The 72089-nt window shown below is 42.6% G+C and overlaps 3 protein-coding genes across 3 annotated transcripts; all 3 read left to right on the forward strand.

The window, feature by feature from the left end:
* The first annotated feature begins 12856 nt into the window (after nucleotides 1-12856).
* On the forward strand, nucleotides 12857-20726 carry LOC144000351 (olfactory receptor 5AR1-like). Its single transcript, XM_077494141.1, has 2 exons — nucleotides 12857-13561; nucleotides 20229-20726. The coding sequence occupies exons 1-2, from the start codon at nucleotides 13096-13098 to the stop codon at nucleotides 20693-20695; spliced, it is 933 nt and encodes a 310-aa protein (XP_077350267.1). The 5' UTR covers nucleotides 12857-13095; the 3' UTR covers nucleotides 20696-20726.
* A 15170-nt stretch (nucleotides 20727-35896) lies between these two features.
* Nucleotides 35897-37267, forward strand: LOC143925326 (olfactory receptor 8G17-like). Its single transcript, XM_077449905.1, has one exon. The coding sequence runs from the start codon at nucleotides 35991-35993 to the stop codon at nucleotides 36954-36956; it is 966 nt and encodes a 321-aa protein (XP_077306031.1). The 5' UTR covers nucleotides 35897-35990; the 3' UTR covers nucleotides 36957-37267.
* Nucleotides 37268-68526: 31259 nt separating this feature from the next.
* On the forward strand, nucleotides 68527-69474 carry LOC143925283 (olfactory receptor 8G17-like). Its single transcript, XM_077449868.1, has one exon. The coding sequence runs from the start codon at nucleotides 68527-68529 to the stop codon at nucleotides 69472-69474; it is 948 nt and encodes a 315-aa protein (XP_077305994.1).
* Nucleotides 69475-72089: the final 2615 nt, after the last annotated feature.

The following is a 72089-nucleotide window of genomic DNA, read 5'->3' on the forward strand; positions in this document are numbered from 1 at the left end:
TTTTTTTTACAGTAAGTGGGACTTTTAAGATGCACTCATAAATTTGAGACACCAATTGGATTAACAGTATTATAATTTTATTTGATTATATAAAATATACTAGCCTGATTAAATGTAAACTTTTGTCTGCATAAACGAAAATATAACATCACAAAAATATATATTCCACACCAATTATAATATTCATGGTCTGCCACCATGGCCCACACCCTCCTAGCATCACACTCTTATGCCCCAAACACACGATCGGATTTTCCAACAACAAAACTGAGAAATTTTGTTTGAAGGGCGTTGGCTCAAACTTGTCTTGCATACACACGGTCACACAAATGTTGGCCAACAATTACGAACATAGTGACATACTATAGATGTACTACGTGTTTTTTCAGCTCTTTAGCGCCACACTTTGGGCTCCTTCTACTAATTTCGTAATTAGTAGAAGTTTGGTGAGTGTTGATTGATGCTTTTCAGTTGGTTTCTGAATGCCGATTGTCAACCAGACATGTTGTGGAATCGGAGGAGTGTTATTTATTATTGGCCTTGGAGTTATGGCTTTGACATTATTTTTTTGGTTGAATAATAATGGATTTGATTTGGTATATTTTCTATATTTTTGGATGCATAGAATGCACTTTTTTGTTAAGTTCTATTGGCAGATATCATGTCTAATTTTATTTGTTTTCTTTTTTTAATGCACAATAAAAAAATGATGGAGAATAATACTTGGCTGTGTGTTTTGTTTGGTAGTCAACAGTTACATTTTCAAAAATACAACATTAATTTGAGAAGGGTCACCAACATAGTTGTATCTTTGACCTTAAAAACTACGGGATAATGGTGTTGTGGTAACTTGCCCAAATAAAAAAAAACATAATAATATTATTCTTGACATCACTAGAAAAAAAGGCCTTTGAAAATTTATTTGCAATATCTCCGTCAGTATCACCAGCAAAGCAGCTTCATTATTATCCCATTAAAGGAGAAGAGAATTGTGCGCTGCATTTGGAGATTTTATAATTTGCCATGTAATGAATGTTAATTCTCCAATTACGAACGCTAGTTTAAAAGACCGACCGCTTCTGGCTCATCCTTGTTTCCGAGCATGCATGTTTGTACTCTGGACTTTTGTCCGACGGACTTGTGTACACACGCTCGGAAAGTCCGACAACACACATCTGTTGGCGGAAAATTTGAAAGCATGCTAGCCAACAAGCTCACATTCAACATTTCCCATCAGAAAATCTGATCGTGTGTACGTGGCATTAGTCTGGGGATGATGCCTAGAGTTTGGCGAGGTTAGAACGAAAAACTTCCAGTATTTTGAAAGGGTTGCTAGTATATGTGTCACATGCTGTTTTCAGTCTCATAGATATCGAAGGGCGGTGTAAAGCTCGCAGTGCCCGGGCCATGGGGATGTCAGGTTTATTTGCCCCGAGATAAGAGATATGTTGTCATTTACATAAGAGTTTATCTGCTAAGTCGGTAAGGAACAGATCGAAGTCGAGCCGAGCCTTATGAAGTTGAGATATTAGTGGTGGGGTTAGGGGTAGTTTGGAAATCAGTGTAACATTTGTTGAAGTTTGTCTCCAGTTTTCCCCTCTCGCTTATTGGATGCAGCCTGTTGGATCAGCTGTCCCCGAAACACGGGTTTATGAGCTTCCCACAATGTCAGCGTGGAAATGTCATCAGTAGCATTGTGGGAAAGGTATTCTTTATAGTTTGTCTCTACAGCTGAGGGGTGGGTGAGAGTGGAGTCATTGAGACACCAGGATTTATTGGGCATCCTAGGAATTGGGGAGGCGACAGTAGTACACACCATGGAGTGGTCAGTCCATGAAAAGGGGGTAATCACTGAGGAAATTATTTCTGGGACCATAGCTGTTGTAAAAAAAAATGTGGTCAATGCGAGAAAAATATTTATGGGGGTGTGAGTAATGTGTAAATCATTACGGGGTTAGCTTCACGCCAGGTATCCCAGGTCATTTATACCTGGTGAGAAGATGTTGTCAAGTCCGTCTGGCTGGATTCGTAGAAAGGGCGGGAGGGGACTTATTGAGGTATGGACAAATCACCTGATTAGAATCTCCGCATAGAACAACTGTTCCAAATTTATGCTTGTCTGCTACCTGAAAAATATGTGAGAGAAATGCAGTCGGGGGGTTTATTTGGAGTGTAATAAGACACAATCGTGATTGCAGTGTCTGATACATGGCCTGTGAGGATCAAGTAGGGGCCCTCTGGATCTTTGACTTGGGAAGCGAGGGTGAAAGGCATAGATCGGTGGAAAACGGTAAGTGTGCCGCACTGTTTGTTGTGGCTGAGGCTGAGTAAAATTGTGGGTAGGAGGCACTGAGGTGTTTGTGGGCGTGTTTCTCTGTGAACTTAGTCTCTTGTAGACAAATGATGTGAGCTTTTGCAGCTGCAAAAGAGTGTAGGGCCTTGGTACGCTTATGTGGGGTGTTGAAGCCTTGAACATTCAAGGAAAGGATATTTAAGGGGGGCCATAAATGGTGTGGGTTTTATGTGGTGGTGGTGGTGGTGTTATTAGATCCCAAGCGATGAACCGCGACTACCAGAGAGAAATAGAGAGGAAAGGGAGGAAGAATAGTGTGAAGAAGAACATAAAGAAGTTGTACAACCCTTAGAAATACTAACAATGTTGTTAACCACTTCAATACCGGGCATTTATACACCTTCCTTCCCAGACCAATTTTTAGCTTTCAGTGCTCTCACACTTTGAATGCCAATTACTCAGTCATGCAACACTGTACCCAAACAACATTTTTATCATTTTTTTTCATACAAATAGAGATTTCTTTTGGTGGTATTTAATCACCACTGGGTTTTTTTATTTTTTGCGACATAAGTGAAAAATAGTGAAAATTTTGAAGAAAAAAACACTTTTTTTAGTTTCTATGATAAAATTTTGCTAATAAGTCAATTTGGGCCAAAATTGATATGGCTACATCTCTTTGGTAAAAATAACCCAAATTAATGGATATTATTTAGTCTCTGTGAAAGTTATAGAATCTACAAGCTCTGGTGCAAATCATTGAAAATTGATCACGTCTGATCACACCTGATGCACTGACGGCCTATCTCATTTCCTGAGGTGAGTTTTTTGAAGTTGTAATTGTTCCCCACAATTCTTGGGAAAATTAAGATTTTTATTCACAAAATTGTCATAATAACAAGTTATTTCTCGCACACAGCATATACATACTTCCAATTACACCCCAAAATACATTCTGCTACTCCTCCTGAGTATGGCGATACCACATGTGTGTGACTTTTACACATCCTGGCCACACAGAGAGGTCCAACTTGCAGGGAGCGCCATGAGGTGTTCTAGGAGCATAAATTACACCTCTAATCTCCTAACGACCTATTACATTTGTGAAGGCCCTGGAGAACCAGGACAGTGGAATTACCCACAAAATGACCCCATTTTGGAAAGCAAACACCCCAACTGCTATTCTATGAGGCATGATGAGTCTTTTGAATGGTTCATTTTTTTCCACAAGTCTTCGGATAACGTGGAAGATAATTAAAATGTTTTGTTTTTTTACACAAAGTGGTCAGTTTATATGATATTTCCAACACATAGCATGTATATAGCAAAAATTACACCCCAAAACACATTCTGCTACTCCTCCTTAGTATGGCGATACCACATATGTGAGACTTTTACCTAGCCTGGCCACATACAGAGGCCCAACATGCAGGGAGTGCCATCAGGCATTCTAGAAGCATAAATTACACCGCATACATGGTTGGAATTTCCGACAGAAAGAGTCAGATGGGAGCTTTAGGTCAGATATTCCGACCGTGTGTATGCCCCATCAGACTTTTTCTGTCAGCATTTCTGACAGACTTAGATGGAGAACATGCTCTAAATTTTTCCGTCGGAAATGCTGACAGAGCTTATCCCGTTGGCAAGTCCCACCGTGTGTACGCGGCATAATTTCCCAACGACCTATTACACTTTTGAAGGCCCTGGGGCACCAATTTTGGAAAATAAACATCCCAACGTATACTCTATGAAGCATTATGAGTCTTTTGAACAGTTATTTTTTTTACACAAGTTACACAGGTACTCGGGTACTATGTTAAATTGTAAAGCTTCTTAGTAAATTAATCTCTACAGAAAACAGAACATTGCTTGAAATAGTTTATCCCTCAGCGTCATACAAGTCGAGTCAATTTAAAAATAAGTAAATGATTTTGTATTATCAGATTCTCTAAAAAAATATTCCTCCAAAGTTTGAAAAGGAAGGGATGTGATGCTGGAGTTCAATGAAATAGATCTAAAGTAAATTAAAGGTTAAAAAAATTCAAATAGAGTGCACTAAAAAAATAAACAATTATCACAATACCGTCTAAAAAAATATAATAAAAAAATGAATAATAATAATGACAGACAACGATTTGATGAATGTTGGTTCTCCAGCAGAATTACACTGAAAATAGCTGTCAGGGAACTCACCGTACGTATGCCCGTCCCCGTATAGCAGCAGTTCCCGTTCGTTCCAGGCGCCATGCGCGGTGTCTCCGTCAGAGGCGTACGAGTTCCAGAACGAACGGACGTATGCTAAACCGAACACGTGGATGTACGCCAATCCGAACACGCGCAAACTGAACGGATGTACGTCTTCACGCACGGACGGCCACTTCCACCAATCCTGGCTCACTTCCCCCTATATAAACAGGGTCCTGGCCTGACACCAGTGCTGGATCGTCTTCAGCTGTTCCTGTAAGACCTGATCATTGCTCCTGTGACCTTGCTCCTGAGACCTTGCTCCTGTGACCTTGCTCCTGTGATCTTGTTCCTGTGACCCGTTCCTGATACCCACTCTTGGATTCCTATCTCCTGGACTACCTCTGACCCCGGCTTGGACTTTCGACTTTGGCTTGTCTCCTGATTCGGTACCTCGTTTGCTTGCACGTTACCAGACCCCTTGCTTGTTCCTGATTACACACCTGTCTCTTGTTATTGTACCGCATTGCCTGCCAGTTGCCGATCCTGCCTGTTCCAGACACCTGCTGATCTTCCGGTGCCTACCTACGTAACCAGTCTACACCTCTTCTACCGTGAGGACCCAGCATCTCCAAGGCCTTCTACTTCCATCTGCAGGCACCTGCACCCTTTCGTGTCCTCACGCTCCCTGTTCCCATCTCCAGGGGCGTGGTGACCGGAACCGTGCGAGAGGCCACCCTCAGCAGTCTGACTCCGCTGTAAGGTACGTGACAATAGCATTCAAAAGAATAGAAAAAATAATTAGAAAAAAAAGAAATAAAAGAAAATAGTATTGCCTCTTTTGAATACTTACCTTATGGGATGTTGGTGCCATATGTTTATTGTATATGGTTCTGGAATTGTCCAAACTTTAGCCAAATTTCACAGATAATAGTAGATTTCTGTAACTTTAGATCTGTGATAATTATTTTTGGTATTTCCAATTAAAAAGAAAAAACACAAATTAAGATTCTTGTTATCTGGAAAATAATTTTTTTGGAGCAGACAAAAAAAATAAAAAAATGATGACTGCTGATTTTCTCTTCTTCACTGAAAATATTAATGGTCTGGTTGAGGCTCATTGTGAACTGGGTCAGCTCCACCTCTAAAATGTTGGGAGTGCAATAATAACATAAACTTTAATCTCCAAGAAACTTTTTTCAGATTTTTTGAATACGTTATAGCGGATGTCCGCCTGCTTCCGCAGAATGTTTTCAAAGTGATTTCCAAGTTCTGATTCCCAGAAATATAACAGTCCAACAATATAACAGGATTTTTCCTAAAGATACAGGACTCCTCCCATCAACTCCTGGTGAGGTTGGCATAGCTGGGCGCAAAAGAAGAGCCCAAGACAGTGCCCTGTATCTGGAGGAGGTTTTGATCTAAGAACATGAAGTAGTTGTGTTCTAAACAAAACTGGACGCTGTCCACTAAAAACTGGGCTTGTAGGTGTTGTATACCAGAATCCATGGTTAAACAATGGGAAATTTGGTTTGGAAAGTTTCAAATACAGCCCCCTGCACTGTGGCAAATCTTCGAACAAGGAGTGCTTCCATCACTAGTGATCAGTTTTTAGACTTCATCCCAATTCACTGTTCAAAAGAAAAAGGAATAAGAGACGAGGAAAAGAGGAGGAGCGAAAAAAATAACAAAATACGGTTGGTCACATACCAACCCAGACACCATAAAAATCTTCACTTTGTCTTTTCACATTCTTACTCCTCATGAAGCTTCTTTTTATAGAAATGTCTCAATTTTTACCCTTCTGACTTCCACACTTCTTTTGGCCTTTTTTAAGGACCATTATGACTTCATATGGAAACTAACTCTTAAATGTTTCTACAACTTGAAAGAATCCATGCTTACCACTTCTAAAAAACACATTCCACAAGCCGAGGACCTGTGGGATGAAAATGAGCTGTTGGCCCTGGACACACTTAAAGATCTTTGGTCTGGTGACACTAGTCACATTGACCTATTGCTAACCCCAGGTACAGATAGCTGGCCCATTGCAGATACTCACCTCAGACCCAAATCTGTATTTTACCTATGTCATGCCAAGGGATCCTTCATAAATACTTTTTACCAGCTTGTCTACGACATTTTGTAAATTTGCTCCTCTTCCTCCCTGTATAAATCATCCAAAATTGGACACAATCTTAATAGATCTGAACATTCATCACTTGACACCCTGACTAACAACATGGCGATAGTGATTATATAAGCTGATAAAGTGGGAGGGATTGTTATCATGAATCGATCGGACTACATCTCAAAGGATCATAGGTTGTTAGATGACAACACTTATTGTAAGTTCCCAGGGACCCCCCCCCTGAAAAAAATAGATCAGAACTCCAATGGCTCCTAGACTGGGCAAAAAAGAATGGGGTCATCAACCAAGAAGAGTTGGAGTTTCTTTTCAAAGTTGTTGTCAAAACACAATACTTTTATACTTTGCCCAAAATCCATAAAAATCCTTCCCATTCGCCTGGTAGACCCATCATAGCATCTATGGAGAGTCTCACTAATGGACTTTCCTCCTTATGTAGATGTTTTTCTTCAGCCTTTAGTGCATGCCCTACCATCTTACATCAGAGACTCCTCTCAACTTCTTGACACCTTATAACCATACACCTGGTTGTCTCTAGATGTACAGTCTCTTTATACTTCCATTCCTCACTATATTGGTCTAGCAGCCCTTTCCCATTTTTTACCCATGGATTCTGGTATACACCACCTAAAAGCACAGTTTTTAGTGGACAGCATCCAGTTTTCACATTCTTAGATTAATACTTCCTCCAGATACGGGGCACTACCATGAGCGCTTCCACCAACCTCACCATGGGTTGGTAGGAGGAGTCCTGTATCTGGAGGAACAATCTCTTTGCAAACCATCTGGTATTTTATGGGAGATATATTGATGATTTAGTTGTCATATGGGATGGCCCTTCAACAGAAATACAGTATTTTGTCCAATATTGCAACAATAACACCCCGGGCCTCTCCTTTACTCATGTTTGGGACAAGACCTCTTTGGTTTTCCTTGATCTAGAATTGAGTCACTGCAATGGTACCATAGTTATCAAGACACATTTCAAACAATCCTCTGGTAACTCGTATCTGCACTACCACAGTTGCCACCACCCCAAATGGATTTGTAACATCACCAAAGGACAAGTCACTAGGCTGAGGAGAAACTGCACTTCTGACTCAGATTTCCAAACCCAAAGTGTCCTTCTGACCAAAAATTTTGTGGGTAAAGGTTACAAGATGGGAACAATCAGTAAATATCAATCTGATTGTGCCCAGGCCACTATTATGAATAAAGACAGACGTCTGGCCTTCCTACCTGATATGGCATGTATTACACACTTTCATTGTAAATTCTGAAAAAATAAAAACATTAAGTCTTGTCACTGGAATATTTTTCTTTGTGATTTCAAACTCACCTCTGTTATTCTCCAAAAATAAAGATTAAAATATTAAAAATAAATTAGCATCAAGTAAGCCTTCTTGTAGGTGGCACTGATGAGGTGGCACTGATGGGCACTGATGAGGCTGCAGTGATATGCATTACTGATGGGAGCTGATAGGCAGCATTGATGGGTGGCACTGATAAGCGGCACTGATGGCACTGATTTTCGGCACTGATGGGCACTGATGGGCAATGATAATCAGGACTGATAGATGCCACTGATGGGTGGAACTGATGGCACTGATATGCAACACTGATGGCACTGAGTTGCAGCACTGATGGGCACTGATTTGCAGCACTGACATGGGGCACTGATGGGCACTGATATCCAATACTGATGGGCACTGATAGGCAGCACTGATACGTGGCACTGATAGGTGGTACTGATGGCACCGATGTACACTGGTAAGCAGCAATGATAGGTGACACTGATTGGGAAAACAGGCACCAATGATGGGCACTGATTGTCAGCACTGGTGGGCACTGATTGGCACAAATTGTCAGCACTGGCGGTCACTGTTGGTCCTGCACTGATAATTAGGACACTGGTGATCAATGCCCTGATCGTCAGTGTAGATATCCTCTGTGTAAATTTTCCAGTTTTTGTCTTTCCTCTCCTCATGCGCTGTAGGCATGCGGGGAGGATTACAGATAACCAGCAAATCCTGTTTACATCTGTGATCAGCTGTGATTGGATACAACTGATCACGTGGTAAAGAGCTGCCGTGATTGGCTCTTTACTCTGATCACAGATCACTGCTGATACATGCAGCAGGGAGCGCAGGCAGCGTTGGCATGGGAGGCTGTCATATGATGGCCTCCCGGCAAAGTTTGGCCGCTCTGTAGCCCTAAAGGTGTTCCTTGGATTTTGGGCCCCTCTGCGCATCTAGGCTGTGGAAAAGTCACACACATAGAATATCCCTATACCCAGAAGAAGCAGCAGAATGTGCTTTGGGATGTAATTGTAAGTATGCCTATGCTATGTGTGTGAGATATAAATTGTTAAAATTACAACTTTGTGAAATAAAATCACATTTTATTTACTTTCCTCGTTTTCCAAAAAAAGTGACAAAAACTCACAACTTAAAAAACTCACCATACTTCTTAAATACATTGGGCAGTCTAATTATCAAAAGTGGGTAATTTGGGGGTATGTGTACTGTCCTGGCATGTTAGAGTGTCAATAAATAAGATAGGACGTCAGTACATCAGGACTGATCCATTTTTAAATACATGTATCATAGTTTGTAGACTCTATAACCTTCACACAGACTAATATACATGCATTTTACCAAAGAAATTCAGCAGAATAAATTTTGGCCTACATTCATGAAGAAAGATTTTTAATTTGCCAAATTGTATAACAGAAACCAAGAAAAATCTTTATTTTTCAGTAGGCTCTTTTTTTCGTATAGGAAAAAAAAAAAAAATATTAGAGAAGAGTCAATACCACCTAAGAAAAGCTCTATCTCTCTCAGAACATATATAGAATTAATTTTGGTAGAGTGTTGCATGACTGAGCATTTGTCATTGAAAATATGTCAGTGCTGGTAACTGAGAAGTGGCCTGGGCAGTAAAGGATTGAAACAGTCCGGTCTTCAGGTGGTTAAGGTTTTCAATTTAAGGTTAAAGATTAAGGATTAAATATAAACTATAGACTCAAATGTCTCCCTCATTTATTTTATTTTTTAAATAAGATGTTTGTATGATGTTCACAATTTTAGTAAGTTCACAACAAAGGGTTTCATTAAACTCTCAAACCTCTAAATTAAACACAATTTACTTCACCTCAGTTATTCATATCTAACCACCAACCTCCCGGTTTAGAATCTTTCCAGTGTTTTAATAACAATTGCCATGGGTAGATTCAGGATTTACACACTTCTTGAGGCACCAAAAATAAAGACGTATTGTACCCCAGTCGGAGAATACACCGGAGAGCGGACATATTGTGTTATCATCCTTCACAGTGAATTGTATTCAATGTCTATTGATGACCCCCATACATTGCATATTTAAAAAAAAAAAAAGTTGATTTAAATGGATGAAATTACTGTGACACCATTATTTTCCATGGGAGATATTGTCTTCTATAGTTTTGTCATTTTCATAGAGTGGCTCTAGGAAACTTCTCTCCTTTTTTTTCTGTAGTTTTACTAAAATAAAAATGAAGTTTTTTTTGATTAATTAGAAAATTAGGATAACAATTTATATTGCTGTACATTTAAAAAGGTCCAAATTTTATATGAGGACATCTGGAGAACAAACCTCATCATTCTTCCCTGGATTATCTTTTCCCAAAAAATTTTTACTAAAACAAAAATAAAGTTTTCTTTGATTAATTAGAAAATTGGGATAATAATTTCTATCGCTGTAAATTTAATAAGGTCCAAATTGTATGTGAGGACATATGTGTGAGAACAAACCTCATCATTCTTCCTGTTATACCTTTTCCAAAAAAATAAAAAAAAATAATCTATATTTGTTCTTTCCATTTTTTCAACTTTCCACCATTTTATTGTTGGTTCTTTCCAGCATCACAACTTCCCATTTCAAACTTTTATAAAAGTAGAGAAACATCTATTAGTAAAATAAAACATGAAAAGGTAAAGATTTGAAAATTGAAAATCAGTTATTTATTTCTGAAAGGCCCGAGGCGAGTGTCGTTGAGGGATACATTAATTCAGATGATGCTTGATTTTCTGTAGAGACTTCCAGAGGATCCATGTTTTAAATTAATCTCAGATGAATGCAGAGCCAATCTACCCTCCTGTGTGCTCCATATATGTCAGGGGAGATTTCTGTATTATAAATGTAGATTTTCTGTTCTTTTCATTTAACTTTCCTCAGTAAAATATCTACATCAGACTTCTAGCACTGAGCTGACCCTTCCGGAGGAGCCTTCCCTTCCCCCCCTCCTCTATCAAAATTTACCTCTGCAAGGGGGGTTCACCGACTATATCTGGGCTAGGAGCTAAAACAAGGAAAATTCTTCATATTACCAGTCTGGCCATTCACAGGTATTTGTTTCCTTCATCATTTGTTTTTAGTCTATGTGAAAGTTAGCGAGTCCATAAGCTATGGTGATAATCTTTGAAAATAATCACACCTGATGTACTGATGGCCGATCTCATTTCTGGAAACACTAACACGCCAGGAAAGTACAAATACCCCCTAAATTACCCCTTTTATAAAAATAGACATCCCAAGCTATTTAGTAAGAGGCATGGCGAATTTTGAAGTTGTAATTTTTTTCCCCCAAATTCTTTGCAAAATTAAGATTTTTTTCTCCCATAAGATTGTCATATTAACAGGTTATTTCTCTCACATAATAATAATAATAATAATAATAATAAATTTTATTTATAATGCACTTTCCATCAAAAGACCTCAAAGTGCTACATAATTACAATAAAAACAAACAAACCGCTTAATTTACAAAACATTTGCTAAAAAGAAAAATCTTCAACCCCTTTTTAAAATTTTCAGTAGACTGAGAAACCCTCAAACTATCAGGAAAAGCATTCCACAGACGTGGGGCAGCAGCACAAAAGGCCCTATCTCCCATGGTTTTCAACCTAGTTTTTGGAATCTCTAAACAATTCAAATTAGTTGAGCGAAGGGAACGCGGTAGATTTTGCAATCTAAGAAGTTCCTTAAGATAAGGTGGAGCTTGTCCGTGTATGCATTGATGGACAAGAAGAGAGACCTTATACTCAATCCTTGTAGAGACCGGCAGCCAATGAAGAGATTTTACATGCAACTACATCCAAAAAAATATTCTGCTACTGGCGATACCACATGTGTGAGACTTTTTCATAGCCTATCCACATAGAGAGGCCCAACATTGAAGTAGCACCATCGGGCATTCTAGGAGCATAAATTAAGCATCTAATTTTTCAACCACCTATTACACTTTTGAAGGCCCTCAAGCACCAGGACAAGTGCCCACAAAATGACCCCATTTTGGAAAGAAAACACACCAACATATATTCTATGAGGCATAATGAGTCTTGTGAACATGCAATTTTTCTCCACACGTTTTTGGAAAATGTGGGGAAAAAATGAAAATGCTTTTTTTTTTTTTTACACAAAGTTGTCCATTTATAGGATATTTCCAACACATAGCATGCACATATCAAACATTTCACCCCAAAATACATTCTGCTACTCATCCTGAGTATGATGATAACACATGTGTGAGACTTTTACACAGCCTGACCACATAGAGAGGCCCAACATTGAAGTAGCACCTTTAGGCGTTCTAGGAGCATAAATTACACATCTAATTTCTCAACCACCTATTACACTTTTGAAGGCCCTGGAGCCTGGGGACACCTGATGAAGGGAAGGAGCCATGAGTGCCAGCGGGGCACCCCAGAAGAGGAGGAATGTGGCTTCTCTGTGCAAAACCCTTGCATAGAGCAGGTAAGAATAACATTTTTGTTATTTTAAATAAAAAAGGAACCTCTACAACCCCTTTAAGGCGCCTTCATGCTACTGAGATTGATGAATGGGGACCTTTACCTGAGTTTTGGCTGTGAGGTCTCACTTTATTGCAAAAGAGAAAATACACCAACCTCTCAGACTGAATGTTTGTCATCTATAGAAATTATTGCATTTTAGTCTTCTTATAAAGGCATGACAATGGCAAAAATTACAATCATTTTTTCAGGTAAAGCCTAAATCAGATTTATTTTTTCTGATACAGCAGGAATAAGTAACTTTTCTCCATCTCTTGAATGACGGACAATGGATTTTACACTGCCAATATCTGAGAAGATTGCTGGATTATAACATTTAACATCGCTGATAGTGACAAGAAACCATTTTTTTTTGTGCACAATTTCAGTCAACATCTTATCTTTTACTTATAGAATTTCTCTCTTCATTATTTTGGACTGTCACAAATCAAGTCTTCCTTTAAGTCACAGATGAGAGGGAATTATATTTTATTTGTAGGTTTTCCTTTAAAAAAAAACAAGAAGAAAGTAAACATTTAAAATTTAAGTATTTTTTTCTGTAGTGTTTTGGAAAAATAACAACTGAAACATATATAAGATTAACTGTTGTTCCTATTTTAAACATAAGTAAATATATTGGAATGGGAAATCAGACAATTTTGAAGGAATTGCTCCTCGCTGGACTCTCTGACCTTCCGGGTCTTCAGCTTCCTCTCTTTGTCTTCTTCCTTCTCATCTACCTTCTGACATTAATCTGGAATTTGCTGATCATTGTCCTCATAGTCACCGACTCTCACCTCCATGTTCCTATGTATTTCTTCCTTGGAAACCTGGCCGGTTTGGACCTCTGCTATTCCTCATTAACTGTCCCACGAATATTATTTGACCTTCAAACCAAGACAAGGAAAATTTCCATACAGGCTTGTATAACCCAAGTCTTCTTCTTTCTATTCTTTGCCTGTTGTGATGCTTTTCTGTTGGCTGTCATGTCCTATGATCGATATACCGCCATTTGTCAGCCATTACATTACACACAGATCATGAGTTGGAAACTGTGTGTACAGTTGGCATCCATTGTGTGGTGTCTTAGCTTTACTTCTTCTTTCACTTTCAAAATATTTTATTTTATATTAAAGGCACTTACATACGTAAAACAGTACACAAACTAGCATTAGCAGGGAGGGCCTGCTGTCACAATGTAAGTAAAAAAAACATGAGACATTAGTGAAAAACAGACAATATCAAGAGTGTACAGTCGGCAAGCCCTTCCTTATCGAGGGGCTACATCAATAAGAGGTAAACGGAGGGTGTCCCCCCCGGGAGAGCCCACCAGGTAGAACTATTAGGGTAACTCCCAGGAGCCCCCATCCCGACACCCCTAATAGGGAACTTGCTGTGCCAGGATGAGGGAGTGTCCTCCCAGGCCCCTCCCTCGCAGAGGGGAAAAACAGTCGGAGGATCGTCTGCCGTGGGTACCGCAACATTAAATTGGACTGTATGGTGAACCTGTCAATTACAGCTCTGTTGAGCAAACCAAAATCTTAGAACGACTAGAAGGACAGAGAAGAGAAGAAAGGAGGAGAAGAGGAGAACAGAGGGGTCGGGGGAGGTAAGCTATGTCCTGAAAGGGTGGAAGAATATAGCGAGGGAATGTTTCACAATCAATGTAAGAATGGGTGCTTTAGGGGTGAGGTCTGGTTCCTAGGGGAGGGCCTGGGGGTACCCCCGGCAGCAGAGAGATTCCCATGTAACGGGCCCAAGGGTCCCACACCTTTCGGAATTTAGGTGTGGTGTCTGACAGAATACCTGATAGTTTTTCTTGGGACATTATCCACGATATCTTCCTCTTAACTGCGAGGAAGGAGGGTTTGGGTTGCTTCCATGCGGAGGCAATCGCAATTTTGGCTCCTAATAGAATAAAATAAGTTAGTTTTTGAATGTTACCAGACATCAAAGGAATCGGGGTATTGAGTAACGCAACCTCTGGAGTTCTCGAAACCCGGCAGCCTGTGACTAAGTAAATCAAGTTGAATATTTTAGACCAGAACGAACGGAGTCTAGGGCATTCCCACCAGATGTGGATCATGGAGCCACGAAGTTGGCACCCCCTGAAACATAAGGGATTAGCCGTGGGATATATTCTGGCTAGCCTTACTGGAGTGAGGTACCACCTGGTTATCAATTTGATGCTAGCCTCCATTAGTGAGGTGTTCTGGATCCCACGAAAGGATCTGGCGAAGGCCAGCTGCCAGGATTCGAGACTCCCAGAGGTCTGGAGATCAGATTCCCAAGCCGTCATATAGGGGGATTTACCCGTTGGGGTAGTGAGAGCCGTGTAGATCACTGAAATACCACCCCTCTGCTCCCCGACTCCACCACACCAGGCTTCATATTCAGTAAAGGGAGGAGGAAGGGGTTTGTTTTTCCAAAGTGAGTTCAAGTAGTGAGATATTTGGTGGAAGCGGAACCTCTCTGTGTTTGGTAGCTCTAAGTGTTCGATACAATAAGCTAGGGAAATCGGACCCCTGGAATTAAAAAAGTGACCTATCCGGTATAGTCCCTTGTCCAACCACCATCTGAAGGCCTCAATGTTCAGACCGGGGGGGAAGTCATGATTACGGAACATGTGAGCAAGGGGTCTTATAGTGGAGACTAGGGAAGGCTCTTTGCGAAGGCCGTCCCATAGGGCACAGGAGTGAGAAAGGGATGGGGACATGATGGGCGGCCTGGCTTTGGGCGGGCACCATAATAAAAAATCTAGTGTATAGGAGGGTACCGCACAGCGTTCTATGGACTGCCAGTCCGGTTTCTCATATTTGGAGTAGATCGAGGAGAGTTGGGCTAGGCGAGCTGCAAGGTAGTATTTGTGGAGGTTAGGCAGACCCAGCCCCCCTCTGCGTCTATGCAAGAAGAGCGTGTTTTGCGGTAGACGGTATCCCTTATTACCCCAAATATATTTCAGTATTTTGCTTTGCAGAGAGCAAAGGTGGTCCTTCCGAACTGGTATTGGCAGGGCTCGAAAGTAGTAAAGGATTTTGGGGAGAAGGGTCATTTTTATGGAGTTAATCCGGCCAAGCCAGGATAATTCATGTTTAGACCATGAGGAGAGGTCGGTTTCCAGCTGTCTGTATAACTTGGGGTAATTGTGGGCATATAGCATCTCTATTTTAGGTGTGAGGGAGATACCCAAGTATTGGATGGCAGTGTCACTCCATTGGATCGGAAAGGATTGTTTGAGTGAGAGGACTTGGTGAGTGGGGAGAGAAACATTCAACGCCACAGACTTGGAGTAATTAACCCTCAAGCCTGAGACCTTGGCAAAGTCGTCCAATACCCGGGATAAGTTGGGTAGGGTTGTGAGGGGGGAAGTGAGGAACAACAGTATGTCGTCCGCGAAGAGTCCACATTTGTCCACATTTGACTACCGCATTGGACACCTCTAATGTCCATATTGTGGCGGACTGCGATCGCCAGGGTTTCAATGGCTATTGCAAATATGAGGGGGGATAGGGGGCACCCCTGTCTGGTCCCCCTGGTGATGGGAATTGGCTCAGAAAGGTATCCCTGCATTCGAATTTGGGCCCTCGGCTGGGAGTATAAGGCCTGTAATAAGCCAAGGAAGCGAGCCCCAAATCCCCACCTGTCAAAGAGCTGGAAGATGTACTGCCATGAGACCGAGTCGAAAGCCTTTTGAATATCTAAGGAAAGGAGGAAGCCAGATTGTCCGGATCCCCCTTCCCAATTAGACTGCAAAATGGAGATAATGTCGATCGCCCTCCGAATTTGATCAGGTCCCTGTCTGCCGGGAATAAAACCAACTTGATCCTTGTGGACATAGCGTCCAATAAAGGAGGCTAACCTATTGGCCATAACTTTCGTAAGAATTTTGAGATCATTATTAATAAGGGAAATCGGTCTGTAGTTGCTGACATCTTCCAAGTTCTTGCCAGGTTTGGGGATGACCGTGATATACGCCGTGTTAAGGTGGGGATCCAGGGGGTCTCCATTAGCTTTATGGTTACCGAGATTGGCCAGGTGGGGAGCTAGTGTGTTGGCAAAGGCTTTATAGTAAGGGATCGAAAGGCCGTCGGGACCAGGGGCGGAGCTTTTTTGAAGAGTCTTAATGACTTCCAGTATCTCCTCTGTCTGGAAGAGGGCTTCCATAACTTGTTTGTGAACGTCCGATAAGGCCGGGATGGGCAGACCCTCCAAAAACTTTGGGAGGAGGTTATCTTTGGGGGGTGGGGAGCCACTGTAGAGAGAGGTGTAGAATTTCTGAAAGGCATTCAGAACTGTGACCGGATTAGACGTGGGCGGGAGTCCCGCGCTTCTGATCCGAGGGAGGGTGCTCAGCTTGGTTCTAGGGGAGAGTCTATTGGCCAGGAGAGTGCCTATTTTATCCGCCTGTGAGTAAAATTTGTGGCCGGCCCACCTAACTGATTTTTCAGCTTTCGTGGTGAGGGCGAGATTAAGTTCTAAGCGAGTCCTGTCTAGTATGGCCGTGGGGGTACGGAGGGGGTCCTTTTTGTGAAGAGCTCTGAGTTTAGAGTATTCCTCTTCTAGCTTCAGGATGGTTGATTGCCTTTCCCGTTTTATTTGAGAACCCAATTGCATGAATTTTCCCCTAATGTAAGCTTTGTGCGCCGCCCACAGGGTCTCGGGGGAGACATCAGGAGTCGCATTAATAGAAAAATATTCCTTCAATGCTTTGTCGAGATCTATAACTCGTGATGGCTCCGAAAGGAGGGATTCATTTAACCTCCAATGCCTAGGATGTCTCCCACTCGAGCCCCCCAGGGCCGTCACAATTACAAGAGAGTGATCTGAGATCACTGTGTCAGTGATGGAGGCTTTGAGCATCCTGGGAAGGAGCGAGGAGGGGACAAGTATGTGGTCTATGCGTGCATATGATTGGTGAGGCGCTGAGAAGTGAGTGTAGTCTCTCTTTGTGGGGTTTAATTCCCGCCAGACATCGGATAGCCCATGAGCGTGTAGCAATTTGGCAATCCGTAAGCTTGCCTTTGTGGGCCTGGTTAAGCGGGGACGTGAGGGGGAGGATTTATCAAGTCCTTGATCAAAGGCGACGTTAGAGTCTCCTCCGACAATAACCGTCCCCTCTAAAAGAGGTGCTAAGGTACGTAGCATGGATTCGAAAAATTTGGCCTGACCCGTGTTCGGGGCATAGTAGGAGACCAAGGAGTAAAGTTGGTCCCCCACAGTGCCCTTTACAAGTAAAAATCTGCCCTCCGGATCCGCTTTTTCAAAACTCTTATTGAATTTGCATGTTTTGGCCATCAAAATGGCCACCCCCTTGGTCTTGGATTCCGCGTTGGCTAAGAAGAACTGAGGGAAGTGGGCATGTAGGTACTTGGGACTATACCGGATAGGAAAGTGGGTTTCCTGAAGCAGAATTATATCTAGTTTCAGGGATTTGTAGTAATCGAGGGCTTTTCTCCGTTTGATGGGGGAATTAAGACCCTGAATGTTGTGGGAGGCTATCTTAAGCCTAGCAGCCTGTGGATCAGCCATGGAGCAGAGGGGGAGCCCAGCATCTGAAAACGACCTCACTTACCCAATCTATAGCTGGGTTCTTGGTAAGGGCATTGAGATCGGTGGCCCGAGGATGTCTCCCAGGATACCATGTCGACTGGGTTGGCTCAGCCCAACCTGAGGAGAAAAAAAATAGTATCATGCAAACATTCAACGGGGGAAGCTTACCATCAAGGGGGAAGAGAAGGGGAGAAAGGGCAAGGAAAGAAAGGGTTCCTGAGAAGAGAAAGAGGAGATCAGGGCAGGAGACACCCCCCGAAATCCCAAGCAAACACAATGAAGACAACCGACCCATAAGGTCAGGAGTCCCGACCCTCAGACGCCTGGGAAAGGCCGAGGGAGGGAGAGTTACACATGTGGTCCCTCGCGGAACTGGGGACCCCTAGTCGGGTAACTACCCGAACTGTGAAATCAACTTTAAATAGCAATAACATAAAAGCTGCAATATACATAAAAAGGAACTTTTCTTTTGAGGCACGGCTAAACATAATGCCTAAAAGACACTGGGGCTAAGAAATGAACGCTGTTCTTTAAGGCATAAGGAAGGATGGTACATCCAGGGGGGGTGCTGAGGAATGCAGCCCCCTGGGAAATCCTCAAAGCAACCTTAGGGCCCATTTCGAGGGTATGTAAACAAGAAAAAATATATGCGGGGTTACGGGCAGTCCAGTAGATGGACAAAGTACTGCATAGCGTCCCGGATTATTGGAGGCAATGGGGATAAGGGTAGAACAAGGGTAGCACAAGTCCTAGGCAAGGGGAGGGCAAAAAGGGTTGGAGGGCCAAACTTTCCAAGTTTGGGGAGCAGTCCTCCGGCCCTCTCCAGGACCTCGGACGGTCAGTCACAAAATGGAGAGACTGATAATGGGATTGGAAGTTGCTCAGGTGGGTGCATTATCCTTGACCTTCTTGGCTCTTCCGGAGGTCCACAACGGGGATTGTGGGCTGTTAGGAGTGGGTCGTTTGTTAGATCCCTGGCTAGGGTTAGAAGTGTCCATGTCAGCTTCTTGAGAGATGATTTTCAGCTTGGTGAGGAGCTTTTCCCCCTCGGGAAAAGTGGAGAAGGCAAAAGACTTCCCTTTGTCCGTGAACCTGACCGCAAAAGGGAATGCCCATTTGTATTTTATGTCTTTGTGGGACATTGCAAGCAAGAGGGGTTTTAGAGCTCTTCGTCTCTGTATCGTGGAGGGGGAGAGGTCCGCAAAGATCTGAACCTGGTGACCCTGGTAATTGACGTGTTGCAGGGATCTGGCTCTCTTCATGAATTCTTCTTTCACCGAGAAGTGATGTGGCTTGGCCAGAACATCTCGCGGGGTGCCATCCTTCCTAGGGGGGCCGAGGGTTCTATGGACCCGGTCAAGTTCAAGCTTAGTAGCTGGGACGTCAGGGATTAGCTGTTGAATGAGGTCTTGCACCGCCCTGGACACATCAGTTATTGATTCTGGAAGCCCGCGAATTCTGACGTTATATCTGCGTGACCTATTTTCGAGGTCATCTATTCGGGCCATGGCTATGTCCAATTGCTCCTGTACTGAGTAGATGTGTCTGGAGTTTTGGATGGATCTGGCTATGGTATCCTCCATTTTATGTTCGATCGTTTCGATCCGGGAGCCTAGGTTAATAAAATCAGCTTTCAATTCCCCCGTGATTTGCAAGGCAGTTTGGGAGAGGCCCCTCTCTAATAATTCAGAGAATTTGCCAAACAGGGCATCCATGTGGGAGACTGGGTCTGTATGAGCAGCCTCGTGGGGGGCCATGGCGGTCTGGGTAACTCTGTAGGTCCCCGCTGGGGAGGGAGAGAACTCCTGGATGGTGCGTTCCAGCAGAGAGACTGTGGAGGCCGGGGACGGTGTGGCTTCCTTGGGGAGACCCCTGGGGTTGCCTGGGGTGGCGTGGAGAGGAGGAAAGTCTGTATCTGACCTGAAATCCACTGTGCCTGCGGATCTGTGATCCTGAGACAGGAGCTGTGCTGCGGTGGCCATCTTGGATTTCTCCCTCACGTCCAATGAAGCGAACAGCGGGCCGAGATTGCGTTTAGCCAGTCCACCGGTCATTCAGAAATGTGCCCCAACACTTCGGGATTCCGCCCCTATAGCTCGGGAAGCGGAAGGGTAGCCGTGCCGTGCGGTAGGGGTTCCGTTGTTCCGCGAGGCAGCGGAGCTTTAGATGATCGCGGCCATCTTGGAAGCCTCGCGCATGCGCCTCAGCTTTACTTCTTCTTTAGTTCACACTCTTTATGCCTTCAAATTAACATTTTGTGGATCAAATATTATAGAAAGCTTCTTCTGTGACCTTCCACCATTGTTTCCGATCTCCTGCAGTGATATCTTCATCAATATCCTGCTCATTTTTCTCTTGGGAGGCTTCCTTGCTGCTGGATCTCTAATACTGACCTTCCTGCCCTATGTCTACATAATCAAAACTGTTCTTAAAATTCAAGCTAAGGGCAATAGAAGTAAAGTTTTCTCCACTTGTACCTCTCACCTGACAGTGGTATTTATGTATTATGGCTCCTTTATGTTTAATTATTTTGGCCCAAGTGCTAATTATCATTATCCTGGTGACAAAGTAATGTCCGTGTTTTACACGGTGATCCTTCCTTTCCTTAATCCTCTCATCTACAGTCTGAGGAACCAAGATTTTAGAACAGCATTTCAAAGTGTTTTCAGGAAAATCTTTCCACCGAAATAGAGATACAAAAAGATAGGAATGTACTTTTTATGACCTATGTAGGGAACTCATAGTTAGAGTCAGTAAGGCTGAATAAAGACATTTGTCAATCCAGCTCAACCTGTAAGGATGTGTGTATGCATGTCTCCATCACTTCCCATATCTCTGTATACTGTCAATGCTTCACCTGGGTATATGTGAAAAGATCTGTAGAGGGTAGATTAAATTCCCTTTGGAGGAGGTAAAGGGGTTTTGATTGGAATCCTTGGAGTAGGTTTTGGATAGATGTAATGCACCTTTGAGTCTATTGGGTTAGGGGCAGATCTGGAGATAAATGGTAGAGAGATTCAATTGGGATTGGGATCATTGGGATGTTGGGGGTGGTGTACCATGTTGGGCCAGCTGTTTCCATGCATTGGCTGAGGCTTTCATTGTAGGGGAAAGTGCTGATGGAATGCCAGAGCCCAAGAGTATGCTCATCAGCCACCAGTGTAGATATAAGATCGATGCACTTTCTATTTTACCCCACAGCTTTTTAGGATGTGGATGGAATCATTCAGTTAGTTGGTCCAGTACAGATGCTAAGTGAGAGTCTTCAAAGTCTATGGTCCCTGAACCGCCCGCTAATTTGTGTTTCCTGTGTTTTGAGCGTACACATATAGGTTTAGCGCCCTTCCATATGCATTTATTAGGTAAGATTTGGAGAGATTTGAAGAAGGATCTGGGTATGGGGATGGGGAGTGTCCTGAATAGGTAAAGTATTTGTGGCAGTTAAATCATTTTAAATGCTGCTAGTCTCCCTGACCATGATAGTTCTTGTTTCGTGATGGATTGGGTGACTGTGGGCAATCTGGTGAGCAGAGATTTAAAGTTAACTAAGAAGAGGTTTTTAACAGATCGCATTAATTGAACTCAGAGGTACAGTATAAGATGCTTTTATCAGGCCAAGCAAAATGGTATCATATCTGTAGTAGGCAAGGGCCAAACAGACCCCTGTTTGGTTCGCACCAGAACTTCCGAACACTGTGAAAGTTTGGATCCAAATAACGAACCCCATTAAAGTCAACGGGATCCAAATGTCAAAAAGCATAAGTGCCCATTTTGAAGGCTTATATGCAAATAATTGGGCATACAATGGATATAGGGGTCCAGGTCCTGCCCTGGGGGACACGTATCAATTAAGGCTGGCCGAATGGTTCGGTCTGAGCATAAGTTTGGGCTGAACTTTGGTTGTTTTCCAACATTCGGCGAACACCGAACATTATGCAGTGTTTGTGGCAAATTTGAAAGCAAGCCGCGGAACAACGTTAAAGTATATGGGACACTAATATTAAAAAACCAAAAGTGCAAGTTAATGCAAGTTAGCTAAATGCAAGTTAATATCATAAAAAGAGTTCTGCCCCAGGGGACATGTATCAATGCAAAAAAAGTTTTAAAAATGGCCGTTTTTTTGCGGGACCAGTGATTTTAATAATGCTTACAGGGAAACAATAAAAATGAAATATTCCATTAAATATTATGCCTGGGGGGTCTCCTTAAGCCCCATACACACGAGAGGACTTATGTCCGACAGACTTCCGAAGGATTTCTGCCGGAGTTCTGCCGGAGTTCCGACAGAGTTCCGACAGAGTTCTGACGGACTTTTCGACTGAGCGGACTTGGCCACACACAATCACACCAAACTCCGACGGATTCGAACGTGATGACGTACGACTGGACTCGAATAAGGAAGTTCATAGCCAGTAGCCAATAGCTGCCCTAGCGTCGGTTTTAGTCCGTCGGAATAGCATACACACGAGCGAATTTTTCGGAGGGAATGGGTCCGACGGAGTTCCGTCGGAAAAATTTGAAGCATGTTCCATTTTCTAAAGTCCGTCAGACTTTTGCGAATCAAAAGTCCGTTGCAGCCCCACACACGATCGAATAGTCTGACGGAATCATTCCGTCGGACTTTGGATGTTCAAAAGTCCGCTCGTGTGTACGCGGCATTAGTATGCTTGTAAAGTGGCGCAGTTTTCCCGTATTTAATACCACAGCAAAATTAAATTTCTAAAGGAAAAAAGTAATTTAAAACTGATCGCGGCTGTAATGAATTGTCAGGTCTCGGCAATATAGGTAAAACTCATTGAAAAAAATGACATGGGTTCCCCCCCAGTCCATTACCAGGCCCTTTGGTTCTGGTATGAATATTAAGGGGAACCCCAAACCAATTTTTTATTTACAGTAAGTGGGACATTTAAGATGCACTCATAAATTTGAGACACCAATTGGATTAACAGTATTATAATTTTATTTTCAATGGTCTAAAAAAATATATGATTTGATTATATAAAATATACTAGCCTGATTAAATGTAAACTTTTGTCTCCATAAACGAAAATATTACATCACAAAAATATATATTCCACACCAATTATAATATTCATGGTCTGCCACCATGGCCCACACCCTCCTAGCATCACACTCTTATGCCCCATACACACGATCGGATTTTCCAGCAACAAAACTGAGGAATTTTGTTCGAAGGGCATTGGCTCAAACTTGTCTTGCATACACACGGTCACACAAATGTTGGCCAACAATTACGAACATAGTGACGTACTATAGATGTACTACGTGTTTTTTTCAGCTCTTTAGCGCCACACTTTGGACTCCTTCTACTAATTTCGTATTATTAGAAGTTTGGTGAGTGTTGATTGATGCTTTTCAGTTGGTTTCTGAATGCCGTTTGTCAACCAGACATGTTGCGGAATCGGAGGAGATAACGTTTTATTTATTATTGGCCTTGGAGTTATTGCTTTGACATTATTTTTTTGGTTGAATAATAATGGATTTGATTTGGTATATTTTCTATATTTTTGGATGCATAGAATGCACTTTTTTGTTAAGTTCTATTGGCAGATAGCATGTCTAACTTTATTTGTTTTCTTTTTTTAATGCACAATAAAAAAATGATGGAGAATAATACTTGGCTACGTGTTTTGTTTGGTAGTCGACAGTTACCTTTTCAAAAATACAACATTAATTTGAGAAGGGTCACCAACATAGTTGTATCTTTGACCTTAAAAACTACGGGATAATGGTGTTGTGGTAACTTGCCCAAATAAAAAAAGACATACTAATATTATTCTTGATATCACTAGAAAAAAAGGCCTTTGAAAATTCGATTGCAATAACTCCATCAGTATCACCAGCAAAGCAGCTTCATTATTATCCCATTAAAGGAGAAGAGAATTGTGCGCTGCATTTGGAGATTTTATAATTTGTCGCGTCACGAATGTTAATTCTCCAATTACGAACGCTAGTTTACAAGACCGACTGCTTCTGGCTCATCCTTGCTTCCGAACATGCGTGTTTATACGTTGGACTTTTGTCCGACGGACTTGTGTGCACACGCTCAGAAAGTCCGACAACAGACATTTGTTGGCGGAAAATTTGAAAGCATGCTAGCCAACATTTGTTGGCGGAAAGTCTGACAACAAATGTCCGATGGAGCGTACACATAGTCGGACTTACTGCCAACAAGCTCACATCCAACATTTCCCATCGGAAAATCCAATCGTGTGTACACGGCATTAGTCTGGGGATGATGCCTAGAGTTTGGCGAGGTTAGAACGAAAAACTTCCAGTATTTTGACAGGGTTGCTAGTATATGTGTCACATGCTGTTTTCAGTCTCATAGATGTCGAAGGATAGTGTAAAGCTTGCAGTGCTCAGGCCATGGGGATGTCAGGTTTATTTGCCCCGAGATAAGAGATATGTTGTCATTTACGTAAGAGTTTATCTGCTAAGTCGGTAAGGAACAGATCGAAGTCGAGCCGAGCCAAGATATTAGTGGTGGGGTTAGGAGTAGTTTGGAAATCAGTGTAACATTTGTTGAAGTTTGTCTCCAGTTTTATAAATAGGTCTTTCCCCTCTCGCTTATTGGATGCAGCCTGTAGGATCAGCTGTCCCCGAAACACGGGTTTATGAGCTTCCCACAATGTCAGCGTGGAAATGTCATCAGTAGCATTGTAGGAAAGGTGTTCTTTAAAGTTTGTCTTTAAAGTTTGTCTCTACAGCTGAGGGGTGTGTGAGGGTGGAGTCGTTGAGACACCAGGATTTATTGGGCGTCCTAGGAATCAGGGAGGTGACAGTAGTACACACCGTGGAGTGGTCAGTCCATGAAAAGGGGGTAATCACTGAGGAAATTATTTCTGGGACCATAGCTGTTGTAAAAAAAAATGTGGTCAATGCGAGAAAAATATTTATGGGGGTGTGAGTAATGTGTAAATCATTACAGGGTTAGCTTCACACCAGGTATCCCAGGTCATTTATACCTGGTGAGAAGATGTTGTCAAGTCCGTCTGGCTGGACTCGTAGAAGGGGCGGGACTTATTGAGGTATGGACAAATCACCTGATTAGAGTCTCCGCATAGAACAACTGTTCCAAATTTATGCTTGTCTGCTACCTGAAAAAGATGTGAGAGAAATGCAGTCGGGTGTTTATTTGGAGTGTAATAAGACACAATTGTGATTGCAGTGTCTGATACATGGCCTGTGAGGATCAAGTAGCGGCCCTCTGGATCTTTGACTTGGGAAGCGAGGGTGAAAGGCATAGATCGGTGGAAAATTATAAGTGTGCCCCGCTGTTTTTTGTGGCTGTGGCTGAGTAAATTGTGGGTAGGAGGCACTGAGGTATTTGGGGGACGTGTTTCTCTGTGAAATTAGTTTCTTGTAGACAAATGATGTGAGCTTTTGCAGCTGCAAAAGAGTGTAGGGCCTTGGTACGCTTATGTGGGGTGTTGAAGCCTTGAACATTCAAGGAAAGGATATTTAAGGGGGGCCATAAATGATGTGGGTTTTATGTAGTGGTGATGGTGGTGTTATTAGATCCCAAGCGATGAATCGCGACTACCAGAGAGAAATAGAGAGGAAAGGGAAGAAGAATAGTGTGAAGAAGAACATAAAGAAGTTGTACAACCCTTAGAAATACAAACAATGTTGTTAACCACTTCAATACCGGGCATTTATACACCCTTCCTTCCCAGACCAATTTTTAGCTTTCAGCGCTCTCACACTTTGAATGCCAATTACTCAGTCATGCAACACTGTACCCAAACAAAATTTTTATCATTTATTTCATACAAATAGAGATTTCTTTTGGTGGTATTTAATCACCACTGGGTTTTTTATTTTTTTGCGACATAAGTGAAAAATAGCGAAAATTTTGAAGAAAAAAACACTTTTTTTAGTCTCTATGATAAAATTTGCTAATAAGTCAATTTGGGCCAAAATTTATATGGCTACATCTCTGTGGTAAAATAACCCAAATTAGTGGATATTATTTAGTCTCTGTGAAAGTTATAGAATCTACAAGCTCTGGTGCAAATCATTGAAAATTGATCACATCTGATCACACCTGATGCACTGATGGCCTATCTCATTTCCTGAGGTGAGTTTTTTGAAGTTGTAATTGTTTCCCACAATTCTTGGGAAAATTAAGATCTTTTTTTTTTTTTTTTACAAAATTGTCATAATAAGTTATTTCTCGCACACAGCATATACATACTTTCAATTACACCCCAAAATACATTCTGTAACTCTTCCTGAGTATGGCGATACCACATGTGTGTGACTTTTACACATCCTGGCCACACAGAGAGGTCCAACATGCAGGGAGCGCCATGAGGTGTTTTAGGAGCATAAATTACACCTCTAATCTCCTAACGACCTATTACATTTGTGAAGGCCCTGGAGCACCAGGACAGTGGCATTACACAAAATGACCCCATTTTGGAAAGCAAACTCCCCAACTATTCTATGAGGCATAATGAGTCTTTTGAATGGTTCATTTTTTTCCACAAGTCTTCGGATAACGTGGAAGATAATTAAAATGTTTTTTTTTTTTACACAAAGTGGTCAGTTTATATGATATTTCCCACACATAGCATGTATATAGCAAAAATGACACCCCAAAACACATTCTGTTACTCCTCCTTAGTATGGCGATACCACATGTGTGAGACTTTTACCTAGCCTGGCCACATACAGAGGCCCAACATGCAGGGAGTGCCATCAGGCATTCTAGAAGCATAAATTACACCGCACACATGGTCGGAATTTCCGACAGAAAGAGTCAGATGGGAGCTTTAGGTGGGATATTCCGACCGTGTGTATGCCCCATCGGACTTTTTCTTTCAGCATTTCCGACAGACTTAGATGGAGAACATGCTCTAAATTTTTCCGTCGGAAATGCTGACAGAGCTTATCCCGTTGGCAAGTCCCACCGTGTGTACGCGGCATCATTTCCCAACGACCTATTACACTTTTGAAGGCCCTGGAGCCCCAATTTTGGAAAATAAACATTCCAACGTATACTCTATGAAGCATTATGAGTCTTTTGAACAGTTATTTTTTTTACACAAGTTACACAGGTACTCGGGTACTATGTTAAAATGTAAAGCTTCTTAGTAAATTAATCTCTACAGAAAACAGAACATTGCTTGAAATAGTTTATCCCTCAGCGTCATACAAGTCGAGTCAATTTAAAAATAAGTAAATGATTTTGTATTATCAGATTCTCTAAAAAAAAAATTCCTCCAAAGTTTGAAAAGAAAGGGATGTGATGCTGGAGTTCAATGAAATAGATCTAAAGTAAATTAAAGGTTAAAAAAATTCAAATAGAGTGCACTAAAAAAATAAACAATTATCACAATACCGTCTAAAAAAATATAATAAAAAAATGAATAATAATAATGACAGACAACGATTTGATAGATGTTGGTTCTCCAGCAGAATTACACTGAAAATAGTATTCAAAAGAATAGAAAAAAAAAAAAAGAAATAAAAGAAAATAGTATTGCCTCTTTTGAATACTTACCTTATGGGATGTTGGTGCCATATGTTTAATGTATATGGTTCTGGAATTGTCCAAACTTAAGCAAAATTTCGCAGAAAATAGTAGATTGCTGTAACTTTAGATCTGTGACAATTATTTTTGGTATTTCCAATTAAAAAGAAAAAACACAAATTAAGATTCTTGTTATCTGGAAAATAATTTTTTTGGAGCAGACAAAAATAATAAAAAAAAATGATGACTGCTGATTTTCTCTTCTTCACTGAAAATATTAATGGTCTGGTTGAGGCTCATTGTGAACTGGGTCAGCTCCACCTCTAAAATGTTGGGAGTGCAATAATGACATAAACTTTAATCTCCAAGAAACTTTTTTCAGATTTTTTGAATACGTTATGGCGGATGTCCGCCTGCTTCCGCAGAATGTTTTCAAAGTGATTTCCAAGTTCTGATTCCCAGAAATATAACAGTCCAACAATATAACAGGATTTTTGCTCAAGATACAGGACTCCTCCCATCAACTTATGATGAGGTTGGCATAGCTGGGTGCAAAAGAAGAGCCCAAGGCAGTGCCCTGTATCTGGAGGAGGTTTTGATCCAAGAACATGAAGTAGTTGTGTTCTAAACAAAACTGGACGCTGTCCACTAAAAACTGGGCTTGTAGGTGTTGTATACCAGAATCCATGGTTAAACAATGGGAAATTTGGTCCCCTTGCACTTTGGCAAATCTTCCATCAAGGAGTGCTTCCATCACTAGTGATCAGTTTTTATCGTAATTCACTGTTCAAATGAAAAAGGAATAAGAGACGAGGAAAAGAGGAGGAGCGAAAAATAACAAAATACGATTGGTCACATACCAACCCAGACACCATAAAAATCTTCACTTTGTCTTTTCACATTCTTACTCCTCATGAAGCTTCTTTTTATAGAAATGTCTCAATTTTTACCCTTCTGACTTCCACACTTCTTTTGGCCTTTTTTAAGGACCATAATGACTTCATATGGAAACTAACTCTTAAATGTTTCTACAACTTGAAAGAATCCATGCTTACCACTTCTAAAAAACACATTCCACAAGCCGAGGACCTGTGGGATGAAAATTAGCTGTTGGCCCTGGTCACACTTAAAGATCTTTGGTCTGGTGACACTAGTCACATTGACCTATTGCTAACCCCAGGTACAGATAGCCGGCCCATTGCAGATACTCACCTCAGACCCAAATCTGTATTTTACCTTTGTCATGCCAAGGGATCCTTCATAAATACTTTTTACCAGCTTGTCTACAACATTTTATAAATTTGCTCCTCTTCCCCCCCTGTATAAATCATCCAACATTGGACACAATCTTAATAGATCTGAACATTCATCACTTGACACCCTGACTAACAACATGGCGATAGTGATTATATAAGCTGATAAAGTGGGAGGGATTGTTATCATGAATCGATCGGACTACATCTCAAAGGATCATAGGTTGTTAGATGACAACACTTATTGTAAGTTTCCCGAGACCCCCCTGAAAAAAATAGATCAGAACTCAAATGTCTCCGAGACTGGGCAAAAAAGAATGGGGTCATCAACCAAGAAGAGTTGGAGTTTCTTTTCAAAGTTGTTGTCGAAACACAATACTTTTATACTTTGCCCAAAATCCATAAAAATCCTTCCCATTCGCCTGGTAGACCCATCATAGCATCTATGGAGAGTCTCACTAATGGACTTTCCTCCTATGTAGATGTTTTTATTCAGCCTTTAGTGCATGCCCTACCATCTTACATCAGAGACTCCTCTCAACTTCTTGACACCTTATAACCATACACCTGGTTATCTCTAGATGTACAGTCTCTTTATACTTCCATTCCTCACCATATTGGTCTGGCAGCCCTTTCCCATTTTTTACCCATGGATTCTGGTATACACCACCTACAAGCACAGTTTTTAGTGGACAGCATCCAGTTTTCACATTCTTAGATTAATACTTCCTCCAGATATAGGGCACTACCATGAGCGCTTGGGTTGGTATTGGGATGGGTTGGTAGGAGGAGTCCTGTATCTGGAGGAACAATCTCTTTGAAAACCATCTGGTATTTTATGGGAGATATATTGATGATTTCATTGTCATATGGGATGGTCCTTCAACAGAAATACAGTCTTTTGTTCAATATTGCAACAATAACACCCCAAGTCTCTTCTTTACTCATGTTTGGGACAAGACCTCTTTGGTTTTCCTTGATCTGGAATTGAGTCACCACAATGGTACCATAGTTATCAAGACACATTTCAAACAATCCTCTGGTAACTCGTATCTGCACTACCACAGTTGCCACCACCCCAAATGGATTTGTAACATCACCAAAGGACAAGTCACTAGGCTGAGGAGAAACTGCACTTCTGACTCAGATTTCCAACCCCAAAGTGCCCTTCTGACCAAAACTTTTGTAGGTAAAGGTTACAAGACGGGAACAATCAGTAAATATCAATCTGAATGTGCCCAGGCCACTATTGTGAACAAAGACAGATGTCCGGCCTTCCAACCTGATATGGCATGTACACACTTTCATTGTAAATTCTGAAAAATTCAAAACATGTCACTGGAATATTTTTTCTTTGTGATCCCAAACTCTCCTCTGTTATCCCCCAAAAACCCTGTTTTGTTTAAAAAAGGTCCCCAAATATTACAAATAAATTTGCATCAAGTAAATTACAGCCTTCTTGTAGGCGGCACTGATGAGGTGGCACTGATGAGGTGGCACTGATGGGCACTGATGAAGGGACACTGATGAGGCTGCACTGATATGCATTACTGATGGGTGGCACTCATAGGTGGCACTGGTGGCACTGATTTGCGGCACTGATGGGGACTGATATACTGCACTGATATATGGCACTGATGAGCAATGATAGGAAGCACTGATAGGTGCCACTGATGGGTGGAACTGATGGCACTGATGGGCACTGATATGCAACACTGATGGGCACAGATAGGCACCACTGATATGTGGCACTGATAGGTGAAACTGATGGCACTGATGGGCACTAATATGTGGCACTGATGGGCACTGATAGGTGCCACTGATGGTCACTGATGGTCATTGGTAAGCAGCAATGATAGGTGGCACTGACAGGCATCAATGATGGGCACCGATTGTCAGCACTGGTGGGCACTGATTGGTACAAATTGTCAGCACTGGTGGGCACTGTTGGTCTTGCACTGATGATCAGGACACTGATGATCACTGTCTTGATCATCAGTGTAGATGTCCTCTGTGTGAATTTGGCAGTTTTGGGCTCTCCTCTCCTCATACGCTGTCACTCTGATCACAGATCACTGCCAATGCATGCTGCAGGGGGTGCAGGCAGCGCGGGTATGGGAGAATGTCATATGATGGCCTCCCGGCAAAGTTTGGCCGCTCTGTATCCATCAATCAGCTATAGCACAGACGCACAGGAGTTAAACCCCAAAGGTGTTCCTTGGATTTTTGGGTCCCTCTGCGCATCTAGGCTGTGAAAAAGTCACACACATAGAGTATCCCCATATTCAGAAGGAGCAGCTGAATGTGTTTTGGGATGTACAGTAATTGTAAGTATGCCTATGCTGTGTGTGAGATATAATTTGTTAAAATAGCAACTTTGTGAAAAAAAATCAAATTTTATTTACTTTCCTCATTTTCCAAAGAAAGTGACAAAACTCACATCTTAAAAAAACTCACCATACCTCTTAAAAAATACATTGGGCATTCTAATTGTCAAATAGGGTTAATTTGGGAGGGGGGGGGGGGGTTGTACTGTGCTGGCATGTTAGGGTGTCAAGAAATAAGATAGGACGTCAGTACATCAGGATTGATCCATTTTTAATGCATGTATCATAGTTTGTAGACTCTATAATCTTCACACAGACTAATATACATGAATTTTACCAAAGAAATTCAGCAGAATACATTTCGGCCTAAATTTATGAAGAAATAGTATTTATTTGACAAATTGTGTAACAGAATCCAAGACAATTTTTTTTTAAATAGGTTCTTTTTTTCATATAGCAAAAAAAAAAAAAAAAAGAAACAATTAGAGAAGAGTCAATACCACCAACAAAAAAAAAAAAAAGAAAAAAAAAAAAGCTTTATCTGTATTAAAAGATATATAGAATTAATTCTGGTACAGTGTTGCATGACTGAGCATTTGTCAATCAAAGTATGTCAGTGCTGGAAACTGAGAAGTGGCCTGGGCAGGAAAGGATTGAAACAGTCCGGTCTTCAGGTGGTTAAGGTTTTCAATTTAAAGTTAAAGATTAAGGATTAAATATAAACTATAGACTTAAATGTCTCCCTCATTTTTTTTATTTTTATTTTTTAAATAAGATGCTTGTATGATGTTCACAATTTTAGTAAGTTCACAACAAAGGGTTTCCTTAAACTTTCAAACCTCTAAATTAAACACAATTTACTTCACCTCAGTCATTCATATCTAACCACCAACCTCCCGGTTTAGAATCTTTCCAGTGTTTTAATAACAATTGCCATGGGTAGATTCAGGATTTACACACTTCTTGAGGCACCAAAAATAAAGACGTATTGTACCCCAGTCAGAGAATACACCGGAGAGCGGACATATTGTGTTATTATCCTTCACAGTGCATTGTATTCAATGTCTATTGATGACCCCCATACATTGCATATTTTTAAAAAAGGTTGATTTAAATGGATGAAATTACTGTGACACCATTATTTTCCATGGGAGATATTGTCTTCTATAGTTTTGTCATTTCACAGAGTGGCCCTGGGAAACTTCTCTGCTTTTTTTCTGTAGTTTTACTAAAATAAAAATGAAGTTTTTTTTTGATTAATTAGAAAATTAGGATAACAATTTCTATTGCTGTACATTTAAAAAGGTCCAAATTTTATGTGAGGACATGTGGAGAACAAACCTCATCATTCTTCCTTGGTTTACCTTTTCTCAAAAAAAATTTAGTAAAATAAAAATAACGTTTTCTTTGATTAATTAGAAAATTCGGATAATGATTTCTATTTCTGTAAATTTAAAAAGGTCCAAATTGTATGTGAGGACATCTGTGTGAGAACAAACCTCATCATTCTTCCTGCTTTACCTTTTCCAAAAAAATTAAAATAATAATCTATATTTGCTCTTTCCATTTTTTCAACGTTCCACCATTTTATTGTTGGTTCTTTTCGGCATCACAACTTCTCATTTCAAACTTTTATAAATGTAGAGAAACATCTATTAGTTAAATAAAAGATGAAAAGGTAAAGATGGGAAAATCTAAAATCAGTTATTTATTTCTAAAGGCCCGAGGCGAGTGTCGTTGAGGGATAAATTAAGATGATGCTTGATTTTCTGTAGAGACTTCCAGAGGATCCATGTTTTAAATTAATCTCAGATGAATGCAGAGCCAATCTACCCTCCTGTGTGCTCCGTATATGTCAGGGGAGATTTCTGTATTATAAATGTAAATAAATATCACATAGATTTTCTGTTCTTTTCATTTAACTTTCCTCAGCAAAATCTCTACATCAGACTTCTAGGACTGAGCTGACCCTTCTGGAGGAGCCTTCCCCTACCCTCTCTTCTATAAGAATTTACCTCTGCGGGGGGGGGGGGGGGGATCACTGACTAAATCTGAGCTAGGAGCTAAAACAATTCTTCATATTACCAGTCTGGCCATTCACAGGTTTGTTTGTTTTTTGTTTCCTTCATTATTTGTTTTTAGTCTATGTGAAAGTTAGGGAGATCCACAAGCTGTGGTGCTAATCGTTGAAAATTGATCGCATCTGATGTACTGATGGCCGATCTCATTTATTGAAACACTAACAAGCCAGGAAAGTACAAATACCCTCCTGAATGACCCCCTTTTGTAAAGTAATAGCCAAGCTATTTAGTAAGAGGCATGGTGAGTTTTTTGAAGTTGTAATTTTTCTCCCCCCAAATGCTTTGCCAAAATTAAGATTTTTTTTTCTCCCATAAGATTGTCATATTAACAGGTTATTTCTCTCACATGGCATATGCATACATGCAACTACACCCAAAAAAATATTCTGCTACTCCTCCTGAGTATGGCGATACTACATGTGTGAGACTTTTTCACAGCCTAGCCACACAGAGAGGCCTAACATTCAAGTAGTACCTTCAGGCGTTCTAGGAGCCTAAATTACACATCTAATTTCTCAACCACCTATTACACTTTTGAAGGTCCTCGAGCACCAGGACAGTGGAAGTGCCCACAAAATGACCCCATTTTGGGAAGAAAACACCCCAACATATACTCTATGAGTTTCACGTAGTTGGTAGGAGTCTGAAATTATGAGGTCGGCCTCTCTTGTATCTCCAGCCCCAGCCCCACTGGAGGTGGAACAGATGGTATCTAGGGTCAGGAGGAACACGAGTGCCTGTAGGTGTTGCGTGCAGAACTTGTGAGTAGAGTTGCAGGCTTGGAGGTGCAGGCAAGGCGTCCAGTGAAGAGCTGGACCCAGGGAAGCTGAGAAGATGGTTAGCCAGCACAGACACTCAGAGACAGCGTAGAGCCAAGCAGGAGACAGGAGCAAGGTCACAAGGATAGCCAGGTTCAGCAACAGGTGGGCAGCGAGGTATCAAGGTATAAGCAGAAGCAACGTCAGAAGGGAAGCCGGGATCAGGAACCAGTTATCAGAGTCCAAAGCAGAGTCGAGGGAAGCCAAGTTCAGCAAGTCAGGTTTAACAGGTTTCAGGATATCAGGACATAGCTGAAGACCAGTCAGCACCTTTCAGAAGTCAGAGCATCCTTTAAATAGGCCACCTGGTGCCAATTACGGCTAGGGGCACACTCCTGCGCAGGCACGCATGTAATGCACACGCACATTGATGCGCATATAATTTCGCTGCTGCCCGTAAGCATACGCATGCGCACATGTGCACGCTGGACGCATTCTAACAGTTTTCTTGCAATGAGGCATAATGAGTCTTTTGAACATGTAATTTTTTACACACGTTTTTGGAAAATGTGGGGAAAAAATGAAAATGCTTTTTTTTTTTACACAAAGTTGTCCTTTTTTTAGGATATTTCCAACACATAGGATGTACATAGCAAAAATTGCATCCTAAAATACATTCTACTACTCCTCCTGAATTTGGCGATACCACATGTGTGAGACTTTTTCACAGCCTGGCCACATAGAGAGGCCCAGCATTGAAGTAGCACCTTCATGCGTTCTAGGAGCATAAATTACACATCTCATTTCTCAACCACCTATTACACTTTTGAAGGCCCTGGAGCACCGTGACAATGGAATTGCCCACAAATGACCCCTTTTGGAAAGCAAACACCCCAACATATATTGTATGAGGCATATTGAGTCTTTTGAACTATTTTTTTTCCACACATTTTTGGAAAATGTGGGAAAAGAATGAAAACACATTTTTTTACACAAAGTTGTCCTTTTTCAAGATATTTTTCGGAAGCATCGTCATGATTGTTAATGGATTTACATTGAGGGGGGGGGGGGGCATCGTTTTTTTTTGTTTTTTGCTTTTAAATAAAGGTATTGTTAGAAAATGTCTCTGTGTTTTATTACTTTTTTACACTTTTTTTGTAAATGGGTAGGCTATGTACCCCATACTCATTAAAATAGAGGGGGGGCTGGGATCTGGGTGCCTCGTTGTTAAAGGGGGCTTCCAGATTTTAATAAGCCCCCTGCCCACAGACCCCCACAACCACAGCCCAGGGTTGTGGGGATAAGGCCCTTGTCCTCATCAAGATGGGGACAAGGTACTTTGTGGTGGAGGGCAGGGCCCCCCCCCCCCCTGCCCTACAGCACCCTTCCCTCCCCATGTTGAGGACATGTGATCTGCTATGGCTCAGGATGGGGGGGTTTGCTCCCCTGTTGAGGGCATGTGACCTGCTATGGCTCAGGATGGGGAGTTTGCTCCCCCTTTCCTGGTTTGCCAGGCTGCATGCTTGTATAAGAACCTTGTATGGATTGGTGGGGATCCCCTTACCATATTTTTCACTTTTTTATTGCCGGCAATGTTTTTTTTTCTCTTTATTCAGCTGTTAGCGGGGAATAATATTGACAGCTAATGACTTATCGGTTGTTAAGGATGCCGCAAACAACTTCCCGACCTGATCCTTAACAACCAGCTATTTTCTGCACCCTGGTTGGGCAAAGCTTAGAATGCACTGTGCAGTGCCCTGCAAATTCGGGTGTTTGCCAAACCTTTGCTCAGCCCGAACCCTTTTCCCACCTCTAAATAAATAAGTTGTTCGGGGAAAGTCATATTTTTATTTGTGATGTTGCAGTAAAAACTGACTTTTCTCTATAGCAGGAACGTTGCTTTCAGAGCAAAAATCTGAGATTTCTTATAAAGAATTTTAATTTAATTTAATTTGGCATAGCTGATGAGAAACTGGATTGCCATAAATCAAGTGCTAAGATGAATTAAAGAGGTGAATTTTGCTCTATTTGCTCTATTTATGAATGTTTTCATGATGAAAAAAATATGGATACAAATATTGTAATGAGGAATCAAACAGATTTTTTTCTCTCCAGACTGTCTGATATTTCGGATCTTCAGCTCCCTCTGTTTCTCATCTTCCTTCTCATCTACCTTCTGACAAAAATCTGGAATTTGCTGATCATTGTCCTCATAGTCACCGACTCTCACCTCCATGTCCCTATGTATTTCTTCCTTGGGAACCTGGCCGGTTTGGACCTCTGTTGTTCCTCAGTCACCATCCCACGAATGTTATTTGACCTTCACAATAAGAGTAGAAAGATTACCGCAACAGATTGTATAACCCAAGTCTTCTTCGTTATATTCTTTGCCAGCTCTGAGGCTTTCCTGTTGTCCGCCATGTCCTATGATAGATATACCGCCATTTGTCAGCCATTACATTACATACAGATCATGAATTGGAAAGTGTGTGTACAGTTGTCCTCCACTGTGTGGTGTCTTGGTTTTACCTATTCTTTTGCTAACACGCTTTGCGTTTTAAGATTATCATTCTGTGGATCACATATTATAGAAAGCTTCTTTTGTGACCTTCCCCAATTATTTCATATTTCCTGCAGTGACATCTACCTTAACATTCTGCTTATCTTTCTCATTGGTGGCCTCCTTGCAAGTGGGTCTCTGATACTGACCATCCTGTCCTACGTCTATATATTCAAAACCGTTCTTAAAATTCAAACTAAGAGCAATAGGAGTAAAGTTTACTCTACATGTACCCCTCACCTGACAGTGGTCTTCATGTTTTATTGCTCCTCCTTATTTACTTACTTTCGGCCAAGCCCTAACCAACGTTTTGCTGCTGACAAAGTGGTGTCCGTCTTTTACACCATAATTGTTCCTCTCCTCAATCCTCTTATATACAGTCTGAGGAACAAGGATTTCAGAGCAGCATTTCACAAAAAAATTTATAGAAACATGCACCACCTTCCACCTGAAATATATAACCTACCTTAATATTAATCTATTTATTACAAATATTTATAAAACACCAACAATTTGCATCAGTGCTTTACATATTGTACATTTGTATCAGTCCTTTCCCACACAAGCTTACTGGGGCCAATTTAAATGGGATAACTAACCTACCAGCATGTCTTTAGAGTATAGGAAGAAACCTGTGTACCTGGAGGAAACCCACACACGTGCAACATGAAAATTGTAGGTAGTGTCACAGTGAACCTAAACTGGCTTTAGGGTCTCCGCTCTGGCATCTATGTCCCCCATTTGGTGTGCTCTACTGAGGGTGATGGTGTAATGGATGTGATCATGAGTGTTATAAGTGAAATGCCTATTTCTGGTACTCTTATAGATATAAGTGCTTATCTTTCATTATCAGCTATCAACCTTAATCATACTCATGTAATCATAATTAAGATGTCTGCCAGCTTCTCCCTTCATGTGAAACTAAACTGCAAGGGTTAAAAAAAGAGCAACGTCTCTCTTTCTCTCTCTCTCTCTCTCTCTCTCTCTCTCTCCGTATGATGGCGGCTGTCTTTCAGGAAATGAGTACCACTCCTTTTTCACAGACGGCACCTCCCCTTACTGCCTCTACGCAGCAAGAAATAGACCAACAGGGAATAACTCCTCTGCCATGTTTGACGGTTGGTAAGGCACACCTATCTTTGTACCCCTCAGTCAACTGCCATCACTATAGTACACCTCACTCGCCTGACCCACCAGCACTGCACAACACCGGAGCCCACACACATATACACGGTGATAGACCAATCGACCGGAACATACTACAAGGCCCATCTCATCCCTATTTCTGCTCAACCAACCCCGCTGATGATGGCAGGTTCCCAGGATGGTAAGGCGAGCCCCGCTAGCTCTTCTGCCCATTCTGTGACTGATTCAATAAACCAAACATGAGACCAGTTTGTGGTGGAGATGCCGGCGCCAGACCACATTGATGGGATGGATCAGGCAGCATCGCCAATTCATGCCAGTCCCACTCACCACAGCCCGGATACATCAGGCAGTTCATGCCGGTCCTTCCCACCATCCTGACCAGAGTAACCAGACAAATCCCCACGCACAGAACATTGTGGTGTCCGGAGGTATAACTAACATAGACACCAGTGCAACCACGGTCCCACTGGCCCCGAATACAGTCCCACCAAGACATAATGTTACATTCCCACAATATGACCCACATTCCGAGACTAACATGGATTCCCTGTTCAACGACTCATATGTGTCACCACAATACCCTTCCCAACCTCCTCACCCTTCTCAACACTGGCTTCAAGGACTTGAGTCACACTGGCCTGCACCTGGAGGAAGGGGTCTAACACGACCCCCCATTGGCCAACCACCCACACACAATGGACCACCCCCCGGGGGGATAAGTGCGGCACGGGGGCCCCCCTGATGTATGTAACTTTCACTCCCAAGAATGCTGCCAGCCTGCCGGACCCAGAAAAACAGCCCATGGCTTTTTATAGAAGGATTGAGCAGATCTAGAAATCATATAGTTGTGCATGGCGGGATTTGAAAAGTCTGTGTGAAATAAAAGCAGGGGACGCCTACTGGCCAGTAATGGGAAAATGCTTTAATGAGAATATACGGTATGACCTCGATACTTGGAATTCGGTGGTTGAATTCATGGCCCAGTTGAAAATATGGGTTCAGGATCGCTTGGCAGATCAAGCGACCGGTATACAGGATATGACACAAGATAAGGGGGAAACAGTTGAGAAATGTCATACCAGTTCGGCTGCATTTTTTCCGAACGAAAGAACAGCTTCTCAGTGCAGCACGCAACAAGGATTCCCTGCAATTCCAGGGGCACACATACCAACTATTTTCAGATCTGGCTCCCCTTACTATCACCAAGCGCCGAGCCATGAAGCCTCAGCTACAGATCTTACTTCACCACCAGCTGAAGTATACCTGGAGATTCCCGTTCGCAATACAGTTTTCCTACCAAGGACAACAGCACACCTGCTCGTCTCCGTAATCTTTACTGCGCCTCCTGGAAGGCCTTCATCTTACCCATCCGGACCCGCATACAGAGTCCAACCTGCCTCGCACACCAGCTCATTCGGCGGCTCATCCTTATTCGGCTACACCGCATCGTAACCAACCAGGCCCTATGTCTGTTCGCAAAGGAACCCCTGCTAGGTTGTCGGATGGTGTTGTCTCTACTCCCAAATCTCGCCCACCGCACTGAACTGATTGTATAGGTGCTCTTATCCTCTCTTACTTCATTTTCTTCATTTTTTATCTCCCACTGTGAGCATTTCTAGGATTCGGACTTCCGTGCGGAAGACGACTACTGGCCTCTGTCCCGGAGGACATCTTCCACCGAATCCTTCTAATCTGTTGTTCCGTATGTACTTTCTTTTTTATTCCCCTTTTTTTTTTATTTTTTTATTATTTGCTCCCAGTTTTTTTTTTTTTTTTCTTCACTATCGATGGCCCCTGACTAACAGTTCCCCATCATGACTTTTGTCTATAAGCTTCTTTACAACCAGTCTCTCACAATTAATCTTCATGTCTTAGTTTATTTTTGCTATGAAACGCTGGCACCTCATGCTTTCTGAATAACTGTTCGGTGCAATCTGACTATGCCTGTAATTATCCTGTCTTCACGTTCCCACTATAGTTGCTGTAGAAGTAAGTCAGTTTTCTCAATGGCCTAGCATATACCACTTCATCCCTCCTTACCCCTCCTTCCCCCCTGTCTCTTATCCTGGCTCTCACCCCTTTCCCCCCATTTCTTCCCAAGCTTGCCCTATCCCTTTTCCCTTTCTACCCCATCCCCACCCTCTCGACCATTTAAAGGCCTCTGTGATACTATAGTAATGGGGTACTATACACCAGTCCAACTGTATATCCATTACTTTTTGTGGTTCTGTCGTTTGGACTAGTTCCTCATGTTCTATTTTTGTTTTTTTGTTTTCCTACTCCTGTTTGTTCTTGTTTGGATTATTGCTTGGTTTAGCAAATTGTATTGTTTATGTACTACCATTGCCCTTGTGCCGGCGGAGAGCAGTCACTGCTCCCCCCTCTTCTAATGCACTCTCTCCTGGGTCACCTGTTTTGGACCCTGGGGACTGAGCATTACCTGGCCGAGCAAACCATCTCGGTGTCTGACGGTTCCTGCCATCTCATGGTTTGCCCTGCAGACAGTTTTTCTCTTTTCTTTTTCTTCTTTCCCCCTTTTGCTTCTTCTTTCTCTTCTCTTTTGTTTCCTTCAGGTCGGTCGGCTCCCACACCCCATACACTATCCTATAATAGCTCCCACTCTGCTTATAGATGGCCCCCTTGAATATATTGTCTCTGAACGTCAAGGGTCTTAACTCCCCCAACAAGAGGGTTAAGGCCTTCCGAAGTTTCCACTCCATGAAAGCTGGGATAGTAGCCCTTCAGGAAACCCATTTTGCGATATCCCAAACTCCCAAATTCTTTAGTCCCCACTACCCCCAGGTCTTTACGGCTTCAGCAGCTACTAAACATAGGGGTGTTTTGATAGCGTTCCATCATTCTCTACCCTTCACACCCACTGTGGAAATTAAGTACCCTGAGGGCCGCTACATTATTTTGGTAGGTCTACTTCAGGATACTGAAACCACACTAGTCTCTTATTATGCCCCGAATGGCAACCCTAATCCTTTTTTTCACACCTCTTACAGGTTATCAAAACTCACTGCAAAGGTACACTTTTTGTTTGTGGAGATTCCAATCTAACCCTGCATCCCCACCTAGACAAATCGCCATATACGCCTGAAAGTCACTCCCTTTCGGCACAGCTTAGGAAGCAGTTTCATACGGCTTCCCTCCTAGACACTTGGAGGGAATGTAATCCCTTGAAAAAGAACTACACGTTCTATTCGTACCCTCACAAATCGTTCTCTAGGATCGATCATATTTTGACTCCGGTGGCCTCTTTCCCAATTGTGCTCCAGTCCAGTATATTTCCGGTTCCCTGGTCTGATTACTGCGCCGTTATCACTACTATCACCTCGTTGATTCCCAGGGCCAAGGATAGGTCCTGGTGTATGAACGAAGCTCATCTTACCAATCAAACTTATTGCCTTGATATTCGTATTGCTATTACAGATTACTTAAGACACAACACTTCTGCAGACATATCCCCGGTCCTTCTCTGGGAGGCTCATAAGCCGGTAATTCGCGGCAGCTGCATTTCCCTAGCCACACATATCAAGAAAGACCGGCAACGCAGACAGCAAAAGCTAGAGGAAGAGTACCACTTACATTTTCTCCAGTTTCAAAACTCACCTACAGAACCCCATAGGCTTATTCTTGAAAAAACTAAACTGGAACTAGACCTTCTATTAGCCGAGTCAGCTGACAAAGTCCTTCGTAGGGCTAGTCATAAGATATATACAAAAGCTAATAAACCTGATACCTTTCTGGCCCTACGTCTTCGCCAACCTGACAAGGCCCGTAAACCAATCAGACTTAAAATTGCTAAAAATTCCTATACTAGTAATCCCATTAAAGTACTAGCCAAATTTCGTGAGAAATTGGCTGACCTATACTCGGACAAAACCCAGTTCTCCCATCAACATGCTGAATCCCTATTTCAGAATCTGTCTATACCTGAACTATCCCACACAGCTAGAGATTCTATTGATACTTTGATTACGACGGAGGAAGTACTATCAGCTATAAAATCTCTCAAACCCCATAAACGCCCTGGCCCCGACGGCTTACCTAGTAATTATTATAAAAAATTCTCAGATGTATTAGCCCCCCTACTAGCGAACTCGTTTAATGCCCTATTAAGGCAGCAGACCCTGGGTAGAGATTCCTTAATGGCCACGATAGCTATGATTCCCAAACCCAACTCTGACGACACCCTATGGTCTAATTTTCGCCCCATATCCCTACTTAATGTAGATATAAAAATCTTAGCCAAGATCCTTGCCCTGCGCCTCAACCCGATCATAGGAAAATTGATTCACAAGGATCAGGTAGGGTTTATTCCCCGTAGACAGGCTAGTGATAATATCCGTCGAGTCGTCTTGCTGCAACACCTTGCGAAAGCGCGCTCAATTCCCATGCACCTCCTATCCTTAGATATCAGAAAGGCATTTGAATGAATGAAATACTTATATAGCGCACAATGCGAACTGAATCGCCTCTAGGCGCTGTGGCGAGCTTTGATCATCTGCTAAAAGAGGAAGGTCTTGAGTTTTTTCCTAAAAGCCAGGTGATTTTCTTCCAGGCGGATGTTTATTGGTAGAGCATTCCATAGCCGAGGCTCTTGGACAGCGAATCTCCGATCCCCTTGGATTTATACCGGGCTTTGGGCACGAGGAGGAGGTTTTTGTTGGCTGATCGAAGACTGCGGTTTGGTGTGTAATGATGTATTTTCTCCATTAGGTATTGCGGAGCTTCTCTATGCACGCATTTGTGGGTGAGGCAAAGGGTCTTGAACGTGATCCGATTTTTTACGGTTAGCCAATGTAAGCTCCTCAGTGAAGGAGAAATGGATTCCCAGGTTTTTTTTCCTGTTATCAGCCTTGCCGCCGTGTTTTGGATCAGTTGTAATCGCGCAAGTTGATATTGTGGTAATCCTATGTAAAGCGAGTTTGCGTAGTCCAGTCGTGAATTAATGATTGTTCCAACTACCACTGCTTTGTCATTCTTTGGGATAAAAGGGATGAGTCTGCGAAGCATGCGCAGCAGATGGTGAGATCGACTGACTACTGCTCCTATTTGCACATCCATTGACATTTGTGCGTCTAAAATAACCCCGAGACTCTTCGCTTTGGTCTTTGGGGAGATAGTCTGCCCAAAGACGGTTGGTGGGGACCAGGAGGTTTTGGTTGCGGGCTTATGATTTGGGTGTAAGATAAGAAGCTCTGTCTTTGATTGGTTCAGCTGGAGGGAGTTGGTGGTCATCCAGTCCTCTATTGATTTGAGGCAGTTTTCAAGTTGTTGTTGGTGATCTTTTTTTCCATTGATCCGGAAATAAAGTTGCGTGTCGTCAGCGTAAGAGTGGAAGCAGAGATCTGAGCATCTGATGATTTGAAGGAGTGGGCGAATGTAAATGTTGAAGAGAACGGGTGACAACGGAGAGCCTTGAGGGACTCCGCAGGTGACTGCCCGAGTTTCGGAGAGGAATTTTCCTAGTTTCACTGTCTGTGACCGATTTCCTAGGAAGGACGCGAACCAATGGAGATCTATGTCTTGGACTCCGGCTACTTCTGTGAGGCGGACGAGTAGAGTATTGTGATCTACTGTATCAAACGCTGCACTTAGGTCTAGCAGTACGAGGAGACACGGCTCTCCGTCATCTGCCGCTTCGAGGGCGTCATCCCAAATCTTGAGGAGAGCTGTTTCTGTTCCATGACCCGGGCGGAAGCCTGATTGCAGCGGGTCCAGGAGTTTGTGAGTATCCAGGTGAAGTTGTAGCTGATGTACTACAGCTTTCTCCATGATCTTAGAAATGGTGTTGAGGCTTGTAATTGGCCTACGGTTGTTTGGATCCTGAGGGTCCAGGTTTGGTTTCTTGAGTAGAGGTTTGACGATGCCTTGTTTGAGGATGCTGGGAACAATCCCTTCGTGGAATGATCGGTTTATGAGGTGGGTTATGGTTGGAGCCACGATGTCGGAGCATTCTTTCAGTAGTTTTGTGGGGATGATGTCAATAGGTGAGGTACTGTCACGCAGTTTATTAATGATGTTTTTTGCGGTGTCTACGGTAATTGGGGATAGTGAAAATTTGATACGGTCTCCTGGCCTTATTTACAATTCATTTTGAAACGTTGGGGTTTTGGTCCCCATTTCCTTCAATGGATTACATCGTTATATGCTGACCCTCAGGCGTCAGTGAAATACTCAGGGTTTAGCTCTCAGAATTTCCCAATACAGAGAGGGACACGTCAGGGATGCCCCCTGTCGCCGCAACTCTTCGCTTTGGCAATCGAGCCCCTGGCTGCCCTTATTAGAGCTCACCCGGACATTAGGGGACTGGAGCTGGCCTCTATTACTCAGAAATTGTGCCTATTCGCAGATGACGCTTTACTCTTTATTACCTCCCCACACATTACTATCCCTAATCTGCTCGATCTCCTTGACAAATTCTCTAAAATCTCCGGCCTAGAAGTTAATCAGGCAAAATCCAAGGCCCTTAATGTGACACAACCGGACGACACTATGACACTTCTTAGGTCTAATTTCCCATTCCAATGGTCTAGCTTCTCCATCCCGTATTTAGGCATAAAACTTACCAGTGATCCTGCAGATCTGTTTCGAGCGAACTATCTCCCCATGCTGAAACACCTCTCATCCTTACTCCAAGATTGGCGTCCCTTTTGCATCTCTTGGATGGGGCGTATTGCCGCCGTCAAGATGTCTTTACTCCCCAAGCTTCTTTATTTATATAGAGTCCTCCCCATTCCAGTGCCCTCCTATTTCCACCGTATCATTCAAAGCCGGGTTTTCACTTATATATGGGGCTCCACGAAACCTAGGATCTCTAGACCCACCTTACTTCGTCACTATAGGGCCGGTGGTCTAGGCGTACCCAACTTCCAACATTATTACCACGCGGCCCAGCTTGCCCAAATAACGCTCCACCATGCCACAGTTGAGATTCCCATTTGGGTGAGTCTGGAGGCGGTAGATCTCCACCCCATATCCCTAACTAACCTTCTTTGGCTTCCCCATGCTGCCCGAGGCCTCATCTCCAACCCCCTGACCTCTGATTCTCTCAAACTTTGGGATAAGTTATGCAAAACATTTCAGCTGATTTCCCCACACTCCCCCTTACTTTCTTACATCGGTCACCCCAAGTTCTATCCTGCTTACACTTCTTCTTCCTTATTCAGAGCATGGGTGCAATCAGATTTAACTCGTATAGGTGACCTGGTGGCTAATGGCTCAATCAAATCGTTCTCCTCCCTGCAAGCCCAAAAACAATTACCAAATAGTGAATATTTCCGCTATCTCCAAATTTCACACTTTGTGCGACAGATTATAGGCTTGAACAGGGGAGGAAGTTCGTACACAATATTCGAACAAATATGCAACTCTGATCCACACGCCCCAGGTACCATATCACAATTATATGCACATCTTACTTCCCAACCTTCGGCACTTCCGACATATGCGCAGTGTTGGTCCAGGGACCTTGACTTGAACCTGGGAGGACACGACTGGTCTGATATTTGGCTTCATACTAAACTTTCCTCACAGAATATTGTGGCCCTGGAAGCGAGTTATAAAGTCCTCATGCGTTGGTACTTAGTGCCAGATAGAATAGCAAAATTTTTACCCTCTTACTCCCCAAACTGTTTTCGTGGCTGTGGCGAGAGGGGCACACACCTGCACATTTGGTGGACCTGTCCAGTGGTTCAACGCTTCTGGACTGAGGTATTTCTGATTTTATCCACTTTGATTGACAACACAATAGACCCTGACCCGGCTTTAGCCCTCCTCAATTTCTATCCAAATCTGTACACATGAGCGCAGATGCGTCTTGCTCTACAGGTCACCACAGCAGCCAAACAAACGATAGCTAAAGCCTGGAAAACTCCCACCCTGCGCTTGGCTGAAACTAAGAACAGGGTTACGCAGGCAATGATACACAGCAAAATCGAAGCAACTGTTCAAGATACTGTCCCCAGACACTCTAAAATTTGGCACCCATGGGTTGAACGCTACCTACCCCTGCAATTCGATCTCCATTTATTAGACCCATAGTAACATTTCTTCCCTGATTAGCGGTTATCAGTTGGCTTATAGCTGTTTAGTGGGAGCCGGCCGGCCGTAAATCTTGCCTTTCTACTTTTCTCCTCCCCTATCCCCCCTCTATTTTCTTTCCTTTCTTTCACTCTCCTTCTCACCACCCCCTCTCTAGTCTTTTCATCTTTTCCTCCTTTTCTCCTTCTATCCTTCTTTTTGACTTGTACTTTACTATTCACCCTCTGAATGTACTCAATTGTAATATTCATTCACCCTGGAGGTGATTTTGAGTAACGCTAGTTAAGATGAGAATGTTCTGTAGCTTTTTGTATACACAGAACTAGTTCTCCCGCTCCTCTCTGCATGATAATGTCCTAGCCACTATGTATGTTGCATGTATATGCTTATATGCCCCGGTGCCTAGGCTTGCGTATATTAGGTTTTCGACAGTTGTAAATCACATTGTTAACCTGTCAACTTTATTGTAACCTGACATGGTTTAGAGTACATTTTGTTACTATTTTTCATTATTGTGTACAAGACAAAAAACTGCTTCTTATGTACTCTATGTCTTCTATGTTAATAAAAAACTTTTTGAACAGAGAAATGTCATACCAGAATTACACAAGTGTTCAATGACCTGGGGTTCAGCAAGCAGATCAAAGCACATGTGCAGATGCTGACTGCTGCCTTTGTCTCAGGTCTTAGGGAACCAATCCAGAAGGGTCTGCTTCTAGCACGACCAGAGTACAAGACAATGGAAAGTGATAAGTTGTTGGTGGTGGCAAATGGTTTAGAATCAGAACAGGGTAGTAAAAGAATTACTCCTCTCATGGTACACCATATTTGGACCACCCACCAAGCCCAATGCTACGCCTCTGTTACACCTGGACTATCATGCCCCAAGGTGCACAGAAATCTCCTACCCAGTTTGCCAAAGCAATGGGACTCATCCTGGACACGTGGATGAAACGCCACCCGGACATTGTCCTCCTCCAGTATGTTGATGACCTCCTTCTGTGTGCGAATACCTTCGGTGACGCCTCCATATTTTCAGAGAGCCTCCTCCACTACCTGGCTGAACAAGGTTGTAAGGCTTCAAAGCAAAAAGTCCATTGGTGTAGAGAGAAAGTGATTTTCCTAGGTCATTGCATCTCCCAAGGCACCCGACACCTTACTGAAGAAAGGGTTGCTACAATCAAGGCCATCCCCCTGCCTCAAGGACAGAAGCCGCTCCATGCTTTCCTAGGACTAATCTCCTACTGCCGTGCTTGGATCCCAGAAGCCTCCCTTTTGCTGCAACCGCTCTATGAAGCTTTGAAATCTGACCCCTTCCTGCTTTCACCAGAGACTGTGAACAACTTTGAAATTCTGAAGAAGATCCTTTCGACGGCTCCCGCTTTGGGCCTACCTGACTATGGAAAGACTTTCAAACTGTTTGTCTCAGAGAGACAAGGACATGCCACAGGAGTTCTAACCCAAAACCATGGCAGTAGACTCAGACCCATTGGGTACTACTCTGGCCAATTGGACTCAGTGGCGAGGGGGGGACCCTCCTGCCTCAGAGCTGTTTTTGCAGCCCAAATTCTCCAAGACAAGACTGCAGACCTCGTTCTGGGCCATCCCTTAACCCTCCTCACCCCGCATGACATCACTGCCATACTGAACCAAACCCAGCCCAGACACCTGTCTTCGCAGAGGCACCTCAGACTTCAGTGTGCCTTTCTTCTCCCTGACAACATTACCATCCTTCGATGTAATACACTCAATCCATCTCTGCTTCCTATTCTCGAGGGGGGAAGCTTTTTGAAAGATGATCCTTACCAAACTGCTCATGACTGCTTTTTAAGTGATGAAGATGGAGACATCACACCTACCGACAGTCAGTGAAACGGCCCTTGAGAACACTGACCTGACAATTTTTGTGGATGGTTCCAGATATGCAGATAAGGCTGGACGGTACCACACAGGATATGCAGTCAATACTGAAGACATACAGTAGTTCTCCAGGCCTCAGCATTACCCCCCTCTATGTCTGCCCAAGAAGCAGAACTGCAAGCTCTAACTATGGCATGCAAATTGGCCGAAGGCAAGCGAGCCAACATTTACACAGACTCGAGGTATGCTCTGGGAGTGGCTTGCGATTTTGTGATCATCTGGAAAATCAGAGGTTTCCTGACAGTTGCAGGAACACCTGTGAAACACAGCACGGCTATCAAGAACTTGATGGATGCCTTACTTCTCCCAACACAAGTAGCCATACTTAAAGTAAAAGCACACGGCAAAATGGTCTCCCGAGAAGCACGAAGCAATCACCTGGCAGATACTGCCGCAAAGCAAGCAGCAGATGGGACGCGAGAAGTGGTCAGCAGAGTGAACTCAGCACCTATCCTAGATGACTCGATAGATGATCTCGAAGAGACAACGCAAACGGTCATGACTCTGCAAAAACCCTCCTCTGAGCAGAACTCACCTCAAGGAACAACAGGAGGCAGCTGACAAAGAAGAAAAGGATGTGTGGATCAAGAAAGGAGCCACAGAAGTTGAAGGAATCATGGAGTTGAACAAGAGACCGTGCCTACCGCGGACAATGTTCCCTGCAGTGGTACAATGGGCCCATGGTGCCTCTCATCTGTTGAAAACTCTGATGAATGCCTTAATCAACAAATATTACCTAGCCCCAGGCATCACCCCACTTACCAACAACTTCTGCAGATCATGTGCTATCTGTGCCAAATGCAATCCCGGAAGAACAGAAAAGGTATTCTTGAAACATTTGGCAAAGGCCCAGTACCCCTTCCAGTGGATACAGATCGACTACATCCAATTGGCAAGAAGCGGCCGATATGACTATGCTTTAACGGTCATTTGCATGTTCTCGGGATGGCCAGAAGCATATCCGGTGGTCAACATGACCACCAAGACTACCGCAAAAAGACTCTTGTCCGAAATAGTGTGCAAATATGGTGTCCCAGAGGTTATAGAGAGTGATCAGGGGCCGGGTTTCACGGCCTCAGTAACCAAAGAGATATGGACAGCCTTAGGGGTCACACTAGCCTTTCACACCCCATACCACCCTCAGAGTAGTGGGAAGGTGGAAAGACTAAATGGCACAATAAAGTCCAGGAGGCTGACAATGTCTCAGGAAACAGGAATGAGTTGGCCAGACAGCCTACCTATTTCCCTGTTCAGTGTCAGGTACACCCCAAGGGGAAATCATGGTTTGTCACCCTATGAGATATTGTTTGGTTCAACCCCAAGACTGGGTTGTTATTTTCCACAACAGTTGTAACTACAATCTGATGTATTAACTGATTATGTGACGGCTTTATCTTGAGAATTAAACCGGTTTCCATGCGCAAGTGTTTTCCTCTATCCCAGATCCTGAATTAGACACAGGATTGCACAGGTTGATCCCTGATTGGGTATTGGTGAAGAAGTTCGTGAGGAAACACACCCTTGAATCCAGATATGATGGACCTTTCCAAGTCCTTCTGACAACCTCCACATCAGTAAAAGTGTCCGGAAAGAACTCGTGGATACACGCCTCCCATTGCAAGAAAGTCCCTGTGCCCGAAGAAGAAGGAGAGGCTGAGGGGACCAAGCCATGATCCTGTTTATCCTTTTTGTTGTGATTTATGCTCAGGCCCAAGAGGTGGCCATAAAACAAAAAGATGGTATGACTCAATTCTGGTATAACTCATCTAACACACGTGTTGCCACATTCTTATGGTGAGATACTGGGCACAGACTATTCAGTCGGAACCAGAGACATAGCACTGGATCCGGGAACCTTGTATGTGTGTGTCACTGACACCTACTGGGGTGCCAACTGTGATTATTGGGGAGCAGTGGATTTGAACACTGGAGATACAAAATGGGGATACGAGCCCGAAACCGCCAAAAATAGGAAAGACAAGAATGGGAAATCACTTCTAGACAGAATGACAATTAACAAACAACAAGGACAGTATGCTGAAAAGGAGTTTAGACTGACCATTGAAAACCCCAGCCCAGGAGACAGCGGGACCTATGTTTTCGGTATATGGTGGGGAAGTGGGTATTACAGCGATAGGAAACCTTTCCAACTAAAAGACATGTTCAACAATCCAGAGTGGACAGGTTCTCAGTTTGCACTTAACTCTAACCCCCTGAAGCCCCATATGCGAACAATAGGGGACATGGTAGCTATAGCGAACCCTACCTTTGAGGATACTATGGCTGCAGAAACCGGGTTCTCAGACCTTAGCCATCCAGAAACTTGAGGACTTGTCCAGAGAGCTAAAACAGAATTCAGGGCTCACCAATCCCTGGGATCAGTATTTCATATTTCTCCTGGATAAAGGGGGGGTGGCAGGGATTGTTGACCCAGATAGGAATAGCTATTCTGGTAATGGCGGCTATAATCTGCTGCATTCTCCCCTGCATCAGGAAGTGTGTGGAAAAGGCTGTTGATCAAGCTACCCCTACATTGGTGAACCAAGAAACCCCAGACGATGACGACGATGTTTATGTAAGACTTGATGATGTCTATGATGACAGTTATGTCTTACGCTCCGTTACAGTCACCCTCCCCCGAGATGCAACACTGTAGGGCCATAGGGATAGACAGCACCTGGCTACATTTTACCAGCTGTATCGGGGGGGGGGGGGGGGGGGTGTGGTGAGCTAGTCACTGCCTTTCCCTATATAAAGCTCAAAAGAGTTGCAGAGGGTAATGAGCGGGTGGTCATAGGTGGTCTTTTAGTGTGAGGGACAGCTTTGTGAAATAAGCATTTCAAGTGGGGAACTGTAATGGATGTGATCATGAGTGTTATAAGTGAAATGCCTATTTCTGGTACTCTTATAGATAGAAGTGCTTATCTTTCATTATCAGCTATCAACCTTAATCATACTCATTTAATCATAATTGAGATGTCTGCCAGCTTCTCCCTTCATGTGAAACAAAACTCCAAGGGTTAAAAAAAGAGCAACGTCAAAAAGAAGATTGCGCCTGTTCTCAGCACCGTGAGACTACACCCAAGAGGAAGAAGGGGCTGAAAACAAGACCCTATTTTAGCTACGATAGTTTGCTTTTCCCTTTTTTAGACATGACCCAGCTAAAAAGCTTATCCTTCCTCACAATAATTAATATGTATAATTTGTGGTTCGTACAGGCTGTCTTTTATCTAATTTTTGATTTGATACTAAGATATCCGGCTTATTGTATATCAGCCGGAGTTCAGGAAATAAAAAGGGGAAGTATCTGAATACTGAACTACGTGTGTGTCAGTGTTTGACTTCAAGTGTGCACACTTTTATATTGAGGATTAATTTGGCCAGGGGGGCAGAAACAAAGGTACTGAGCTGTTCTAGTTCGGATCAAATACAATGGTCCGGCTAGGACTCTGCCCTGACTCCATATAAAGCACAAAACAAGTAGAGAAGAAAATTTCAGCCACAGTCACTATAGAAGCCCAGCATGTAATAGGTGATCAAAGTCTCGGCCTTACTCCATCCAGGCCGCGCCCCTGACATGTTTTGCCCCACTCGTAGGGCTTAGTCATGGAGACTTCTGGTGTGAAGTGGCTGAGATTTTTCTTTACTTATTCTGTAGGTAGTATCACAGTTGAGATTTGAACTGAGGACCCTAATAGGACCCAGTGGGGACACTTATTCCAGTGGCAACTATCTAAGAAATGATTTACCTCACATCTCTTTATGGGAATTCTCCTCAGATGCAAAAACAAAATGTAACAGGAGATTTATCAATTCCCTACTACATCTATAACAAAAGAATACAGTGCCATGAACTTATTCATACCCCTTGGAATCTTGTCATGTTACAACCAAAAACGTAAATATATTTTGTTGGGATTTTATGTGATAGACCAACACAAATTGGCACATTATTGTAAAGTGGAATAAAAATGATAAATGTCAATACTTTGTAGAGCCCCTTTCTCTGCAATTACAGCTGCAAATCTTTTTGGGGGTGTCTCAACAACATTTCTGCCCATTCTTCTTTGAATAATAGCTCAAGCTCTGTCAGATTGGATGGAGAGCGTCTGTGAACAGCAATTTTCAAGTCTTGGCACAGATTCTCAATCGGATTTAGGTCTGGAATTGACAACACATGAATATGCTTTGGTCTAAATCATTCCATTGTAGCTCTGGCTGGATGTTTCGGGTCGTTGTCCTGCTGGAAGGTGAACCTCCGCCCCGGTCTCAAGTCTTTTCCAGACTCTAACAAGTTTTCTTCTAAGATTGTCCTGTATTTGTCTCCATCCATCTTCCCATCAACTCTGACCAGCTTCCCTGTCCCTGCTGAAGAAAAGCATCCCCACCACATGATGTTGCCACCACCATGTTTCACGGTGATGTGTTTAGGGTGATGTGCATTACTAGTTATCCGCCACACATAGCGTTTTGCTTTTAGGCCAAAATGTTAAATTTTAGTCTTATCTGACGAGGGTACCTTCTTCCATATGTTTGCTGTGTCTCTCACTTGGCTTCATACAAACTGGACTTCTTATGGCTTTCTTTCAACAATGGCTTTTTTCTTCTTGTCCCTCTTCCATAAAGGGCAGATTTGTGGAGAGACGACTAATGCCCCGTACACACGAGCGGACTTTTCGACATCCAAACTCCGACGGACTGAGTCCGTCAGACTATTCGATCGTGTGTGGGCTGCAACGGACTTCAGCTTCGCTAAAGTCTGACGGACTTTAGAAATGAAGCATGCTTTAAATTTTCCAGACGGAACTCCGCCGGACCCGGTCCCCTTCGAAAAATTCGCTCGTGTGTGTGCTACTCCGACGGACTAAAACCGACGCTAGGGCAGCTATTGGCTACTGTCTATGAACTTCCTACGTCGAATCCAGTCGTACGTCATCACGTTCGACTCCGTCGGAGTTTGGTGTGATGGTGTGTGGCCAAGTCCGTTCGGTCGAAAAGTCCGCCAGAACTCCGTCGGAACTCCGGCAGAACTCCTTTGGAGGTCTGTCAGACTTAATCCCTCTCGTGTGTACGGGGCATAATAGTTGTCCCGTGGGCACATTCTCCCACCTGAGCTGTGGATCTCTGAAGCTCCTCCAGAGTTACCATGGACCTTTTGGCTGCTTCTCTGATGAATGCTCTCCTTGCCCGGCCCGGTCAGTTTAGGTGGACGGCCATGTCTTGGTAGGTTTGCACTTGTGCCATACGCTTTCCATTTTCAGATGATTGGATTGAACAGAGCTCCGTGAGATGTTCAAAGCTTGGGAATTTTTTATAACCTAACCCTGCTTTATACTTCTCCACAACTTTATCCCTGACCTGTCTGGTGTGTTCCTTGACCTTCATGATGCTGTTTGCTCACTAAGGTTCTCTAACAAACCTCTGAGAGCTTCACAGAACAGCTGTATTTATACTGAGATTACATTACACATAGGTGAACTCTGTTTACTAATTAGGTGACTTTTGAAGGCAATTGGTTCCACTAGATTGTAGTTGGGGGTATCAGAGTAAAAAAAAAAAAAAAGACATAAAAGCAACCAATGCCCCTGTTGAAGACCTATTGTTGTTGAAACGTGTCGGGATTGCATTTTTTGTACCCCACATTGCTCTAACGTTATTTTATGTTGATTTTATTTGTGATCACTGGTTGCTTTTATGTCTTTTTTTTGACAAAATTTTTCAATAAACGGTTACCTCCTTACCTGCACCATTGGGAGCATTTCTCTTTTTTGAACCTTTTTCTTATGATCCATCACATTTTGAATGCCATTCAAACGTGAGTGTTTGTGACTCTGTGGAGCCTGGAAGTGTGTGACACAGCCATCCACATCGGGAGTTCCAGCCAACCGCCAACTCCAAAGATGATAGCGTGACCACTTACCTTCAGGACCTGTTGAAAACGCACAACACCAGTTTGAGACGAGCTATAATTTCAAGCGCTTGTGACTCAGGCCGCGTACACACGGGCGGACTGTTCGCTCAACTTTGTCCGCTGAACAGTGTTTCAGCGGACAGTCCGCCCGTGTGTGGGCTTTCAGCGGACAGTTTCAGCGGACAGTTTGACGAACAAAGTTTTTCGGAAATTCCGAAAAACTGTCCGCTGAAACTTGGTTTGAGCGAACAGTCCGCCCGTGTGTAGGCTACTTTCAAAATGAGCAAACTGTTCCCGCTCGGAGGAAAGTGTGCTCATTTCGAGCGCGTGTGAAGGTAGGCGGGGCCCGCGAAGGAGACTTTGCGGGCCCCGCCACCTGGTATGGACTTAAAGGGGAACCCCAATGCCGAAAAAAATCGGCGTGGGGGTCCCCCCAAAGTCCACAACAGACCCTTGTCCGAGCACGCTACCCGGCCGGCCAGGAAAGGGGGGCGAGTGAGCGCGCCCCCCCTCCTGAGCCATACCAGGCCGCGTGCCCTCAACATGGGGGGTGCCTTGGGTGTCACATGGTATATGTCACATGGGTTGGTCACATGGGTTGATGTCACATGGGGACTATGACATCGTAAGGGGGCGGGGTCACCATGTGACCAACCCATGTGACATATACCATGTGACACCGCCCCATTGTCACTATATAAGTGACCGCACAGCGCGGCTCTGGCATTCCGGCCAGAGAGAGCGACGTGTCAACATCTCCTGGAGAAGAAGAAGAAGAACAAGAAGAAGAAGAAGAACGGAAGGCGGCGACAGCGGCACGGAAGGCGGCGGCGACAGAAGACCGGGCCACCGCCTGCAAAAGAGCTATAAGAAGGCGCGGTGGCCCGGCAGAAGAACCGAAGAGGGGGACAAGACCCCCGAAGACGGAAGACCCCCGGAGCTGTGCAATAAAATATTTTATCTCGTGTGTTGTGTTTTTTTTTGGGTACTTTTATTTTACAGGTGAATGGGTAGGGGTACATTGTACCCCATACTCATTCACATAGGGTGGGGGGCCGGTATCCGGGGGCCCTCTTATTAAAGGGGGCTCCCGGATTCCGATAAGCCCCCCGTCCGCAGACCCCGACAACCAACGGCCAGGGTTGTCGGGAAGAGGCCCTTGTCCTCATCAACATGGGGACAAGGTGCTTTGGGGCGCGCGGCCCCCCCTTCCCCAAGGCACCCCCCATGTTGAGGGCACGTGGCCTGGTACGGCTCAGGAGGGGGGGCGCGCTCGCTCGCCCCCCTTTCCTGGCCGGCCGGGTAGCGTGCTCGGACAAGGGTCTGTTGTGGACTTTGGGGGGACCCCCACGCCGATTTTTTTCGGCGTTGGGGTTCCCCTTTAAGTCCATTCCAGGCGGCGGAGCCCGCAACGTCTCCGTCGCGGGCCCCGCCTACCTTCACACGCGCTCGAAATGAGCGAACTGTTGCCTCGTGTGTGGGCTTTCAAAAGTTGCGCGGACTTAGTACGACGAACTAAGTCCGCTCAAAAAAAGTGCCGTGTGTGGGCAAGTTCCTTCATTCAAAAGTTTGAGCGGACTGTTTGACGAACTTAGTTTCGGCAAACAGTCCCCGCGTGTGTACGCGGCCTCACTGTCATACGACAATTTCTCTGGTAAGAGTATTTGATTTTTTTATAATTGTTATTACTCCAGACAAGCCATCTACGATAGTTGATTTGTGTGGTGTCCACTCTGCTGCTGGGAAGATCAGTACTGATACGCTCTACCTCTCAATGCATGTGGACTATATATTGGGACACACGTTCTAGTTGTTGATACTTTTTGGGATTCCTGTGCATTTCCACATTGCACCTATATTTGCAGTGAATTATTGATTTCACTCATTGCTTTACAGTTTCATTTTATTATTTTTATTATTATCAATCTGTATTTGACATACACACGTGATTGTATATGTGTGTTATATAGGATTGGTTTCATTACCACTTTTCTAAAACACAGTTTGAGATCATCATCTGATTTCTTTAGCACTACACTATTTTCTGTTCACCTGCAGTACAATAGCCAAGATGGTGCTGGCCGAGAATGACGAGACTCAGAGCGGCCACCTGACCAGCCAGCCGCACTTGAACCCTCCTCCATCAACATGGAGGAACCAGAATCCCCTCTCCAAGAGCCAGTACCCTCACCAGAAGAGAGAGGTAAGCGCTCTGCTGACTCCACAGATCTGTCTCCTACTAAGCAGGCTCTCCACCTACACAGACACTGGCTGCATTACCCACCACTGACAGCCCAGCCTCAAAGCATTCCCTCAAAGCCATGTTTCTCCCTTTACAGGCTGATCCCCAATGTGGACTTAATATATCAATTAACCAGTTACATGACAAAATCACCTCCCTAGAAGAATGCACTGATCGTATCGATGCTACTAAAGACCACAACGCCATTTTGGACATACAGGATGATCAAGCTGCGACCATAAACATGCTCTACCTAAAGGTTGCAGATTTGGAGCACCGATCTAGGTGGAATAACGTTAAAGTAAAGGTGGGTCCCCGGAACTCTTCCCACCTCTAAGATAGTACCCTACCCACACCAATTGTTCTGCAAACTAATCCCATCTCTAACCACAAATTATATGCTCATTGATCTAGTGCATAGGATCCACAAGCCACAACACCTACCAGCATCTCTCCCCAGAGATATCTTAGCATGTGTCCACTTTTTCCACACTAAAGATCAGGGATGGGCCTAACACCCCCCCCCCCCCCAGTTCGGTTCGCACCAAAACATGCAAATAGAAAAACAAATGGTATGAACATGTGAACCCAAATTAAAGTCTAAGGACACTAACATTAAACATCAAAAGTGCTCATTTTAAAGGCTTATATGCAAGTTATTGCCATAAAAATGTTTTGGGGCGCGGGTACTGCCCCAGGGGACATGTATCAATGCATAAAAAAGTTTTAAAAAAAAAAACGTTTTTTTAATGTTCATGGCAGGTGAAATCTCAAGGGGATATTCACCCCCGCGCACTAACCCAGCTCCCTCGCTCAGCTCTGCAACACCTTTCTATGGACCTCCCCCTACAAAAGTGGATGTCTGTAAAAAACATGTAGGGGATCTATACGACCAACACCAGCTTCGATCATTCCAACACATCTCAGATCTATATAACATCTCCAACAAAGACTTTTTCATCTACCTGAGAATCTGTCATATTCTACAAGTCAAATAAATGAAAAAAAAATTATTTTTTGAATCGCATGAAAAAAAAAAACATTTTCATGGATAACAACATCACCATCGAGCGAAATTCATACATAGGATTCCAAAGCACATACCATAAGAAACAAATGCAGAGCAATATTGGGTCACGCTAATGATTACTGACACATTTCACAGTACACAGCTGCTTCATCAGGACCAGTGTGGGATTGTTCTGGAAAGTTGAAGAAGAATTATGACAATATACAAAAAAGAGTAATGCCAGCTCACCACATCTTTGAGGTGAGAAGGCATTACAGCTGGCGGCAGTGTGCACATGTTTTTTTTTTTTTGCCGTTGGAGGGCGGAGGGACACAGCGGTGAATTAGACACAATTTTTATATATATATATATATATATATATATATATATATATATATATGGACTGGTGTTTCGCAATATTGGACAAAATACTGTATTTCTGTTGAAGGGCCATCCCATATGGCTATGATATCATTGATACATGTCCCGAAATATACCAGAGCCACAAAGGGATTTTTCCTCAAGATACAGGACTCCTCCCATCAACTCATGGTGAGGTTGGCATAGCTGGGCACAAAAGAAGAGCCCAAGGCAGTGCCTTGTATCTGGAGGAGGTTTTGATCTAAGAACGTGAAGTAGTTGTGTTGTAAACAAAACTGGACGCTGTCCACTAAAAACTGGGCTTGTAGGTGTTGTATACCAGAATCCATGGTTAAACAATGGGAAATTTGGTGGGGAAAGTTTCAACTACAGCCCCCTGCACTGTGGCAAATCTTCCATCAAGGAGTGCTTCCATCACTAGTGATCATTTTTTATAGCAATTCACTGTTCAAAAGAAAAAGGAATAAGAGAGGAGCGAAAACATAACAAAATACGATTGGTCACATACCAACCCAGACACCATAAAAATCTTCACTTTGTCTTTTCACATTCTTACTCCTCAGGAAGCTTCTTTTTACAGAAATGTCTCAATTTTTACCCTTCTAACTTCCTTTGGCATTTTTTCAGGACCATAATGACTTCATATGGAAACTAACTCTTAAATGTTTCTACAACTTGAAAGAATCCATGCTTACCACTTCTAAAAATCACATTCCACAAGCCGAGGACCTGTGGGATGAAAATGAGCTGTTGGCCCTGGACACACTTAAAGATCTTTGGTCTGGTGACACTAGTCACATTGACCTATTGCTAACCTCAAATACAGATAGCCGGCCCATTGCAGATACTCACCTCAGACCCAAATCTGTATTTTACCTATGTCATGCCAAGGGATCCTTCATAAATACTTTTTACCAGCTTGTCTATGACTTTTTGTAAATTTGCTCTTCTTCCCCCCTGTATAAATCATCTAACATTGGACACAATCTTAATAGATCTGAACATTCATCACTTGACACTAGGGATGAGCCGAACACCCCCCCGGTTCGGTTCGCACCAGAACTTTCGAAAAGACCCTAAATTCGTACGAACGTTAGAACCCCATTGAAGTCTATGGGACTCGAACGTTCGAAATTAAAAGTGCTAATTTTAATGGCTAATATGCAAGATACTGTCCTAAAAGGGTTTGGGGACCTGGCTCCTGCCCCAGGGGACATGGGTCAATGCAAAAAAAACTTTTAAAAACGGCCGTTTTGGCGGGAGCACTGATTTTAATGACGATTAAAGTGAAAAAAAAAAGTGAAATATTCCTTTAAATATCATGCCTGGGGGGTGTCTGTAGTATGCCTGTGAAGTGCCACGTGTTTCCCGTGTTTAGAACAGTCCCTGCACAAAATGACATTAAACGGAAATAACGTCATTTAAAACTGCTTGCGGTTTTAATGTTATATCTGGTTCCGGCAATACGGATGAAAATCATTGAGAAAAAATGGCATGGGTAGCCCTCCCTGCCCATTACCAGCCCCTTTAGGTCTTGTACGCATATTAAGGGGAACCCCGTACCCATATTAAAAAAAGGAAATGCGTGTGGTCCCCAGGCCCTATATACTCAGAACAGCAGTATACAGGCGGTGCAAACAAGACAGGGACTGTGTAGGTTTGTTATGTTAAGTTGAATCTGTTTTTAATTTTCAACTGGTACATTTTTAAAGTGTAGCTCCAGTCAACAAAAACTATTTTTAAGGTTTTTGGAAAACATAGGGAAGGGTTATCACCCCTAGAGGCGATTCAGTTCGCATTGTGCGCTATATAAGTATTTCATTCATTCATTCATTCCTGTATAATTTGTTTTGTCGTCCATCTTTTTCAGAGCAGACAGCACACACAATCTCCTACTGCTGACTGCAAGCTCTATTTAAAATGAGCAAGATAGTTAGCTATATAGATGGATATAGCGGTGTGTACTGGGTTCAGAGCACGCAGACAGCACGCACAATCTCCTAACACTGACTGCAAGCTCTATTATAAAAGATAGATAGATATATCGCTAGATATATAGGTGAATATAGCGATGTATACTGCGGTCAGGGCACGTAGACAACAACCACTACAGAAGAGCATGGACGAAAAATCGTCCGATAACGATCGGTGTATACTGTGTTGAAGGTACACAGAACACCCACTAGCTTCTACAGATGCCAACACACTACACAAGGCCGCCGCGCTGGCGACCTTATAAAGTGTGGGGCGTGTACTACACAGCCTGAGCTATGATTGGCCACAGGCATCCTGCCTGTGGCCAATCATGGCTCTCCTCGCTGCCGGCGCTGTGATTGGCCAAGCATGCGGGGTCACAGTGCATGCTTGACCAATCATGAGCCAGCAATGCACTGCGCCATCGCAGTGCATTGTGGGCCGTGAGCGCCACACGAATTTGGCGCGAACGGCCCATAACGTTCGGAATTCGCCGAACGGGCGAACAGCCGATGTTCGAGTCGAACGTATGTTCGACTCGAACACGAAGCTCATCCCTACTTGACACCCTGACTCACAACATGGCGATAGTGATTATATAAGCTGATAAAGTGGGAGGGATTGTTATCATGAATCGATCGGACTACATCTCAAAGGATCATTGGTTGTTAGATGACAACACTTATTGTAAGTTCCCTGAGACCCCCCTGAAAAAAATAGATCAGAACTCCAATGTCTCCTAGACTGGGCAAGAAAGAATTGGGTCATCAACCAAGAATTGTTGGAGTTTCTTTTCAAAGATGTTGTCAAAACACAATACTTTTATACTTTGCCCAAAATCCATAAAAATCCTTCCCATTCGCCTGGTAGACCCATCATAGCATCTATGGAGAGTCTCACTAATGGACTTTCCTCCTATGTAGATGTTTTTCTTTAGCCTTTAGTGCATGCCCTACCATCTTACATTAAAGACTCCTCTCAACTTCTTGACACCTTATAACCATACACCTGGTTGTCTCTAGATGTACAGTCTCTTTATACTTCCATTTCTCACCATATTGGTCTGGCAGCCCTTTCCCATTTTTTACCCATGGATTCTGGTATACACCACCTACAAGCACAGTTTTTAGTGGACAGCATCCAGTTTTCACATTCTTAGATTAATACTTCCTCCAGATACGGGGCACTACCATGAGCGCTTCCGCCAACCTCACCATGGGTTGGTAGGAGGAGTCCTGTATCTGGAGGAACAATCTCTTTGCAAACCATCTGTTATTTTATGGGAGATATATTGGTGATTTAATTGTCATATGGGATGGTCCTTCAACAGAAATACAGTCTTTTGTCCAATATTGCAACAATAACACCCTGGGCCTCTCCTTTACTCATGTTTGGGACAAGACCTCTTTGGTTTTCCTTGATCTAGAATTAAGTCACCACAATGGTACCATAGTTATCAAGACACATTTCAAACAATCCTCTGGTAACTAGTATCTGCACTACCACAGTTGCCACCACCCTAAATGGATTTGTAACATCACCAAAGGACAAGTCACTAGGCTGAGGAGAAACTGTACTTCTGACTCAGATTTCCAACCCCAAAGTGCCCTTCTGACCAAAACGTTTGTAGGTAAAGGTTACAAGACGGGAACAATCAGTAAATATCAATCTGATTGTGCCCAGGCCACTATTATGAATAAAGACAGACGTCTGGCCTTCCTACCCGATGTGGCATGTATTACACACTTTCATTGCAAACTCTGTAAAAAATTAAAAACATTATGTCTTGTCACTGGGATATTTTTCTTTGTGATTTCAAACTCACCTCTGTTATTCCCCAAAAACCCTGTTTTGTTTACAAAATATTAAAAATAAATTTGCATCAAGTAAATTACAGCCTTCTTGTAGGTGGCACTGATGAAGTGGCACTGATGGGCACTGATGAGGCTGCAGTGAAATGCATTACTGATGGGCACTGATAGGCAGCATTGATGGATGGCACTGATAGGCAGCACTGATGGCACTGATTTGCAGCACTGATGGGCACTGATGGGCAATGATAATCAGTACTGATAGATACCACTCATGGGTGGAACTGATGGCACTGATATACAACACTTACAGCACTGATGGGCACTGATTTGCAGCACTGACATGCGGCACTGATGGGAACTGATAGGCAGTGATAAGCAGCACTGATAGGCGCCACTGATAGGTGGAACTGATGGCACTGATGGGCACTGATATGCAATACTGATGGGCACTGATATGCAGCACTGATATGTGGCACTGATAGGTGGTATTGATGGCACTGATATACACTCATATGTGGCACTGATAGGCACTGATAGGCGGCACTGATGGGCACTGATGGGCACTGGTAAGCAGCAATGATAGGCAACACTGATTGGCAAAACAGGCACCAATGATGGGCACTGATTGTCAGCACTGGTGGGCACTGATTGGCACGAATTGTCAGCACTGGCGGGCACTGTTGGTCCTGCACTGATAATTAGGACACTGATGATCAGTGTCCTGGTCGTCAGTGTAGATATCCCCTGTGTGAATTTGCCAGTTTTTGTCTTTCCTCTCCTCATGCGCTGTCAGCATGCGGGGAGGATTACAGATAACCAGCAAATCCTGTTTACATCTGTGATCAGCTGTGAATGGATACAAATGATCACATGGTAAAGAACTGCCGTGATTGGCTCTTTACCCTGATCACAGATCACTGCTGATGCATGCTGCAGGGGGCGCAGGCAGCGTTGGCATGGGAGGCTGTCATATGATGGCCTCCCAGCAAAGTTTGGCCGCTCTGTAGCCATCAATTGGCTATAGTAAAGTAGTAAAGGAGTTAAACCCTAAAGGTGTTCCTTGGATTTTGGGCCCCTCTGCGCATCTAGGCTGTGAAAAAGTCACACACATAGAGTATCCCTATACCCAGAAGAAGCAGCAGAATGTGCTTTGGGATGTAATTGTAAGTATGCCTATGCTGTGTGAGATATAACTTGTTAAAATTACAACTTTGTGAAATAAAATCACATTTTATTTACTATCCTCGTTTTCCAAAAAAAGTGACAAAAACTCACAACTTAAAAAAACTCATCATATCTCTTAAATACATAGGGCAGTCTAATTGTCAAAGGGGGGTAATTTAGGGGGTATGTGTACTGCCCTGGCGTGTTAGGGTGTCAAGAAATAAGATAGGACGTCAGTACGTCAGGATTGATCCATTTTTAAATTCATGTATCATAGTTTGTAGACTCTATAACCTTCACACAGACTAATATACATGAATTTTACCAAAGAAATTCAGCAGAATACATGTTGGCCTACATTTATGAAGAAAGATTATTTATTTGCCAAATTGTATAACAGAATCCAAGATATTTTTTTTTAACCACTTCCCACCCAGCCAATGCACATATACGGCGGGGTGGGAGCCGTCTACTTCTGATAGGACGTTCAGGAACGTCCTTCAGAAGGAGCGGGATCGCGCGCGTGCGCGCGTTCCCGCGCAGCGGCGCGATCCTGATGTGCTCGTGTCACCCGGACACGGCACATCTCATATCGGCAGGAGGGCTCTGTGATTGGCCCTCCTGATCACATGATGGCCGTGTCCAATCACGGCCGTCATGTGATGTAAACAAACAGCCAGTTGCTAGGCAATCGGCTCCTCCTCTCCTCACACAGAAGTCATCGCTGAGGAGAGGAGAGCAGATCGCTGCAGCCGGCTGATGATCAGTGAGTATGAGCTGTTTTTTACAGCTTTTTACTCATTGATCACCAGTCTAGTGTAAACACACAACACACCACACAGTATAAACACAGTCCCCACATATGTCCCAAAAACACACATGTCCCCAAAACATACATGTCCCCAAATAATAAAAACACATGTCCCTAATAATAAAAAAATGTCCCCCACATATGTCCCACTAAAATCACATGTTCCAATGATTATCTGCACACATATGTACGTGATCACCTGCACACACATGTACGTGATCATTTGCGTACATATGTCCGTGATCACACAAACCAATTATTATACACTTAAGAGAATTTTTTTTTTTTTCCAATATTTTTATTCAAATTTTCGACAAGAGAAGTTACAATTTCAGTATCTGACTTAACAGAATTTTTTTTACCAAAAACATGTAGCAGAATACATTTTAGCTTAAATTTATGACAAATTTAGATTTTATTGGATTTCTTTTAAAATAGAAAAAAGAAAATATATATATTTTTTTTTTAATTTCTGCTTTTTTTGCGCTTATATTGCAAAAAATAAAAAACAGAGTCATGAATAAATACCACCAAAATAAAGCTCTATTTGTGCGAACAAAATGATAAAAATGTCATTTGGGTACAGTGTAGCATGACCGCGCAATTGTCACTGAAAGCGCTAGAGCGATGAAAGCTGAGTTGAATTGGGCTGGGAAGGAAGGGGGCGAAAGTGCCCGGTATTGAAGTGGTTAAATAGGTTATTTTTTTCATATAGCAAAAAAAAAAAAAAAACAATTAGAGAAGAGTCAATACCACCAAAAAAAAAAGCTTTATCTGTCTCAAAAGAAATATAGAATTAATTTTGGTAGAGTTTTGCATGACTGAGCATTTGTCATTCAAAGTATGTCAGTGCTGGAAACTGAGAAGTGGCCTGGGCAGTAAAGGGTTGAAACAGTCCGGTCTTCAGGTGGTTAAGGTTTTCTATTTAAGGTTAAACATTAAGGATTAAATATAAACTATAGACTCAAATGTCTCCCTCATTTTTTTTTTTAATAAGATGTTTGTATGATGTTCACAATTTTAGTAGGTTCACAACAAAGGGTTTCCTTAAACTTTCAAACCTCTAAATTAAACACAATTGACTTCACCTCAGTCATTCATATCTAACCACCAACCTCCCGGTTTAGAATCTTTCCAGTGTTTTAATAACAATTGCCATGGGTAGATTCAGGATTTACACACTTCTTGAGGCACCAAAAATAAAGACGTATTGTACCCCAGTCAGAGAATACACCGGAGAGCGGACATATTGTGTTATTATCCTTCACAGTGCATTGTATTCAATGTCTATTGATGACCCCCATACATTGCATATTTTAAAAAAAATAGTTGATTTAAAAGGATAAAATTACTGAGACACCATTATTTTCCATGGGAGATATTGTCTTCTATAGTTTTGTAATTTCACAGAGAGGCTCTGAGAAACTTCTTTGCTTTTTTTCTGTAGTTTTACTGAAATAAAAATAAAGTTTTCTTTGATTAATTAGAAAATTAGGATAATAATTTCTATTGCTGTACATTTAAAAAGGTCCAAATTTTATGTGAGGACATCTGTGTGAGAACAAACCTCATCATTCTTCCTTGGTTTACCTTTTCCAAAAAAAAAAAAATACTAAAATATAAATAAAGTTTTCTTTGATTAATTAGAAAATTAGGATAATAATTTCTATTTCTGTAAATTTAAAAAGGTGAAAATTGTATGTGAGGAAATCTGCGTGAGAACACACCTCATCTTTCTTCCTTGGTTTACCTTTTCCAAAAAAAAATACTAAAATATAAATAAAGTTTTCTTTGATTAATTAGAAAATTAGGATAATAATTTCTATTTCTGTAAATTTAAAAAGGTGAAAATTGTATGTGAGGACATCGGTGGGAGAACAAACCTCATCATTCTTCCTTGGTTTACCTTTTCCAAAAAAAAAAGAAATACTAAAATATAAATAAAGTTTTCTTTGATTAATTAGAAAATTAGGATAATAATTTCTATTTCTGTAAATTTAAAAAGGTGAAAATTGTATGTGAGGACATCTGCGTGAGAACAAACCTCATCATTCTTCCTTGGTTTACCTTTTCCAAAAAAATAAATAAATAAATAAATAAATAAAGTTTTCTTTGATTAATTAGAAAATTAGGATAATAGTTTATATTTCTGTAAATTTAAAAAGGTGAAAATTGTATGTGAGGACATCTGTGTGAGAACAAATCTCATCATTCTTCCTTGGTTTACCTTTTCCAAAAAAAAATAAAAAATACTAAAATATAAATAAAGTTTTCTTTGATTAATTAGAAAATTTTTCCAAAAAAATAAAAATTATAATCTATATTTGTTCTTTCCATTTTTTTCAACGTTCCACCATTTTATTGTTGGTTCTTTCCAGCATCACAACTTATCATTTCAAACTTTTATAAAAGTAGAGAAACATCTATTAGTAAAATAAAAGATGAAAAGGTAAAGATTGGAAAATCTAAAATCAGTGAGGGATAAATTAATTCAGATGATGCTTGATTTTCTGTATAGACTTGCAGAGAAAACATATTTTAAATTGATCTCAGATGAATACAAAGCCAATCTACCCTCTTGTGTGCTCCATATATGTCAGGGGAGATTTCTGTATTATAAATGTAAATAAATATCACATAGATTTTCTGTTCTTTTCATTTATCTTTCCTCAGCAAAATCTCTATATCAGACTTTTAGCACTGGGCTGACCCTTCTGGAGGAGCCTTCCCCTACCCTCTCTTCTATAAGAATTTACCTCTGCAGGGGGGAGATCACTGACTAAATCTGGGCTAGGAGCTAAAACAAGGAAAATTCTTCATATTACCAGTCTGGCCATTCACAGGTTTGTTTGTTTTTTGTTTCCTTCATTATTTGTTTTTAGTCTATGTGGAAGTTAGGGAGATCCACAAGCTGTGGTGCTAATCGTTGAAAACTGATCACGTCTGATGTACTGATGGCCGATCTAATTTATTGAAACACTAAGGCCGCGTACACACGGGCGGACTGTCCGCCCAACTAGGTTCGTCAAACAGTTTGACAAACAGTCCGCTCAAAATTAGCATGAATGGACTTGACCACACACGACGAACAAACAGTCCGCTGAAAACTTGCGCGATGACGGGAACGGCACGTACGACGGGACGAGAGATTCGAAGTCCAATACACTGCAATGCAACCTTCGCCGTGTAAATTCTTTCTGAGCATGCGCGAGACTTAGTTTGTCGAACAAGCCTACACACGAGCGGACTGTCCGCTCAAACCAAGTTTCAGCGGACAGTCTTACGGAAATTCCGAAAAACTTTGTTCGTCAGACTGTCCGCTGAAACTGTCCGCTGAAGCCCACACAGGAGCGGACTGTCCGCTGAAACACTGTTCAGCGGACAAAGTTGGGCGAACAGTCCGCCCGTGTGTACGTGGCCTAACAAGCCAGGAAAGTACAAATACCCTCCTGAATGACCCCTTTTTGTAAAGAAGACATGCCAAGCTATTTAGTAAGAGGCATGGTGAGTTTTTTGAAGTTGTCATTTTTTCCCCAAAATTTTTTGCAAAATTAAGATTTTTTTACTCCCATAAGATTGTCATATTAACGGGTTATTTCTCTCACATGGCATATGCATACATGCAACTACACCCAAAAAAATATTCTGCTACTCCTCCTGAGTATGGCGATACCACATGTGTGAGACTTTTTCACAGCCGAGCCACACAGAGAGGCCCAACATTCAAGTAGCACCTTCAGGCATTCTAGGAGCATAAATTACACATCTAATTTCTCAACCACCTATTACACTTTTGAAGGTCCTTGAGCACCAGGACAGTGGAAGTGCCCACAAAATGACCCAATTTTTGGGAAGAAAACACCCCAACATATACTCTATGAGTTTCACGTAGCTGGTAGGAGTCTGAAATTATGAGGTCGGCCTCTCTTGTATCTCTGGCCCCAGCCCCACTGGAGGTGGAACAGATGGTATCTAGGGTTAGGAAGAACACGAGTGCCTGTAGGTGTTGCGTGCAGAACTTGTGAGTAGAGTTGCAGGCTTGGAGGTGCAGGCAAGGTGTCCAGTGAAGAGCTGGACCTAGGGAAGCTGAGAAGATGGTTAGCCAGCACAGACACTCAGAGACAGCATAGAGCCAAGCAGTAGACAGGAGTAAGGTAACAAGGATAGCCAGGTTCAGCAACAGGTGGGCAGCGAGGTACCAAGGTATAAGCAGAAGCACAAAGTTTTCTTTTTTTAGCATATTTCCAACACATAGTATGTACGTAGCAAAAATTGCACCCTAAAATACATTCTACTACTCCTCCTGAGTATGGCGATACCACATGTGTGAGACTTTTTCACAGCCTGGCCACATAGAGAGGCCCAACATTGAAGTTGCACCTTCAGGCTTTCTAGGAGCATAGATTACACATATAATTACTCAACCACTTAATACACTTTTGAAGGCCCTGGAGCACCGGGACAACGGAATTGCCCACAAATGACCCCTTTTGAAAAGAAAACACCCTAACATATATTGTATGAGGCATATTGAGTCTTTTGAACAATTGTGGGAATGTGGGAAAAAAATGAAAACACATTTTTTTACACAAAGTTGTCCTTTTTCAAGATATTTTTCGGATGGCGTTGGAAGCATCGTCATGATTGTTAATGGATTTACATTGAGGGGGCATTGTTTTTTTTTTTTTTTAAATAAAGGTATTGTTAGAAAATGTCTCTGTGTTTTTATTACTTTTTGACACTTCTTTTGTGAATGGGTAGGCTATACTCACTAAAATAGGGGGGGCTGGGATCTGGGTGCCTCCTTGTTAAAGGGGGCTTCCAGATTTCAATAAGCCCCCAGCCCACGGACCCCCACAACCACAGCCCAGGGTTGTGGGGATAAGGTCCTTGTCCTCATCAAGATGGGGACAAGGTACTTTGTGGTGGAGGACAGGGCCACCCCCTGCCCTACAGCACCCTTCCCTCCCCATGTTGAGGGCATGTGACCTGCTATGGCTCAGGATGGGGGGGTTTGCTACCCCCCTTTCCTGATTTGCCAGGCTGCATGCTTGTATAAGAACCTTGTATGGATTGGTGGGGATCCCCTTGCCATTTTTTTCACTTTTTTATTGCCGGCAATGTTTTTTTCTCTTTATTCAGCTGTTAGCGGGGAAGAACATTGACAGCTAATGACTTATCGGTTGTTAAGGATGCCGCAAACAACTTCCCGACCTGATCCTTAACAACCAGCTATTTTCTGCACCCTGGTTGGGCAAAGCTTAGAATGCACTGTGTAGCGCCCTGCAAATTCGGGTGTTTGCCAAACCTTTGCTCAGCCCGAACCCTTTTCCCACCTCTAAATAAATAAGTTGTTTGGGGAAAGTCATATTTTTATTTGTGATGTTGCCGTAAAAACGGACTTTTCTCTATAGCAGGAACTTTGCTTTCAGAGCAAAAATCTGAGATTTCTGATAAAGAATTTTAATTAAATTTCATTTAATTTGGCATAGCTGATGAGAAACTGGATTGCCATAAATCAAGTCCTACCATGAATTGAAGAGGTGAATTTTGCTCTATTTGCTCTATTTATTAATGTTTTCATGATGAAAAAAATATGGATACAAATATTGTAATGAGAAATCAAACAGATTTTTTTCTCTCTGGACTGTCTGATATTTCGGATCTTCAGCTCCCTCTGTTTCTCTTCTTCCTTCTCATTTACCTTCTGACAATAATCTGGAATTTGCTGATCATTGTCCTCATAGCCACCGACCCTCACCTCCATGTTCCTATGTACTTCTTCCTTGGGAACCTGGGCAGTTTGGACCTCTGTTGTTCCTCAGTCACCATCCCACGAATGTTATTTGACCTTCATAATAAGAGTAGAAAGATTACCGCAACAGACTGTATAACCCAAGTCTTCTTCGTTATATTCTTTGCCAGCTCTGAGGCTTTCCTGTTGTCCGCCATGTCCTATGATAGATATACCGCCATTTGTCAGCCGTTACATTACATACAGATCATGAATTGGAAAGTGTGTGTACAGTTGTCCTCCACTGTTTGGTGTCTTGGTTTTACCTATTCTTTTGCTAACACACTTTGCATCTTAAGATTATCATTCTGTGGATCACATATTATAGAAAGCTTCTTTTGTGACCTTCCCCAATTATTTCATATTTCCTGCAGTGACATCTACCTTAACATTCTGCTTATCTTTCTCGTGGGTGGCCTCATTGGAGGTGGGACTCTGATGTTGACCATCATGTCCTATGTCTATATATTCAAAACCGTTCTTAAAATTCAAACTAAGAGCAATAGGAATAAAGTTTACTCTACATGTACCCCTCACCTGACAGTGGTCTTCATGTTTTATTGCTCCTCCGCATTTACTTACTTTCGGCCAAGCCCTAACCAACGTTTTGCTGCTGACAAAGTGGTGTCCGTCTTTTACACCATAATTGTTCCTCTCCTCAATCCTCTTATATACAGTCTGAGGAACAAGGATTTCAGAACAGCATTTCACAAAATTTTTTATAGAAAAATCTGCCACCTTCCACCTGATATATATAACCTACCTTAATATGAATCTATTTATTACAGATATTTATAAAACGCCAACAATTTGCATCATTGCTTTACATATTGTACATTCGTATCAGTCCTTTCCCACAGTCCTGTCCTTTCACGTAGTTTCCGTGTCCGCTGATGAAGTCCCGCCCATAGGGACGTAACGTACGGACGGAGATCATGTGACGTCACCCGCAGTCATTCATCATTTTAACGATTGTATGAAGCTTCGTTATTGTAAGTGTGTTTTTTTATGTATATTCATCATTAAAACGTTTTTCTATGGAGAGCACTATGGCCTGTCTTTCTATCCACATGGTCTGAGGAATTGTGAATACTGATATATATTGATCCAGTGTGGGTATTCCACGAACGTGTCAGTTCATTTGACTCTGAATGGGAGAAAGCTGTGTTTTCGTTTGTGAATCGGTCGGATATTGTCGGAGAGGAGTACAGCGATTGGACGAGTTGATATTTAAGTGCATACGACCCTCTGTAATTTAAAGGGTCCATACGATGAGGTGAGCAGCCAATTTTACCATTGGTGGTGCCCCCCCCCCCCCCTTGGCACTAAGTCACTTTATGCTTGAACTGACTGTATACCACCAAAGATTCCTCACGTGGACTTTTTGACTCAAAAGCTATCTTTGGACTTTTTATTAATTTTAATATGTTAGTAATCATTTTATTTTAGTTAGAGTGCTGTACCATCTGTTTGATATATTGTATTCTGGGATTTGGTAATTGATCCTTGGTGTTCTGCAGCTTTTCATAAAGGGGTTGTACTGCGCTGATTTTTTCTGTATTTATACCTTTCCCACACAAGCTTACTGGGGCCAATTTAAATGGGATAACTAACCTACCAGCATGTCTTTGGAGTGAAGGAAGAAACTTGTGTACCTGGAGGAAAAACCCACATGAAAATTCCACGTAGGTAGTGTCACAGTGAACCTAAACCGGCTTTAGGGTCTCCGCTCTGGCATTTATGTCCCCCATTTGGTGTGCTCTACTGATGGTGACGGTCCGGAGAGGACTCTGCCCTGACTCCACGTAAACCACAAAACAAGTAGAGAAAAAAATTTCAGCCACAGTCACCATACAAGCCCAGCAAGTAATAGGTGATCAAAGTCTCAGCCTTACTCCATCCCAGGCCGCGCCCCTGACATGTTTTGCCCCACTCGTAAGGCTTAGTCATGGAAACTTGTGGTGTGAAGTGGCTGAGATTTTTCTTTACTTATTCTGTAGGTAGTATCACAGTTGGGATTTGAACTGAGGACCTTAATAGGACCCAGTGGGGACACTTATTCCAGTGGCAACTATCTAAGAAATGATATACCTCACATTGGAGAGTTATCTTATCATTATGGGAATTCTCCTCAGATGCAAAAAACTAAATGTAACAGGAGATTTATCAATTCCCTACGACATCTATAACAAAAGAATACAGTGCCATGAACTTATTCATACCCCTTGGAATTTTCCACATCTTGTCATGTTACAACCGAAAACGTAAATATATTTTGTTGGGATTTTATGTGATAGACCAACACAAAGTGACACATAATTGTGAAGTGAAATAAAAATGATAAATGGTCAATATTTGTAGAACCCCCTTTCTCTGCAATTACAGCTGCAAGTCTTTTTGGGGGTGTCTCTACCAGCTTTGCACATCGAGAGAGGGACATTTCTGCCCATTCTTCTTCTTTGTAAAATATCTCAAGCTCTGTCAGATTGGATGGAGAGCGTCTGTGATCAGCAATTTTCAAGTCTTGCCACAGATTCTCAATTGGATTTAGGTCTGGAATTGACAACACATGAATATGCTTTGGTCTAAACCATTCCATTGTAGCTCTGGCTTGATGTTTCGGGTCGTTGTCCTGCTGGAAGGTGAACCTCCGCCCCGGTCTCAAGTCTTTTCCAGACTCTAACAGGTTTTCTTCTAAGATTGCTCTGTATTTGTCTCCATCCATCTTCCCATCAACTCTGACCAGCTTCCCTGTCCCTGCTGAAGAAAAGCATCCCCACCACATGATGCTGCCACCACCATGTCTCACGGTGATGTGTTTAGGGTGATGTGTTTAGGGTGATGTGCATTACTAGTTATCCACCACACATAGTGTTTTGCTTTTAGCCCAAAATGTTTAATTTTGGTCTCATCTGACCAGAGTAGCTTCTTCCATATGTTTGCTGTGTCTCCCACTTGGCTTCTCACAAACTGGACTTCTTATGGCTTTCTTTCAACAATCACTTTTTTCTTCTTGTCACTCTTCCACAAAGGGCAGATTTGTGTAGAGCACAACTAATAGTTGTCCTGTGGACAGATTCTCCCACCTGAGCTGTGGATCTCTGAAGCTCCTCCAGAGTTACCATGGACCTTTTGGCTGCTTCTTTGATGAATGCTCTCCTTGCCCAGCCTGGTCAGTTTAGGTGGACGGCCATGTCTTGGTAGGTTTGCGCTTGTGCCATACTCTTTCCATTTTCAGATGATTGGATTGAACAGAGCTCCGTGAGATGTTCAAAGCTTGGGAATTTTTTATAACCTAACCCTGCTTTATACTTCTCCACAACGTCATCCCTGACCTGTCTGGTGTGTTCCTTGGCCTTCATGAGGCTGTTTGCTCACTAAGG

This window comes from Lithobates pipiens, unplaced genomic scaffold (assembly GCF_037356315.1).
Source record: "Lithobates pipiens isolate NorthernLeopardFrog02 unplaced genomic scaffold, aLitPip1_a1.2 Scaffold_22, whole genome shotgun sequence".
NCBI lineage: Eukaryota > Metazoa > Chordata > Amphibia > Anura > Ranidae > Lithobates > Lithobates pipiens.

Bases quoted from the DNA above. Each gene is read 5' to 3' on its own strand.
- LOC143925283 (XM_077449868.1), top strand. From the start codon at position 68,527: ATGAGAAATCAAACAGATTTTTTTCTCTCTGGACTGTCTGATATTTCG.
- LOC143925326 (XM_077449905.1), top strand. From the start codon at position 35,991: ATGGATACAAATATTGTAATGAGGAATCAAACAGATTTTTTTCTCTCC.
- LOC144000351 (XM_077494141.1), top strand. From the start codon at position 13,096: ATGGGAAATCAGACAATTTTGAAGGAATTGCTCCTCGCTGGACTCTCT. The intron at 13,562-20,228 runs CTTTCAAAATAT...CTTCTTCTTTAG, and splicing joins TAGCTTTACTTCTTCTTTCA to TTCACACTCTTTATGCCTTC.